Here is a 72,089-nt window from a genome sequence, read left to right on the forward strand (position 1 = left end):
GCTGAGAGACCTGCTGTTAGTCTGATGGGCTTCCCTTTGTGGATAACCCGACCTTTCTCTCTGGCTGCCCTTAACATTTTTTCCTTCATTTCAACTTTGGTGAATCTGACAATTATGTGTCTTGGAGTTGCTCTTCTTGAGGAGTATCTTTGTGGCATTCTCTGTATTTCCTGAATCTGAATGTTGGCCTGCCTTACTAGGTTGGGGAAGTTCTCCTGGATAATATCCTGCAGAGTGTTTCCCAACTTGGTTCCATTCTCCCCATCACTTTCAGGTACACCAATCAGATGTAGATTTGGTCTTTTCCCATAGTCCCATATTTCTTGGAGGCTTTGTTCATTTCTTTTTACTCTTTTTTCTCTAAACTTCTCTTCTCACTTCATTTCATTCATTTGATCTTCAATCACTGACACCCTTTCTTCCAGTTGATCGAATCAGCTACTGAAGCTTGTGCATTCATTACATAGTTCTCTTGCCATGGTTTTCAGGTCCATCAGGTCATTTAAGGATTTCTCTACGCTGGTTATTCAGTTAGCCATTCGTCTAATCTTTTTTCAAGGTTTTTAGTTTCTTTGCGATGGGTTTGAACTTCCTCCTTTAGCTCGGAGAATTTTGATCATCTGAAGCCTTCTCTCAGCTCATCAAAGTCATTCTCCATCCAGCTTTGTTCTGTTGCTGGCAAGGAGCTGCATTCCTTTGGAGGGGACAGGTGCTCTGATTTTTAGAATTTTCAGCTTTTCTGCTCTTTTTTCCCCATCTTTGTCATTTTATCTACCTTTGGTCTTTGATGATAGTGATGTACAGATGGGGTTTTGGTGTGGATGTCCTTTCTGTTTGTTAGTTTTCCTTCTAATAGTCAGGACCCTCAGCTGCAGGTCTGTTGGAGTTTTCTGGAGGTCCACTCCAGATCCATTTTGCCTGGGTATTAGCAGCGGAGGCTGCAGAACAGCGAATATTGCTGCCTGATTGTTCCTCTGGAAGCTTTGCCTCAGAGGGGTACCTGGCCATGTGAGGTGTCAGTATGCCCCTACTGGGGGGTGCCTCCCAGTTAGGCTACTCAGGGGTCAGGGACCCACTTGATTTCAAAGAGAATAAAATACCTAGGAACCCAACTTACAAGGGATGTGAAGGACCTCTTCAAGGATAACTACAAACCACTGCTCAATTAAATAAAAGAGGATACAAACAAATGGAAGAACATTCCATGCTCATAGGTAAGAAGACTCAGTATCCTCAAAATGGCCATACTGTCCAAGGTAATTTATAGATTCAATGCCATCTCCATCAAGCTACCAATGACTTTCTTCAAAGAATTGGAAAAAACTACTTTAAAGTTCATATGGAATCAAAAAAGAGCCCACGTTGCCAAGCCAATCCTAAGCCAAAAGAACAAAGCTGGAGGCATCATGCTACGTGACTTCAAACTATACTACAAGGCTACAGTAACCAAAACAGCATGGTACTGGTACCAAAACACAGATACAGACCAATGGAACAGAACAGAGCCCTCAGAAATAATACCACACATCTACAACCATCTGATCTTTGACAAACCTGACAAAAACAAGCAATGGGGAAAGGATTCCCTATTTAATAAATGGTGCTGGGAAAACTGGCTAGCCATATGTAGAAAGCTGAAACTGTATCCCTTCCTTACACTTTATACAAGAATTAATTCAAGGTGGATTAAAGACTTAAATGTTAGACCTAAAACCATAAAATCCCTAGAAGAAAACCTAGGCAATACCATTCAGGACATAGGCATGGGCAAGGACTTCATGTCTAAAACACCAAAAGCCATGGCAACAAAAGCCAAAATTGACAAATGGAATCTAATTAAACTAAAGAGCTTCTGCATAGCAAAAGAAACTACCATCAGAGTGAACAGGCAACCTACAGACTCGGAGAAAATTTTTCCAATCTACTCATCTGACAAAGGGCTCCTATCCAGAATCTACAAAGAACTCAAACAAATTTACAAGAAAAAAAAAAACAACCCCATCAACAAGTGGGTGAAGGATAGGAACAGATACTTCTCAAAAGAAGACATTTATGCAGCCAAAAAACACATGAAAAAATGCTCATCATCACTGGCCATCAGAGAAATGCAAATCAAAACCACAATGAGATACCATCTCACACCAGTTAGGATGGCGATCATTAAAATGTCAGGAAACAACAGGTGCTGGAGAGGATGTGGAGAAATAGGAACACTTTTACACTGTTGGTGGGACTGTAAACTAGTTCAACCATTGTGCAAGACGGTGTGGCAATTCTTTGAGGATCTAGAACTAGAAATACCATTTGACCCAGCCATCCCATTACTGGGTACATACTCAAAGGATTATAAATTATGCTGCTATTAAGATACATGCAAACGTATGTTTATTGTGGCACTAGTCACAATAGCAAAGACTTGGAACCAACCCAAATGTCCATCAATGATAGACTGGATTAAGAATATGTGGCACATATACACCATGGAATATCATGCAGCCATAAAAAAGGATGAGTTCATGTCCTTTGTAGGGACATGGATGAAGCTGGACACCATCATTCTCAGCAACCTATCACAAGGACACAAAACCAAACACCGTGTGTTCTCACTCATAGGTGGGAATTGAACAATGAGAACTCAGGGACACAGGAAGGGGAATATCATGCACTGGGGCATGTCGTGGTGTGGGGGAGGTGGGAGGGATAGCATTAGGAGATACACCTAATGTAAATGACAAGTTAATGGGTGCAGCACACCAACATGGCACGTGTACACATATGTAACAAACCTGCACATGGTGCACATGTACTTTGGAACTTAAAGTATAATTTAAAAATAAAAAATAAAATAAGAATAATCCATTTATATTAATTTTGAAAGAAGATATTTAAAATTTATTAAATGCTCAATATTTAAATAAAATAAACTATAATTCACTTATGTAAAAAGACATTTCAAAGGAAATTTGGATATAAATTACTACAGGATGTACCATGTTTTTAAAGCAGCTTAATATGTGGAATCATAGTATTTATTAGTGGTGTAGCTTAATTAGTATAAAATTAGCTTTCTCAGCCTAAGATTTATCATTTATAAAATACAAGTTATGCTATATACCTTATGGATATAGAGTGGTGAATGAAACAATTGAGTGCATAAATCCAACTAGCATATTTCTTAGGTTACAAAGGCACTCAATTCATATGGCATAAGAGCACATTTTAACATTCTTCACATCCCCCTGCATCCACACCCTTTAACATGTAACTCTGTAGATCTGCCTCTTGACTTTGAGCTTGTGCATATAAACTTACTTCAAGCTATGCGATGTTACAACATACGATACGATCAGAGGCTTAAAATGTGTCTGTGCCACTGGGCTTGATATCACCATAGGAAAAGCTACCATGTCCTCTCAGTCTGGGAGCTACACATGAAGCACACGTGAGCCTGATTCTAAATGAGGAGCCACAGCTTGGAGCAGGCCCACTTAGCCAAATGACACAGGTGTCATGTCATGGAGAATAAATAAATAATTGTTGTTGGCCACTGTGCTAATCTACCATATGCTGGAATTCTGTGTTATGCAGCATTAATATGACAATAGCTAATTGATACCATAGCTCCAAAATGTTTCCTATGTAGTTTTAAAAATAAACTTTTATTCTTTGAGAAATTGATAGTACTTTTACGTAGAGTTTTTATGAGAATTAATGAGTTGATATTTGTGAAGCACTTAGGATGGTTTACATATACTTTTGCATAGGAGCATCATAAGTGCTACCTGTTGTTCTTTTGTTGTTGTTAATAAGCCTTAACTCCTATATTTTAAGGTGTTATTGATGCAAGGGAGGTTCCTGCTTTGTTCAGGAAATGATTGAAGAGTGAGCCAGGGGTTGAATAAAGTAGCTTTATTGGAGCCAGAGTGTTACAGCTTCGTGACTGCTCCTTGCAGAGCAGGGCTAGCCTAGCTCATAGGCAATGCACTCAGAGTACCAGCATATAGGCTATTGGTTAGCTTTATTTATACCCACTTTAAATTACATGCAAATTAAGGGGTGCATTAATCATAAACCTCAAGAAAATGAGTGGTAACTTCCAGGTGTTGCCATGCCATTTGTAAGCCGTCATGGTGGCTGGTGGAAGTGTCTTATGCCAATAGGTAGTGCAAGCAACTAGGGCTGCTTTTGGTGCCACTTGCTGGTTTTAACTTGTTTCCTATCTGGTCTGGGAAACAAGACCTGCTGGTTTCCTACCTCATTGGGTGCTTCCATCATTTAGTCCCTGTGCCTCCCCTCTCTGAAAAATAATTTAGATTAGGAAGTGTCCCTATCTAATTGGATATTTTCCGGTTACAAAATACACCTCTGAATGGATCCAGCTGGGCACAGCCCCCAACTTAACAAATATATTGTTAACATTGTTTCAGGTATAACTACAGTCAGATTGACTTTTAAATATGTAACCATCATCAGGAATAATGATTGAAAGGTAGGCACAGAGAGTAGCTTAGGATCAGAGACCTCTGTGCAAGGGAGAGTTCTTTCCCTGTTGTATGCAGTATGACAGCTATTTCTGTCCCTTGAATTTCAAAGGCTGACCATTAAATGTCTTTATTACATGAATCAGTAAAAATCATACAGCTGGAAAAATAGAGCAACTTGTGATGATTAATTATATGTGTCAACTTTGCTAGACTATGGTACCCAATTGTTTGGCCAAAATCAGTCTAGATGCTGCTGTGAAGATACACATTTAGATGTAACTCGTATTTACATCAGTAGACTTTAAATATATTGCCTCCCATAATGTCGGTGGGCCTCATCCAATCATTTGAAGACCTTAAAAGTAAAGACAGAAGTTTCCCAAAGAATTAATTCTGCTTTAATTCTGTACCATTAAAATTCTGCCTAAGTTTCCAGACTGCAGATTTTGGACTCTAGACTGCAATATTAATTCTTCCCTGAATTTGCAGCTTGCCAGCCTGCTGTACAGGTTTCAGCCTACCCAGCCCCCACAATAATGTAAGTCAATTCCTTAAAATAAATATTTATGGTTTAGATATAGATATAGGTATAGATATATAAATACAGAAATAGGTATAGATAGATGGAGATTTACTATTGCTTCTGTTTTGCTGGAGAACTCTAATAGAGAAGCATATGTAGAAATAATACTTAGGGTAAATAGGCAATGGATGCTGTGCAGCAAATGGAAATGAGTCTAAATTTTCAGGGGTATATCTCCATTTATTAATTCAGTAGTTCAGTGAACATACAGTGATCCCTACCAAATAATAGAGATTAATGAGATTAATGAGATTTAATCACACCCTCCTGGAATTTATAATTTAGGGGCAGAGTCAAACTGCTAATTACACAAAGGAGGGAAATCAGATGACAAGAATCATTGTAGCATAGAGAAGTCATGATCTAGAACCAGACAAATGTGTTTCAAAAGGAAGTCAAATTGGAAATATACTGAAAGTAATAATTATTAGACCGAGTAATGGAAATAGGACAATTGACAGGGAAGAAACTAATATAACAAAACCCTGGAGATGAGAAGCTATATGTTATAGTCTGAAACTTCCGATACTGCAGATTTGCTTTTGTAACAATAGCTGTGTTGTAGCAATCAATAGCTATAGAAAAAGAAGGCAGATGAAGTCTGTTAAGCAGAACACCATGTACAGGTATCAATCTCCAGAAAGCAGAGCACCAGGCACCAACCCCAGGGGAGGACACTAACCAACCCCAGGGAAGGACTCTAGCCAGCCGCAGGAGAGGACTCTAAACACTCTGCCTATTGAATCTTGGTATTAGAATCACCAAAGGAAATACAAAATTGTCAAGCATAGGATGGACAAAATAATGCTTTATTTACACAGAGAAGAGACAGAGCAAGATCAGCTAGAGTTTGAAACACTGAGACTTGCGGCAAGACCTAGGGGCAGGCCTCCATTGACATACAGCATAGCAAAAGAACACTCATTGCATCTGAGACACAGAAAGATATTTCAACACAAGATGGTAAGCCTGGTACAGGCTGTGTGGTTCCCTGTCTCTTGGTAAGGAAATGTTCCAGGCTTAAGGCCCATTCCTATGTGGCCAAGCAGCAGAGTCAAAAGACTGCACATGAAACTGTTTTTCCCAATAAAGTCTGTAGTTAAAGAGTTATTGTTGATCAATTACAGAACCAAAAGATTCTGCAGTTAAGACAAAGTCCATTCTACTTGATTTTATTTGTCTTTCATCTTTGTTTCCTTGAAAACTAGCATAGATACTAATGTAAATTCTCAATAAACCTTTATTTCAATGTGAATAAGTGAAATATGCAAAGGAACAAAACAGATTTTAGTGGAAGGATATCATAAAAATTGCCAAAATGTCATACCAAGAAAAATACATGTATTGATTCAACAAGTATTTGCTAAGCCCTCGAAATGGTCCACATACCTTGTAAAGCACTCTGTGAGAGGCTGGTAAGAAGGGCAACATTACCTCTGTTCTAAATGAGCTTAATTTCTAATAACAAAGAGAAGGAGAAATGAAAACTCTTAGGGAAGCATACACTTAATACAGTTTTCTACAGCCTCATCTGGGTAAGGATTTCTCAGTTCTTTTTTCCTTAGAGAACAGAGGTTAGAGACATACATTATTTGTACAATGTGTTTAGCTATAGTTTGTTGTGCTTTTTACCTGCATGTTAAATTTTATACAGTTCATTCTCTATTGTGGTATAGCCAGGCCCAGATTGTCATTTTGTATAATTAGAGCTATCTGAAATGGATCACTTTCATATATTATATGGATAAATCAGGTCAGGTTAAGCTTAGTTGGCAATTTCAGTCAAAAATTTGGTGCTCGAGTAGAGAGGCTTGACCAAACATATTCCTTGTGTAATAAAGACTGGATAAAACAGCGTTGTATGTGAGCATGGCCCATATTTCACACCATAGATTTGTCTTCTATCATGTCTTATATCATTATTAGCTGAATACCTAGTGTAGACTCATGTTTCTACACCCACGCTTGAAATTGTATGGTCAGCCTAGGTCAAAAGATACGTAGAAGACATAGCTATATTTGTGTTCTTACAGTAGTTACTTAATGCTTTTTTAAAAATATTAAATGTATTTCTGAACAAGCCAAAAAAATGGTTCTGTATTATTTTACCCCACAAACCTATTTTCATATTGCAACTTGTATACAGAGAATGCTATAAGATATGATAAACAAACAAAATTATCCTCTTTCCCCACTAATTTAGTGAACAGATTCTCATTTTTATTTTTTCTCTATCATTGTTAAACAAACACCTCCCAATTTATCATCTCATTTTATCCCATAAACAGATGAAGAAACCGAGGTATACGGTAGCCAAATTACTTCTCAAGGTCAAACGAAGTAGTGTACCAGACGAGAAGGAAGGGAACATCAGTCAAGAAAAGGATGCAAAAACAAACACAGTTTTGCCTCACACAGGCCTAGCAACTAGAATCAATGATATTACTAATCTAACTGGTGAATTACATCCTGAGCCTTAAAAAAATGAAATGTAAGATTGGACAAATTCTATGAAAGATTAACGATTGCTTCAGAGCACAATTCGGAAATTCTAGAAACAAAATTTCAGACATTATGCATTAGTGTAAGAAGCCCCATGAAAGGTGACTTAAAAAATCCATACATACATTTTCAATAATTAGAAAAAACTGAGGAACCCACAAGAAGAAAATTAAAAATAGAACACAAATTTATACATAAAATTCAATTGCTCACAGCTTGGGATAATTTAAAAAAACAAAATTTAATTGCACATATATATCCTGATAAAAAATGAAAAATAAAAATGAAAAGTGCTTAAAAATATAATACATATGAAATTTTAGAATAAATTTAATTAAAAATTTACAATTATACACTGAAAACTATAAAACAGTTTTAAGAAAAATGAAAGATGACCTAAATAAATAAAGAGATGTACCATGTACTTGATTTGGAAGATTCAATATTTTTAAGATGCTTTTTCAACCAAAATTTCTGGTAGATTAGGAAAATTCCAATCAAATCTACAAATCCAATTCATGTAATTTGACAAGGTAATGATAAAATTAATGTGGAAATGCTGGGAACCTAAAAGAGCCAAATGATTTTGGGCGGGTGGGGGGAGAACAGAACAAGATTAAGGGACCTTAACTACCAGATTTCAGGTTTAGCACAGAACCACAGTGATTGAGACATTGTGGAATTTAAGTAAAGGGTTAGATACATAAATAAATGGGCTAGAAAAGAGAGCACAGAAATAAATTCATTCATATACTGTCGATTGATTTTTGACAACATTTCAGAATATTTCAGTGGAGAAACACGGCTGAAAAACTTGATATGTATATGGAAAAAAAAAACTCACCATTACTGCATGCAAAAATTTAACTCAAATCACATCATAGACAAAAAAGTTGTTCATGACCTTGAAGTGGCCAAGATTTTCTAAATAAGACCAAAGCGCACACACACACACACACACACACACACACGTCATGAACAAAAAATTACAAACTGGATTTCATCAAAATGAAAAGTTTCTGTTTTTCAAAATATTTCCTGAAGAAACTGAATGAAGCCACAGACTACAAGAAAATTACATATCTACAGTATGTGTACTACATATAACTTGTCTAGAATATTTACATAAATAGAATATATTTAAAAACTTCTACAACTCCAAAATAAGACAATTTTAAAATGAATAAATAATTTGAACAAAAATATAAAATATACAAATTGCTGGGAAACACATGAAAAGTACTCATCATCATTAGTTACATGGGAATGTAAATTAAAACCAAAGTGACATGTCATATACCCATTAGAATGACTAAAATTAAAAATAATGTCAGACCCATGTGTCAGTGAAGAGCAGCTGGAATTTCGTATATCAACGATGAGAATACAAAATGTGTATAACAACTTTGGAAAACATATTGGCAGATTGTTATAGAGTTAAACATGAACTTACTGTAAGATGAGTCATTTTTATTCCTAGGTATTTACACAAGACAAATTAAAATATGTGTCCATAAAAAGACTTGTACATAAGTGTTTATAAAATCTTTATTTATAATAGCTCTAAACTAGAAACAATCCAAATCTCCTTAATATTTAAAAATAAACCAATTGTGACATATACAGATAATGGAATACTATGTGGGAATAAAAAGGAATGTACTGCAGAATTTCGCAGCAACATTGATGAATCTCAAAATAATTATGCTTGTGGAAATGTGCCAGACACATGAGCATCTCCTGAATATCTCTTTACGTGCAATTCCAGAACAGGCAACATTAAAGTGACATGAAGAGGATTTGTTGTTGCTAAGGTCCTGGTAAGGATGGAAGAATTCATCAGAAAAACTTTAGAGGTGATTAAAATTAGTATGCCCAGTGCATTTTATGATATATAAATTATTCTTCAATAAACATTATTTACAAAAGAAATACCAGTTGGTTAATTTTTACTCTCTTTGCTTTGTGAAAAATGGTTTCCTCTCCACAGGAAAGACAGCATGAGGGAAGATAAAGTAATGGAATACATTTATGTAGATAATTTCTAAAGAGATCATGCTTAAAATTTTCCTCAGTGGTATTAGAGACTAAAATGACAGCATTCTACAGTATTTAAGAATGGAAATATATGACCAGAGGTTAATCACAGTAATGAGTTTTAGGAGAATGGTGATGCACTGATATCTCTGGCCATGGTTGTATTCTCTGCACAAGAAAGAAGTAGTTTTCTTTCTGTTGAAGTATCGCAAAGTGACTATGTTTAATGAAGCCAGAGCAAGTTTATTACATCTCCTTGCATTAACATAAATGGGCTATTTAAGAATTATAATTGTATTTCCCATCATTATGAATCACCAAATATTTGACTTTTTCAAGGGAATATTTCCACTTTGCAATGCTATGGGTAAGCTTTGCAAAACTGAAAACACGAATGCCTCGAGAAAAACCCACGAATGGACATTTTTCATTATTCCCAGGAAAACATCCAGAGAGGAGATTGTTGGGTATACAAAGGGTTATCACTAAGAGTAGGGAACAATCTTTCTTCATATCATGAGCAATTAATAAAGAGAAATCATTTAAACTTCGACAGAAGAGTCACCCAAACTTAAAAAGAAAATCTATAATAGAAGGTCTTTTTTTAATTAGGAAATACCTCATATACATGCCATTCTCATATCTTCAAGATTAAGTAAATTCTCAAGAAATTAAAATATTATGAATAATGTACTTCAACAGATCAACCTAGTAAATCCATCGTTAAAAGAGCTTGTTAAAAATTACAAAAAATGGAATTTGTGTAAAGTATTTCTGATCTCTTCAAAAAGACATATATCCACAAGAAAAAGAATAGTTTGAGCCTTCACTTCAACTTTGAGAGTCAGCTCTGACTAAAATCCTTTAATATGTTTGAAGAAAACTCAGTGTCCCAGACTGCTTCTCTAAATAGAACCCTGAAAGAAAATATGGTCATGAAAAAGATGTTGAATTCAACAACATCATGGAAACAGCCTTCTCAATTACCTTATTTTGGAGAGGAATAAGATGAATAAAATAAGATGAATTTCCGTGGTATAGAACCATAAATGAATCTAATGCCATAGAATTTGATAAGTTACTGCATCACAGCATTGCCCAAAGTTGCAGTCAGTCCAGGGTGTACACAATATGTAAGGGACATAGATTTTTCAAGTTTTCAGTAGAGAGGGGACAGTCATTTATATTTTTTAAGTGGACTGGGCATCACAGATTTCATTTCTTTGCAGGTAAAATCATAGGTATAGTTGCTAATTACTCTGTCAGTAGGTGTAACTAATGCTCATCATGGCTGTTAGATGCTGATTACCTTCTGAGCCTCCCCTCAATGTCATGTCAAGTAAAATTACAGTGGCAATGTAGCAAAACTAATTAGACCACACTGACCTTAGCAGTGGGCAGTTCTCATCGATCTCAGCCCAAGCTTGTTAGAATTTTGAAAAATGAAAACAAAGTAGAAAAATATTTCTATTTACTAGTAGACCTTTCTAACCACCTATTTACTCCAAGTGACAAGAAATTAATGAATCGTCTATCAGAGGGGGCAACAATCAGAAAAGAAAGGGAAATCCTTTGAGATGCACTTCTAATTACATGTCGATCCTCCATTTAAATGTGCATGCTGCATTATTTTTGTTAATGTTTATTCATTTAAGTGAAATAATTTTAATGTAAATACTAATTTTAAAGGAGCAACAGAAAATATATCACAATAAAATAGCATAGAACCTCAATTTAAAATAGTGTGAAATTACATGCTTTTTTCAAGATTCATTATTTCCTGAGGTCCGCCTGTTAAGAGAGTAAGAAATTCAAGATTTTGCTTCAGAACAAGAATTGTCCTATGGACATACTGATGACAAAGAGTGTCATTCACCACCTTATGATTTCTGAGAGACATTCAAGTGACAGTTCTCTCAGTAACATTTGGGCAAGTAAATTAGCACTGTCATTTCTTTGCTTTTTAAAATGTGCTTTTCTTTACTTATTTCATCACTAAAGCCAGATTCTGGAGCTCTTATGGTATTTGTTGACTTTCTTAAGTAAAGTGAACTCTCTAATTAATTCACATTTCACCCAATAGTGATTGTACATACATGGGAATTCTAATAGAAATATAAGAAATAAGATAATAAAAATGGCAATCAACCTATTATTTATAATATGAATGTGTGTATGCAAGCATATGTGTGTGTATATATATATAAATCTATATACAGATATATAGATACATATATCTGTATATATATCTATAGATAGATAGATAGGTAGATAGATATAATGATTGCTTCAAATATAATCATCCAAATAATATCCTACAGTAGTGGAGCTTATCAGATTATATACTCTGAATTTTTTGAACTATAAAATATCAAAATAAAAACAAGATGCCATCAATAATACCATAACACATATCATTAAAATTCTATTATACTGAGGGCAGAAACAGCATTTGTTTTTGGTTGTTGATTAACAGTATTAGATTCTGAAAGAAACTCATTAAGTTATATACTGCTGAAGTCTAATCTCAAATACTAAGTAAATTCCCTCCATGGAATGCCTAATAGTGCTTAACCAAAGAATGTATTCCTACCAAATGAATGTAATTCATTAGGAGCGGCCATACAGTGCATATCAACAATTTTAAGAAGCAATCAACATGGGAGCAGATGGGGAGAAAACCTGTTGCATGAACATGTATTTCATAAGTATCCCACATATAAAGAGTCACAACTTTTGCTACATAACATGGATCATAAAAGGACAGTAGAATGATAAGGCTATTAGGGAGTATTTGAAGCTTCATGCAGCCATTAAGAGATGTAATTATTGGCCAGGCACAGTGGCTCATGTCTGTAATCCCAGCACTTTGGGAGGCTGAGGCGGGCAGATCTCGAGGTCAAGAGATTGAGACCATCCTGCCCAACATAGTGAAACCCCGCCTCTACTAAAAATACAAAAATCAGCTGGGTGTGGTGGCACGTGCCTGTAGTCCCAGCTACTCAGGAGGCTGAGGCAGGAGAATTGCTTGAACCCGGGAGGTGGAGGGTGCAGTGAGACGAGATTGTGCCACTGCACTCCAGCCTGGAGACAGAGCACAGGTTCATCTAAAACCTGAACAAAATTATGTCAAGTGAAATGTAGAATTCAAAATTATAGCTCTACTACAATTATTAAAACTTATGTAGCTTTGTGTTTCCCACAGCTCTAATCATTGGTCACAAAGCCCTGAAGGTTGAGTTCTTAGAGTATCTTTTCCCTCCGACTCCTGTTCTCATTTTTACTAACAGTATCACTTCCTTAATTTGGGAGTTCTTTTTCTTTTTTCTTAGTTACCAAAAGATCTTTCTAAACCTTCCACTGGGCAACTCCCCACATCTCACTGCATTGTCATTTTGCAGCAACTCCCACCAAAATGTGGAGTCTGTTTCCCCAACATTTATTTTGGCCTTATGATTTATTTTATCACAAAGAAAAGAATAAAATTGATGTTTTCTAGCAGTTTCTAGCCTCAGGTACCCTTGCAGTTTTCTGCCTTCTTGGAGCCCTACCCAGCCACCATAAGAAGACGTACATGCAAGCCTGACTGATGATGAGAGCCATGGAGACCAATTGCCACCCTCAACCTGTTATCCCTAACAAAATTCCACCAGCTCCCAAAAACAGATTCCATGCTGAAACTGCAACTGATCATACAGGCAGATATGATGTCCCACAAATCCAGAAGTACCATCAACATGGGCCAACCCATAGATATGTAAACTAAGTAACTAGATTTAAAACTAGGTGTTTGTTTGTTTGTTTTGAGACAGTCTCACTCTGTTGTCCAAACTAGAGTGCATTGATACGATCTCGGCTCACTGCAACCTCTGCCTCCAGGGTTCAAGCTATTCTCCTTCCTCAGCCTCCTGAGTAGCTGGGATTACAGGCACGTGCCACCACGCCTGAATAACTTTTGTACTTTTAGTAGAGACGGTTTTCACCATGTTGGTCAGGCTGGTCTAGAACTCCTGACTTCGTGATCCGCCTATCTTGGCCTCCTACAGTGCTGGGATTACAGGTGGGAGCCACCACGCCTGGCCTTAATACTAGTTTTATGCTATTCAGTTGTGTTATCAACAGCTAACTGGTACAGTTATATTTTTCAACTTCAAAATTCTGTAATAAATGCCAATCACTTAATATAATTAAATGCAAACTTCTTTTCATTGGACAAAATTATTCCTTCCCTCTTGAGCCTATTCAGCCTTACAGCCCTCTCTTTTACCCCATATTTAAGTGACAAAGATAATAATACTTCAACACGCAAAAGCCCAAACCTGAAAGATTTACCCTTAAAACATCCCAAAACCCTTATACAACTTATGAGATTCCAACATTTATTACACAATAGGAATAATAGAGACTGAAGTCAAAAATGTTTTCCTCCAGAAAAAGAACACTATATTCAAGTTACTGAGTCAATAAATAGTAGAGCTGGGTCTGGGGTTGGTGGAAATTTTTTTTTGGATACAGATTACCACCAGGTTTGGGTAATTTGAGGGAAGCATGAAACTATTTCTTGAGCAGAAATTGGAGTCTGCAGCTTAAGACTGTTGAGTTTCAAGTAATCTCTTTTGCTTTATGAGCAACTCTCTAGCTTTTCAAAATGCTTTGATGCCTAGCTAACAGCTTTTTGGGGGTTCCTGGGGATTACTCTTTTCTCTCCAGACCTGCCCCAGGTTTCTAAGCTTTTGGGAGATAGCTACCTTACTTGCTGCAAAGTCCTGGAATACCTCAGAGGATTTCTTTCAGCTCTCCTGCCCTGCCTCTGCAATTGGAGGGTCCTGCTTTCCTCTTGAAGAAAGACTTGAATATGCAGAAAAAAATATCACAAATTTTCCTGTATCCTCCAAGTCTTCAGCATAATAAATACTACATTACACTAGATGAAAGCCTATGGGAAAGAATAAGCAGGTGGATATTTACTCATGCTATGACTGGTCTCTTCAGATACAATATTTTATAAAGGTTCAGCTAGTTCCTTATTTCTACAGACCATGGTAAATTTCTCCTCTTCCTACTTCTTGGTCAGGTATGAGAAGTTGTCGTGGGTCTCTGTACTCCAGTTAAGGGGGGTTCACGACTTTGTGTAATTCAGTTCATTACTGTTTTTTTTTTTTTTCATTCTCATCTCTCACATAGATTACAAGCAACTATAATTTCTGTAGTCATCCAGATTTTTATTTTAAGGCATAAGTGATATATCTTGCAACTTTCCAAATCCAAAGATAAACTGGAGTCAGCCTTTACAGATCTTTGCATCACCATTGATGTTCACTTACCAGCTATATACTTGAAAATATACATATGAATATCACCCTCTGACAATTTTTTTCCTTAGCCTGGTATGTAAACACGTCATGCAAGCTCCTAAATTCAGTGTTTTATACAGGTCAAGTTAAAAGCTATCCATCTATAGATTCAGGCACATAGGAGCTAGAAGTACTAGGCTCAAATGGTTAGTCAACATTTTTTATCCCAATTACTCAATACATTGACAAACATATTAATATGTTAATGCACTTATAGTCAAACTGCATAAGCTGAGGTTTCAGTATAACCAAGAAGAGTCAAGCTGAGCCTAGCAGTGTGAGAAGATTTCTCACAGTTATATTAAGAGAATCAGTGTGTGGTTTCAAAATACCCAGTGGGAGAATAAACAGAAACACCATGGAATATTGCTAAAATTGGGACTAAGTCTCATAAGAAGCTTTGAAAATTCCCAGTAGATGAAGATGATCCATTAAGAATCATGTCATGAATCCAGGCCTAAAAATGTTGTACAACGTCCATATCCTTATTATTCCTGTCATTAATTTCATTCCTACTATTCTCATCTTCATTCATTCTGTTCCAGTCATACAAGCATTTTTTTTCTGTGTCTTAATCCAATTGTCCTACTACCTTAGGGAATTTTCATTGGCTCTTTGCTTTACCTAGAGTGCTTTTCCTTCAGTTATAAGAATGAGTCAACCACTTGCCTTTTTAGGTGTTCGCTGAAATGACATCTAGTTTGTGGAGGCATTCTCTAATGATCATATTTAAAACTGGAATTGCCATGACTATATTTTTTCTTATCTTGCTTTGTTTTTCTCCAGAGGACTTATCTAATATATTAGATATTAGACATTAGATAGATGTTATATTAGAGGACACTATCTAATATATTATTTAATTTTCTGATTTATTTCCTTTGTGTGTTATCCTCCCCCACCCTGACCTTCCCACACAAACCACAGTTGCCTATACGCTGCAAAAGGGCTGTCTAAAAAATTAATTTTTTTTTCACTGCTGCCCCCTAGGGCCTAAAACAGTGTCTGACCAATAGGTAATTGCAAAGGATGTCAGGCACAGTGGCTCACACCTGTAATCCCAGCACTTCGGGAGGCCAAGGTGGGCAGATCACCGGAGGTCAGGAGTTACAGACCAGCCTGGCCAACATGGCAAAACCCCATCTCTACTAAAAATACAAAATTTAGCAGGGCATGGTGGCAGGCACCTGTAATCTCAGCTACTCGGGATGCTGAGGCAGGAGAATAGCTTGAACCTGGGAGGCAGAGGTTTCAGTGAGCCGAGATTGTGCCACTGCACTCCAGGCCTGGGTGACAAGAATGAGATTCCATCTCAAAAAAAAAAAAAAAGGAAAGAAAGAGGGAAGAAATAAAGAAATGAAGAAGAGAACAAAGGAAGCAAAGGAAGGGAGAAAAGGAAGAAAAGGTAAAATAAAAGAAGAGAGAGAAACGTAAGAATATGGGTTCAGATTAAATGAGATGAAAATCTCAGCTCTTCTGCTTCCTCTAAATTTTCTTGACCCCTATGAATTATGAGTATTAATTCCAGTCTTTAATTTAAAAGATTTTAACATCTACCTCATATTTTAAAACAATATTCAAGTGAGATAAAGCATATATTAGAGTTGCTGGAAAATGGGAAACTTGTTTTTATTACATACATAATATTAATTGCGGTTTTTGCCATTACTTTTATTGCAAAAACTGCAATTACTTTTGCACCAACCTAAAAACTTAGGCCAACATAATATTGAATGACACGAACAAAGTGGAAGGACTGACATTACCCAACTCCAAGACTTACTTTAAAGCTACAGTAATCTAGACAGTGGTAGAGGTGGAAGAATAGATGAATAGATCAATGGAAAAGAATAGAAAGCTCAGAAATAGTTCAGTGCAAAATAGTTAACTGATCTTTGACAAAAGAGTAAATGCAACACAATGAAGAAAAGACTTTTCAACAAATGGCGCTAGAACTAAAAGCCATTCACATACAAAAAAAGAAGGAAAAGAAAAATGAATCTAGACTCGGAACTTACACCATTACAATAATTAACTTAAAATGGATCATACACCTAAATGTAAAATGCCAAACTATATAACTCCTAGACAATAACATACAACACCCAGAAGACATTGATATAAAGGTGGCATTTTAAATACAACAACAAAGCCCTTATCCCTGAAATAAATGACTTATAACCGGGACTTCATTAAATTAAAAACTTCTGCTCTGCAAAAAACACAATCAAGAGAATGAGAAGACAAGTCACAGATTTGGAGGAAATATTTTCAAATGACATATATCACAAGGAACTGCTATCTACTATACACAATCAACAAACAACCTTATTAAAAAACAAGCAAAAGATATGAACAAACACCTCAATAAAGCAGATATACGCATGGCAAGTAAGCATCTAAAAAGATGTTCAACATCATACGTCACTAAGGAATTGAAAATTAAAACCACAAAAGGTTACCACTTCACACCTATTTATTAGAATGGCCAAAATTCAGAACATTGACAACACTAAATGCTGACTAAATGCTGACAAACTTGTAGAACAACAAGATCTCTCATTCATTCCTAGTGGGAATGCAAAATGGTACAGCCACTTTGGAAAACAGTTTGGGTTTCTTACAAAATTATACATATTCTTATCATATGATATAGCAATCACATTCCTTGGTATTTATCCAAATGATCTAAAAACTTGTGTTCACACAAAACCCTGCTCATTGATGTTTACAGCAGCTTTATGCATAATTGCCAAAACTTGGAAGCAACCAAGATACCCTTCAGTAGGTAAATGAATAAATAAAGTTATACATTCAGAAAATGGAATATTATTCTGGGCTAAAAATAAATTATTAAAACATGAAAAGACATGGAAGAAACTCAAATACATATTGCTGACTGAAAGAAGCCAACCTGAAAAGGTTACCTACTTGTATGATTCTAACTGTACCATGTTCTGGGAGAAGCAGAATAATTAGCTATAGAGATAATCAAAAGATCAGTGGTTGCCAGAGGTTAAGGGGAGAAAAGGATGAATAGGTAGAACACATAATATTTTTGTAACAGTGAAAGTATTCTTTATGATACTAAATTGGTAGATACATAGCATTATACTTTGTTCATATCCATAGAATGTACAACAACAAGAGTGAATTCAAATGTAAACTACTATGGAATTTGGGTGAAAATGATGTGTCAAGTAGGTTCTCTGTTTGTATCAAATGTGTCACTTTGGCCTAGGATGTGGATAACGGGAGAGGCTGTGTAATACGGGGGCAGGAGATATATGTGAAATCTCTGTACCTTCTGATTAATTTCTCTATAAACTTCAAACTGCTCTAAAAAAATAACATCTGTTAAAAAATGAACATTATTTTTTTAAAGAAACTGAAGACTTCTGCTACTGATAATGACAGACAAGATAATTTGAATTAACCTACACACCAAGGACAACCAAGAAAGCTAAAAATATATATATATATATATATATTTTTCTGTGTGAAGGCAGTAGAGATCAAACTCTAGAGTCAGGAATTATGGGGCCAAGTGTCTAGGGTAAAAGGGCACCCAATGTGAAAAGCAACGCAGATAGGGTCATTTTCTTCCCAAGGGCGATTTCAGAAGAGAAACTGAGAAGGTGTGCATCATTATTGACAGCCCAATGTCTTGCAACAACAAATTTTAGGTTAAGTATGAAAAATTACAAGTAGACCTTATAGGGATGAAAAAGCCCAATTTTGAAACTTAATCCCTGAAATTGAACTAAGTGAGCTTATATTGCTAATGCCCCTAGAATCCTGCCAGAACCAGATTCTCTTTATTGAAAAATAATATGATCCTAGCTCACAAGTTCGTGTTTAATATTTTTCCATTAATCATATTTGTCCAATGCCCCCCAAATTTTCAACCATATAAATGAACTAGACCACATAATTAAAAACTAGGAACAAATATAGATAGCAGAAATAGACTTATGGAGGACCCTGATAATAGAGTTATAGCCACTACTTTTCCAGTAACTATGCTTACTTAATATCCACTAGGAGATTAAAACTGAATATTATTTTTGAAAAAAGAGACAAAAGTTTTAGAAATTAAAACATATTGAAGTTTTAAAACGTGAAAATTAATAGATAGCATCTGTGAAGATTTGCCATAGCTGAAGAAAAACAGAGTGGAAGCAATAGTAAATAAAATATATACAATGAAATAGGCAGAATGGAAATTAGCCATTTAGAGTGATGAACAACAGCATAGAGCAGGGGTCAGTAGGCGAACATTAGCCCACAGGCCAAAACTGACCCATGGTCTGTTTTTGACAGACACCTATGTGACCCACAAACCTAAAATTCTCTGGTCATTTATAGAAAATATTTTCCAACCCATAGAATAAAAAAAGTAAAGTCCGCCAAATTTGTAATTGGAATCCCAGAGAAGAACAATTAAGATAATAGGGAAGACATGATTTTTAGGAGATAATTGGTGAGAATTTTTGGAATATTGGTCAAATCACTACCAAGATACTGAAAAAGCAAGTCACCCTGTTGGAAAAGAGACTTGTAATAACTGTGTTCATATTCAGAGAAATATAAAGAACTTTTGCATTAATAAGAAAAATACTGAAAATTGAATAGAAAAAATGTGCAATAGATTTAATTTTTTAAAACAAGATATCCAAATTAACTCACAAAAATTTGAAAATCAAACTACTTAGTAACCAAGATATGTACAATCCCCTTACTGATCTGTCTAAAATGAAAATGACTAAAAATACTTTGTAGTCGAGAGGGTGTAGAGCAATTGGATTTCACAAACACTGCTGTTGGAGGGTAGGTTGGTTAAAATCTTTTACAAAACTCTTTGTTATTATCTAGTTAGTGGAAAATATGCTGATCCAACAAGTATGTTAATAAGTATACACACATTCAACAGACAGGTCTAAGAAGGTTTACTGAAGTTTTAATCATAATAGTAACAACTTAAATGTTCATCAGCAGAACAGATAAATAAAGGCAAAGTTAAATAAATTAAAATCAGAGAATTACAGGTACACATAATCATGGGTTTTGATTCTGTTATGTTTCTCTCGATGCTTTTGTTGAATAAGATAAGTTAAATACATAGCAATTAAAGATCAGTCAAAGCTAAATCATAGGGTTAGAAGTTGGGATAGTGTTTACTCTTAGGGAAGAAGAAAGGGCACAATGGTAGAGGTGTAGCAAGAGGGAGCTTCTATACTACTGTTTACATGAGTTTAACATATGATAATCGAGTTGTACGATTACGGTTTTGCACTGTGGTGTGTTACACTACAGTTTTTGCTGTTGTTGTTGTTGTTGAGACAGAGTCTCACTCTGTCGCCCAGGCTGGAGTGCAGTGGCGCAATCGGCTCACTGCAAGCTCCAGCCTCCCGGGTTCACGTCATTCTCCTGCCTCGACCTCCCAAGTAGCTGGGACTACAGGCGCCCGCCACCATGCCTGGCTAATTTTGTTCTGTATTTTTAGTAGAGACAGGGTTTCACCATGTTAGCCAGGATGGTCTCGATCCCCTGACTTCATGATCCGCCTGTCTTGGCCTCCCAAAGCGCTGGGATTATAGGCATGAGCCACCACGCGCAGCCTATGGTTTTTTTAATGTTAAAAGGAAAGAGAAACTTTAAAAGGTTAATGAGTAAAAATAACAAAGACCTCTTTTCCCTATTTCGCTTGGTAAAATGTATTGAACTTGATCAAGAAGGGAAAAAATTTTGCTAGCATCCATAACAGATATCAGAAATATCACACTTTAAAGTATTGATAAGAAGATAGGACAATTGGAACTCACATATTAAAGCAAGAAATGTAAAATCATACAACTACTTAGGCAAAATTAAACATATGCCTGCATTTTGATCTAGTCATTTCACTTTATAAAAACACATGCCTGCCCCAAAAATTTGTTTTAAAATGTCCATAGCAGCTTTATTCAAAATAATCCCAAACGAGAAACAACCCTAGTACATCAACAGAAACAACGGATAAACAATGGAATGCAACTAAGCAATAAATATAAAGCAAACCATCAATATATACAACATGGATAAATCTCACAGCATTCAACAAAAAAAGGCCAGCACAGAGGAATACACATAGTATGAATCTAATTATATAAAGTTCTAGAATAGGCGAAATTAGCCATATTGATAGGAATGAGAACAGTGTTAGCTTCTTTAGGGTAGTAACAAAATGGAAAGTGAAAGAAGGAACATTTGATAGAAAGTGGGAAAGTTCTGTATCTTTGTTAAGGTGCTAGTTAACACATAGATATTGTCAGAACTCACTGAACTTTGTATTTTCACTATATAAGTTGTACATAAATTTAGAATGAGATATTAAAAAATATAATGGCTGAGCCACTCTCCTAGTCCCATATTTAAAACCTGGCAACTGAGATGTTAAATAAGAGAATGCAGGGTCCAAAGAGAACTATAACCAGTCTAGATCATAACTCTAACTTTTTGTTTTGTAAAAGATAGCAGAAATAGAATATAGAGTAAGGAATTTCAAACCATAAATAATTCAGTACGAAAAAGTATGACCAAAGTCTACCTCATGATCCTAACTTGTTTATTTTGTAAAAGATAGCAGAAATAGAAAACAGAGTAAGAGATTTCAAGCCATAAATAATTCAGTACCAAAAACATGAAGAAATATAAGTGGGGTATATCATGGTTCAATAAATGATTCTTGGTGATAACAGAATGAAAAAATGTGTTAAATAGTATATTAATCACAAATAATGTTAAAATAATGGTCTCATTAAAAATCTTACAAAAGTTGAAAAAATAACATACAATTTGCATTATTCAACAGCATATTTGAAAAGGGAAACTCATTAATTTTATTTGAAGACAAATAAGATGACAGTCCAACAGTAGATTGTCTAATAATTATGGCCTAAACTTACTAATGAACAAGAACATTAGCAAAGACAACAATTGAAAACTGACAAAAAGTGTTAAAAAAATCATAACATGTGACTAATACAGCCACCAAATATCATAAAAATACAAAAAGACTAAATGAGAAATGATGAGCAGACTAACTTACAAAATTAACCAAAAATTAAATAGATTTAGCACTAATTTATGCTAAATAAAATACCTATAATATTACTTATGAAAAGCAGATATTTTTTAAAAAAGCTTAGATGATAAGCCTAAATGTGCCAATTAACTCCATAAAAATCATGAAGCCAAAACTAACAGCCACAGAAGAGGAAATTTTCAGAAAAAAAAAAAACTTAAAGGAAGATTTTATCCAAGTATTAATTTGTAAAACTCATAATGAATAGAAATTGAATAAGGATATAGACAAAAATACAACTTACGATGAAATTAGATGTTTACTAAACTCCTCCCCCTAAACAATGTACCATTGCTTAAAGGGTGTATGGCTTTTTCCTGAACATACCTTGCAATAGATCTCAATTAAAAAAAATGATAAGAAACAACCAATTTATCAGCTTTGGTTCTTTACTTTTTACCTGATGAAGATACCTCCAAATACCCAATTTCCAAGATAAGTTTTGGTTAACACATAATGAGAATTCCAATACCATAAGTTCAAAAGCATTACTTACATAGCTATTATCTGAGATGATTTCTCAATAATAAGAGAGAAATTGTCAACGTAAATTCTATGCCATAACACCATGCACCATGATGAACTCCATATAAAATCAAACATTTGTTAGATATACTTAAAAATACTCTTAAAATATAAGAAATATTAGCTATGTGGAGAAATAATAAATATTTTGGCTTTAAAATAACAGAATAAATCACAAAACACATACCTTACAAATTTAAACGTGGAAACTTTTCAACTTTTGTTTTATGAAATTAAAATTGAATGATGCTAAGTATTATAATTAATGTAATAGTTCAAACATTTATCCAAAAAAATGCAGATTCCAATAGACGTATACCCAAGATTATGAAGGAATTTATATGAAAAGAAATAAAATTAAGAGAGTAATTGTATGACAATATTCTTTCTTGCATTTTATCAAAGAATCGTTAATAAAAGCACCCTGAAATAAACAGCACAAAAAAATTTAACAAAATATAAATGATCATAATGAATAAAAATGCTTCTTATGAAATGGTCATCTTTATTCAGAGCTAGTGACATTATAATTTTGTACAGACCTTTGGAAATTATTATGAAAACTTATAGAAAATGTCTTATAATCATACATTCTTATTCTAAGTCATTCTAATTGTATGCTTTTACCTCAAGAAAATAATTCAATAGAATTTCAAACTGTAGGCATAAAAATATGGTTTAATTATAAGCAATAGTAAAAAAGTCTAATCTTTGAAAACACATTTTAGCCTGATGTATCAAATTAGTAACATTATCTGTAGCCATTAAAATAGTAATTATGACCACTATTCATAATTATTAATGGTGAAATTTTAATAGCAAAAGGAAATATATAACATGGTATCTATACTATGATTGTGATTATATTAAAAATATTATACATGTGTAAGAGAATATACAAAAATAAAAATAGTGATAGAATTACGGCTGTTTTAAAGTTGTTACCCTTTAAGAATTTGTCTTTATTTTTTTTATTTTTTTTTATTTTTTTGAGACGGAGTCTCGCTCTGTCGCCCAGGCTGGAGTGCAGTGGCGCGATCTCGGCTCACTGCAAGCTCCGCCTCCCGGGTTCAAGCCATTCTCCTGCCTCAGCCTCTCTGAGTAGCTGGGACTACAGGCACCCGCCACCACGCCCGGCTAATTTTTTGTATTTTTAGTAGAGACGGGGTTTCACCGTGGTCTCGATCTCCTGACCTCGTGATCCGCCCGCCTCGGACTCCCAAAGTGCTGGGATTACAAGCGTGAGCCACGGCGCCCGGCCGCTTAAGAATTTGTCTTTAATACAACGTCTTTACATAAGAAAAAACCTAATGAGCCACTTTTTATTATTCTATATTACTGCAAGCTTACAAAGTGCATAATAATGAATAGGAAGGAAATCATTAGAATAGAGAACATCATTGACCTCCTGCTTATAGAAGAAACTGACCTTCAAGATAAAGAGGAATACAAAGAAAACTATCAGGTATTAACCAAGTCACTTTGCTCACATCTGCTAGAGAAATGAAATAGGAAACAGGCACAGTCCTCACTGACCTTCCAGGTGCCTATGACACAGTATAACTTTGAGACCTCAAATAAAAAATGCAGCCTATTGTACCTGACAGGAAGCTTTTCACTTTCATTATGCATATAATAACTAATAGATCTTTTGGAATCATTACATGTCAAGAGGGAAAAAAAAAGAGGAAAATCCTTGAAGAATAGAGTTTGTCAAGGGTCAAAGTAAATGGCAATATACTTTAATAAGCAGTAAGCTCTACATTATTTCTGGGTGGCCTATACACTCAGTGGACTGTGGTACCACATACTGAATTGCAGAATAACTTCTTAGTGGCCCAGAATACCCTTCCAGGATGTCTCTCTATTCATCAGTTTATATGTAGCTTAAATAATATAAAGTTAATGTTATTACCTATGTAACACATAACAGGGAAGGTACATTTTTGAGCTATCCAAACCTTAAAATGTATAACATGTTTGTTATTGTTTTATGTTATCTACAAAACTGTTCCCCCATATTAGTAATATCAAAAAAACTTAGTGTTTTTCAGTTTTACAGCATTTAATGTCTAAATAATGCATGCGTATCAATAATATATGTAGACATGATAATATATAAGTTTTATTTGTTGACAATGGGGGGGAAAACCCTTATTTTTCAGGTAAATTGCTCTTTTCCACTGCATGCCAGTGAAACAACAGAAACCACCTTCTCACAAATAATCTTGGATCTAAGAATATGAAAGAGAGGCATTCCACATACTACCCAAATATCCCATGCATCACAACCGACTGCCAGAGTGATTGACACAGAAACAAATAAGTGGGAGTTAAATTATTCGGTTGCTAGTTTGTGTTCTATTGTAAAATAGCTTGTCATCCTCTCTGAGTCTTTGGTTCTTAATTTTCTCATTTTACAATACGTAGCTAATTCTCAATGCATACATGAGATGTTCTCTACAATTTCTGCCAGCTGTAGGTCCCTATTTCTATTGGGAATATAGAGTAATTTTTCTCCTTCTTTTCAACGAGGCATTTAAGAAAGAAGCAAAATCAAGGCCTTGGTATCTATTCCAATGTGCTTAAACAGTTTGGCAGGTTGCTGAAGTCATATATTTACCAAAGTCTCAATGTTATTTACTACAGGAAAATAGTGTCCTTCTTCCCCTCACTATACCTCCCAAAGTCTAATGTGCAAAGTGCCCTTGCTGTTAGCTTGCAACAGGCCTAAGGAGCAAAAGTATGGAATTCACTGCTACAAATATTCTTTAGCCTTAAAGAAGGGTCAAAGTGACTTCCAGGATTTCACTGGGATTGTGTAGTTTTGCAAAACACTTCAAATTTCAGAGCACAGGGTATGGCTATAGCAAGTTAGTTGTTTTCCTTTTGCTGAACTTTGTATAACTAAAGGTACTACTTTGCTAGATGAATTCAGCTGTATTTCTCAAGATCCTAAGCAAAACATACTAGCCTCAGAAACAAAGAATTCTAATGTTCATTAGAATTCAAAAGAATTTTACAGGAAAAAGGAGATTCTGAGATACTTTAAAGATCTAAGCTTCATATATAACATTTTTTATTTTCAGGTTTCAAAGATAAACTTTAAAAACACAGATTTTACTTAAGAAGGGAAAACATTATAGTCTATGGAATTCAGGTGGCAATTTTAGGTGGTGCTACAAATGTCCTGTAATTCACCTTGGCATGATATGCACCAACTCAAATGCATATCAACACTCTAAGTACTCCTACAATTGTGTGTCTGTATCTTTAACTTTATTTTATCATAAAAATGAATAAATATGCAACTGCCAATTCTAAATTTAAGTACTCTTAGACCTACCTTTTAGATAAAGGTACTTGTTCAATACAGTATGAAGCTGATAGTTATTTGACGTTCAGTTACAAAGATATTCAATGGGATTTGGTAAATATTTTCTTATCTTTGTGTTTCTTTCTATCATAGATATTCTAGCTTTCTACAGTCTCTTCCAGGGAGACTCTGAAACATTGCCATTTTCACTTCTTCACTTATTAGTTTACTTATTAATTCAATATTAATGTAACTCATTTAACTTGATTAAATCAATATCATCAAACTAATGTTTACTCTCAAACTAACTTAATAGCTACGTAGCGCTTAAAGGATGCAGAAAGAATTCTACTCATTAGGAATATATAGGCTGACAGATTCCCTCTGAAATCTTTGTGTAAATGCAACATAGAATGGGAAGATAAATAAAAAACATATTTTCACCATTCTGCATTATGCAATTTTGGAAACACTACAGAAATTGCCTATAATTATTTGGAACTGCCATCTTACGAATATCCCTTACATTCAAATGTCTCCAGTTGTTTTCCAAAGATACTACACTTTGTTCTAGATTGTATGTTAGAGTACCACTGTCTATCATTAGGCAGTGACTCATATGTAATGCTATGTTCCGAGCTGACTCCCTATCTATTCATCTCAGCAAATTCCAAATAATAGCAAATAATTTAATCAGGAAAATCAACATTAATTGTAAACACAATACACTAAAAACTGAAACATTCCTGGAAATGGATTTATCTTAATGGTTATCTAAACCTAGAAAAAAATGTTATCTGCATATTATAGAAAGATACAGATGATAGATGATAGATGTGGGTAGGTGTGTGTGTGTAAGTTTATGTGTGTAAGGTTTTGCAAAAAAGAATATTATTGCCTTTTTAAAAATTTACACATGGAAAAAATTAACTCATTTGTGATGATGATTAAGCACTAACTTGTTTAAAGGTTAATTTTATGTGTCACAAAATGTTACGCGGTGTGGGTATTTTTCTCATTGATTTGACATAGTTCAAATAAAACATTTTATGGGAATACTTTTCTAAGAAAAAAATCCAAAAGATGTTAATCAAGCTAAGCCACAGAATTGCGGCACTATTCACAATAGCAAAGAGTTGGAACCAACCCAAATGTCCAACAACGATAGACTGGATTAAGAAAATGTGGCACATATACACCATGGAATACTATGCAGCCATAAAAAATGATGAGTTTGTGTCCTTTGTAGGGACATGGATGAAACTGGAAACCATCATTTTCAGTAAACTATCGCAAGGACAAAAAACCAAACACCGCATGTTCTCACTCATAGGTGGGAACTGAACAATGAGAACTCATGGACACAGGAAGGGGAACATCACATTCCGGGTACTGTTGTGGGGTGGGGGGTGGGGGGGGGCGGGGACAGCATTAGGAGATATACCTAATGCTAAATGACGAGCTAATGGGTGCAGGAAATCAACATGGCACATGGATACATATGTAACAAACCTGCACATTGTGCACATGTACCCTAAAACCTAAAGTATAATAAAAAAAAAAAAAAAAAAAAAAATCTTATTGATAATTGGTTTTTTTCATAAAAAATAACAGACAATTCCTCAAATATATCTAAAATATTCAATATAATCTTTATAAAATAATATTTAGATGATAGACGTGTCGCTGAATATTAATGTTGTGACATTCAGCTTCTGTTGGCTTTACCTTGGGAATAGTTTATTTTGTTTTAGTAAGCACAGCTTCTTCTCATGGTCTACCATTCAAAGATCAGGGTGCATCCCCAGTTGCAGAAACATGTGGAAAGCACAAAGTCATGATCAGCTACCAGGTGGAGTTTTGAATATTGACAAAACTTTTTTATTTTACTGGCCACCAGCTGACAAACTCCATCTTCATTCATATATTATTAGAGCAGAGCAGAAAATCTAAGACAGTCCTGAAAACTAAGGCAGTGGACTATCTACCAGGAAATTATAAATTCTAAGGAAGTGATAGTTTATTCAATGGGTGTTCATTTTTTTCCCCTTAATTAACCATATCTTAGAGTTGTTGCAGTTGCTGTGTTTCTTGTTATTTGGCATAAGGTTGAGAACAGTTAATCTCGGGTTGGGTAAACTAGGGTTTTTCCATCTTAAAAGAGTTGATTATTAATCTTCTGAAGAAATTGCTAAAATGACTTTGGCCCAGTTATTTATTATAATAACCTGTTATTCCCACTCAATGTAAAACTATGATTTAAAATATTTTACTTGCACAAGTGGTGTAAGGACTTGAAATCATATATAAAAAGTACCACAGTGCTTAAGCACATAGTGGGTTTGCAATTTGATGGAAGCTACTCATATTATTGCCATATTAATAAATTGTAGACCATTCCTTAACACGAAAAACTAAGAGAGAAATTGAAAAACTTTTTGTAAAAGGCAACATAGTAAGGAATTTAAGCTTCATGGGTTAAGAGGCAAAAATAAAAAAATAAAAAATAAAAAATTATATAGGTATTTGTATAACCATTTCAAATATAACCTTTTTAAAAAGTAAAAATCATTCTTAGCTCATTGACTATAAGTCAAGAAATAAGTAAGGCAGAACAAATCAGGGTCACAGACTACGAGTAATTCACCCCTGAGTTAGAAGATTAAAGGTAAGGAGTGAAGTGAAACAACTAGCTCATTCCCTACTATTTTGGTAAAAGAGTAGTTAGACTTAACTAAAATGAGAAATGATCTGAGAATTAACCTTAACTGTTATTATTCTTGTGAACATAATTTTGTTTTCTGGAGCTAACCTCAATTGTCTAAACCTTCTGTCATTCAACAAACTCAAAGAGATAAAGTGTGCAAGCATCCATGGTAAAACTTCATAACAAGGACATGAATGAAAACATTTTATAGAGAAAAACATGCCAAGAAAGTTTTCTTCACCATTCAAAATCAAACTATGGCCTGGTAAATGGCAAAATCCCTAAGCCTAAAATATTCATTTCTAGATATACAAAAGCTAATACTGACTTGCTTATTTGTTTATTAAAGTGCCATCTAATGTGAATGTTCTACATGCCATACACTGTTCTAGGGCCAGTGGATATACAGACAAAACAAATATTCTCATCATTTTGAAAAATACATCTGGGGCCGGGCATGGTGGCTCACGCCTGTAATCTCAACACTTTGGGAGGCCGAGACAGGCGGATCATCTGAGGTCGGGAGTTCATGTCTGACCAACATGGAGATACTCCGTCTGTACTAAAAATACAAAAATTAGCTGGGAGTGATGGTGCATGCCTATAATCCCAGGTACTCAGGAGGCTGAGGCAGGAGAATGGCTTGAACCCGGGAGGTGGAGGTTGCAGTGAGCCGAGATTGTGCCACTGCACTCCAGCCTGGGCAACAAGAGTGAAACTCTGCCAAAAAAAAAAAAAGAAAGAAGGAAAGAAAGAAAGATTTGGATAGAGGAATACAGAGAATAAATAATAAATATGGTACTTTAGAGGGTAATGAGCATTATGAAGTATTATGTTTTATGTACTATGAAAAATGTGCATGTTTGTGGTATATAGGATAGGGCAGTTACAATTTTACATAGGTTAGTTAAGGAAGATCTCACTGATAAGGAAAGAAGCTGCAAGGAGTAAAGAAGCTAGCCCTGCAATTTTCTGGGGAAAGAATATTTTAGGCAGAGGTAAAAGAAAAGACCCTGAGGCTGGAAGATGCCTGACATCAAGGAGAAAGTATAGTGAAAACTGTGACTGAAGCAGACTAAGAGATATCGAGGAAAGGAAGAACGTTGTATAAGGTGATGCTTTGGTAGCCATTGTAAAGAAAGGAAACACTTTTATCCCTGTCAGGGAATTGGGAAACTATTGGAGAGGTTATAACAGTAGAGCAACATAATCTAATTTTCATTTTAACAAAACTCCTTAATAATGATTTGTTTCTGTGATTATTTTTCATATTTAATTTGACAATGATTGTAAGTAAAACATCACCATGGTGGGAGATTTTCTTCAGCCTATTACCATTTATTATATCAATTTATTTTGTTTTATGGTCTTTTTTTCTTTCAAAATAAGAGTTTTCAAGAGCCAAATTGAACATTTATTCATTTATTACAAAGAACAGCAAAGAAATATTTAATATACGTTAGGTGTCAGATTCTGTATGAGACACCTACAATATAAAGATGGTCCACATGTACTGCAAAAGCCTGTAGTCCATTGAGGAAGTGTAATACAATATCGGAGAATATAATAATAAAACATAGCAATGCCGAGTAATCCAATACATTTTCAATCTACAGTACCTCTTGTATTTTATTATCACTAATTCTACTACTAAGAATGCTAATCATAAACATAATAAACTCTCAACCAAAGAGAAAATGGGTGGTTTCTTGGGACAACCATTGCTACCAACTATACATGTAATGCAATAGATTTCATCTTTCTATTTCTGTAAAATTAGAAAGCTATCTTCTATCTGTACTTTACACATGGCTTTAGGTATTTGTAACTGTTACTGTTGGTTCCATTTCACAAGTGTCTACCTTCATATAGGTTTGACAGTCTTTATCCTGAAATTATAAATAATTCAAGGTCTTTATGTTATTTAACTATTTTTCTATGTTTACCTTTTTTTTCAACTTGTATTTTAGATTCAGGGTTTACATGTTTAGGATTGTTACCTGGCTATATTCCGTGATGCTGAGATTTTGGGGATGTATGATCCCATCCTCCAGGTAGTAAGTATTAGTTAACAATTGTTAACATAGTTAATATAGTTAACATATAACGTAGTTATATATATATATATCATTATATGTAATATAGATAGTTAACAATTGTTATTCAACCCTCGAGCCCGCTCCCATTCTCCCTGCTTTAACAGTCCTCAGTTTCTATTGAAGCTATATTTATGATCTTGAGTACCCAATGTTTAGCTCCCACTTATAAATGAGAACATGTAGTATTTGGTTTTCTGTTTCTGCATTAATTCAGTTAAGATAACAACCTCCAGCTGCCTCCACAGTGCTGCGAATGACACTATATCATTCTTTTTATGTCTACATACTATTCCATGGTTTGTATGTACCATATTTTCTTTATCCAGTAAACTGTTGATAAGCAGCTAGGTTGACTCCATGTCTTTGCTATTGTGAATAATGGGGATGCTGTGATGAACACGTGACTACAAGTGTCTCTCTGGTAGAACAATGTGTTTTCTTTTGGATATATACCCAGTAATGGGATTGCTGGGTTAAAAGGTAGTTCTGTTTTAAGTTATTTGTTAAATCTCCAATCTGCCTTCCACAGTGGCTGAACCAATTTACATTCCCACCAACAGTGTATAAACATTCCTTCTTCTCTGCAGCCTTTCCAGCATCTGCTGTTTTTTGACTTTTTGATAATAGCCATTCTCACGGGTGTGAGATGGTATCTCATTGTGTTTTTAATTTACATTTATCTGATGATTAGTGATGTGGAACATTTTTTCATGTTTCTTGGCCACATGTATGTGTTATTTTAAGAAGTGTCTATTCATGTATTCTGCCCACTTTTAAATAGGGCTATTTGGTTTTTGCTTCTTCAACCGTTTAAGGTCCTCCCAGAGTTTGGATATTAGATCTTTGTTGGATGCGTAGCTCGTGATTATTTTCCACCATTCTGTAGGTTGTCTGTTTATTCTGTTGATAGTTTCTTTTGCTGTGAAGAAGGTCTTTAATTGAATCACATCTCACTTGTCAATTTTTTTTTGGTTGCAATTGCTTTTGAGGGCTTAGTCATGAATTATTTCCAAAGGTGTCCTGAATGGTGTTTCCTAGGTTGTCTTATCATTTGAGGTCTTACATTTAAATCTTTAATCCAGCCAGGTGAGGTGTGTCACGCCTGTAATCTCAGCACTTTGAGCCAGTGAGGCGGGTGGATCATCTGAGGTTGGGAGTTCGAGACCAGCCTAACCAATATGGTGAAACCCCATCTCTACTAAAAATACAAAAATTAGCCGGGCTGTGATGGTGCACACCTGTAATACCAGATACTCAGGAGGTTGAGGTGGGAGAATCACTGGAAACTGGGAGGTGGAGGTTGCAGTGAGCTGAGATCGCGCCACTACACTCCAGCTTGGGCGACAGAAGAAGACCATGCTGAAAGAAAAGAAAAGAGAGAGCAGAGAGTGGAGTGGAGCGGAGTGGAGGGGAGGGGAAGGGAAAGGAGAGAAACCTTTAATTCTAAGGAAATCTTTAATCCTAATCGATCTTGAGTTAATTTTGTATGTCAGGAAAGGTAAGAGTTCAGTTTCATTCTGCATACGGGAAGCCCCGATCCCAGCATTTACTGAAGAGGAAGTCTTTTCCCCTTTGCTTGTTTTAGTTGGCTTTGTCGAAGATCAGATGGCTGTAGATGAGTGGCTTTATTTCTGGGTTTACTATTCTGTTCTATTGGTCTATGTGTCTGTTTTTATCCCCCTGCCATGTTTTGGTTACTGTGGCCTTATATGATACTTTGAAGTCAAATAATGTAATGCCTCCAGCTTTATTCTTTTTCTTAAGGTTGCTTTGGCTCTTTAGGCTCTTTTTTGGTTCCACATGAATTTTAGAATAGTTTTTTTTTTTTTTTTTCTAGTTCTGTGAAAAAAGACATTGGTAATTTGATACCAACAGTATTGAATCTGTAGACTACTTTGGGCAGTGTAACCAGTTTAAAGACATTGATTCTTCCTATTCATGGGCATGGAATGTTTTTCCATTTGTTTGTGTTATTTATTATTTATTTCAGCAGTGTTTTGCATTTCTCCTTGTAGAGATCTTCCACCGCCTTTTTTCCAGACAACAAAATCTTTATCTGTTGTGATAAAAAGTTTAGGATAATATATATGAAAGCATGAAGTAAAAAATTGAAGAGTATACTATCTAAGAATATAAATATAGTCTCTCTTTATATGAATATTCAATACATTATTTGACATATTGGTTTGAGTGAAGCTCCACAAGTACAATTTTAAGCATCTTGACTTGGGCTGAGGTCCAGTAAATTATACATTCCCAGCAATTATAAGAGCTCTCTCACTAAAAATACATGTTCATGATGTACTTAGATGTATTCCTAGGTATTTCATTTTTTGTGTTCCTATTGTAAATGGATTGCATTTTTGATTTGGCTCTTAGCTTTAATGTTATCACTGTAGAAATACTACTGCTGTTTGCACAATGATTTTGTATCCTGAAACTTTAATGAAGTTTATCAGTTCCAAGAGCCTTTTGGTGGAGTCTTCAAAGTTTTCCAGACATAGAATCAGGTCATCTACAAAGAGATAGTTTGTCTCTTCCTTTTCTATTTGGATGCCTTTTTAGTTTTTCTGTTACCTGATTGCTCTGGCTAGCACTGCCAGTACTGTGTTGAGTAAGAGTGGTGAGAATAAGCATCCTTGTCGTGGTCCAGTTCTCAAGGAGAATGTTTCTGTTTTTTCCCCATTCAGTATGATGTTGGCTGTGGATTTGTCATAGATGGCTCTCATTACATTGAGGTATATTCTTTAAGTGTCTAGTTTCTTGAAGCTTTTTATCATGAAGGATGTTGGATTTTAACAAAAGCTTATTCTGCATCTATTGAGATGACTACATGGTTTTTGCTTTTAATTCTGTTTATGTTGTTAATCACATTTATTAATTTGTGTGTTGAACCAACCGTGCATCCTACACATGAAGCCTACTTGATCATTGTGAATTAATTTTTTGATGTGCTGTTGGATTCAGTTTGCTAGTATTTTGTTGGAGATATTTTTGTGTATGTTCATCAAGGAGATTTGGTTATAGTTTTCTTTTTTTCATTGTGTCTTTCCCAGACTTGGTATCAAGATGATGATAGCTTAGTAGAATCTACTGGGGAGGAGTTCCCCTGCTTGATTTTTTTGGAATAGTTTCAGTAGAATTGGTACTAAGTCTTCTTTGAATGTCTCAGAGAATTTGGCTTTAAATCCATCTGGTCTGGGGCTTTTTTGCTTGGCAGTTTTTTATTACTGACAATTTTGAAACTTCGTATTTTTCTGTTCAGCATTTCCCTTTCTTCCTGATTTAATCTTGGGATATTATGTATTTCCAGGAATTTATCCATTTCCTCTAGATTTTCTAGTATGTGTGCATAGTTTTGTTCATAATGGCCTCTAAGGATCTTTGGTATTTCTGTGGACTAAGTTGTAATGTCACCTTTGTCATTACTGATTGTACTTATTAGGATTTCCTCTCTTTTCTTCGTTAATCTAGCTAGTGGTCTACTGATCTTATTTTTATCTGAGTTATCTTTTTAAAGAGCAACTTTTCTTCGTGTTTATTCTTTGTATGGATTTTTACATCTCAACTTTCTTTAGTTCTACTCTGATTTTAATTACTTCTATTCTTCTAGTTTGGGGATTAGCTTGCTTATGTTTTTCTACTTTGTCTAGGTGTGATGTTAGAGACTTAATTTGAGATATTTCCAATTTTTTGAGGTGGGTATTTGGCACTATAAACATTTCTCTTCATACTGCTTTTGTTGCATTCCAGCAGCTCTGCTATGTTGTGTCTATGTTTTCATGTATTTCAAATAATTTTGTGATTTCTGCCTAGATTTCATTGTTTACACAAAAGGCACACAAAAATAAGTTGTTTAATCTCCATGTAATTGTGTGGTTTTGAGAGATCTTCTTGGTATTTATCTCAATTTTTATTCCACCGTGGTCTGAAAGTATGTTTGGTAAGATTTTAATTTTTCTGAATTTATTGAGGCCTATTTTATGGCCTTATTGGTTGATGTTGGAGGATGTCCCATGTGCCACTCTAGGAATTTTTTTTTCCTGTCTACAGTTGCAGCCCACCTTCTCCACCTCTCATTCTGCTATTGGTGCTGCTTTCCTTCCATGGATGCTCTATTCTTCACTATTGCAATTACCACCATATAATACATAATTTCTTTTTTAATTTATTTTTTATTATACTTTAAGTTCTAGAGTACATGTGCACAATGTGCAGGTTTGTTACATAGGTATACATGTGCTATGTTTTTTTTTAAATTATGATGGTCGCAAATCACTGCTAGAAACTAGAAATAATCAGGGTGCCACAAAATTAGAACTGATAATCAATAACATACCTCTTGTGAGGTGTATAGGAAAGGACACAGGATTAGAAGTAAGGAAGGGCTTATTTCTAAATGAACTGACCATAAAGGAAGTCAGAGCAACAGGGGCTTTGAACAGTCAAGGAAATACTTGTAGCATTGGGTGATGTTTAACAACTTCAGCTCAGAAACACATACCATGAGTATTGGGTGATAAAAAATCAGAAAAGTGGTATAAGTAAGTGGTGAAGACAACCTGGGAACTGACAAGACAGAGAAATCATAATTAGAGGGAGTGACAAGTTCAAACTTCATACAGAAGTTTGCACATGCACATAAAAATTATTTGAAGGAAAGATGTGGTTTCAAGTAACAGCAAGAGAAAAGACATTCTAAACCAAAGGAATGCAAAGACTAGTGATCCTCATTGATAAGGCATGGGCATGCATGCACACAGCAGGGCAAGATGTTTGCTTCTAGCTACAGTAGAGGATTTTTTGTGTATAAAAATAAAATAGGCATAGAGAATGTATATATTCTCTATGCTTTTATTTTGAAACACTGTCCTTGAATATTTACTAACTTTGTGATTTACATTTTTTGGCAGAACCCAAAGATGAGGCTGGTAGACAATATTTTTCTATTGTAGTTGGCTTAACTTCAACTATTTAGATTGATTGTGAGGATTTTCTTTAAATTTATCTTATCAGTGAATTACGTGTCACAGAAACACAGTATTTTTGATCTGTAAAATCAATCTATTCCTCTCATTTTACACATTAGGAAACAGTCATAAAAATTAAATGACTTAGGATTAAATAGTTGGAATATTTCTAAGTGATTCTACCTTGGGAGAGTATATAGAGTCCTTGTATATAGTCATTGCATTGTAACTCAAAAATTTTGCTCAAATCAGTCTTAATGGTTGATTGCAAGTTAATAATAAGAAAAAAATACAACATATTTAGAAATTTGAACTCTCTTCCACATGGATTCCTCAAGCTCAAAGGTCATAAGTATTGTATTATATAAAATCCTGGTGATTTAGTAGAAAGTTTGTAAACATAAAAAATTAAGCATGTCAGGAGAATATCTTGAGCCTAGGAGGCAGAGGTTGCAGAGGGCCAAGATTGCACCACTGCACTCCAGCCTGGGTGACAGACTTCATCTCAAAAAAAAAAAAAAAAAAAAAATTAAGCCTGTCATAATTCCTTGTTACCTTTTCATCTAATATATATAGATAAAATAAATACTTAGTGTAGTATATATTATACTAAGTCTATGTCATAAATTGAGCTTAGATTAAATCAGAAAACCTGAACAGATATAACAGAATGAAAATATGTTTTTAAAAATCACAAAACAATGTTACTTCTATGGCACTAATAATGTTTCATATTTGCCTTTCTTTTCTCTTTATATAGTCAAGACAACTTTCTGAAAATAGGATCTTTGTTTTCTAAAAGCCCATCTGCTGTCGATGTTTATATATCACTTAATGAATTGACTGTTTAACTTTCATCATACACTCCAGACTTACTGCAAGTTCAAAGTTTCAGCTTCATTCTCACAAGATAGTCAAACTTGCCTGACCATCTCTCAACATAGTTAGCGCCTATTAGAAAGCAAGATCATTTTTCTCTACACATTCCCCAGACTCAGTGAGCAACAAAATAAAAAGTCATTTAGCCAACTTCATATCAAAACAGGAAAAGGTGAAATCAATGGAACAATAAAAACTGCAATCTCTTTTTGTCACATTTTATGACCTCATCACCAACAGACTCCACAAGGTCATCATTCCTTGTATTAGTCTGTTAACGGTCTGGGCACAATCACTGCTACCTTTTGAACTTCCTTTTTTTTTTTTTTTTTGTTACAATATTGCTTTTTCGTTTGTTTGTTTTTTATTGTACGTTTCTATTGGTCCCCCCACCCCCCAGCTTTTGGTTAAAATGCTCCTCCAAGAAGAATGCTACCTTACAATTCAATAAACCCATGCAAGAAATATTCATGTGGTCCTACATCATCATTTCCGATAGCTTCTGTTGCTGTCACGTTGATTCTTTAGTTAGCAGTTTATTTAGATATCAAACGAAACCCTAGAAAAATAAATGTGTTCTCTATATAGCTGACTGCAATTTCTACTATGACTTCTTGAGATACAAATGAATAAAAGAATGCTTCTCTATGTATAGAAAATACATGTTATAAAATATGAATAACATAGCATGGAAATAGACAACCTTACTTTCAGTAAGTAATATAATTTTGAATGAATACTCAAAATATTCAGCATTTTGGCTAGCATTGTTGGTTGGTTACAATCCCTGGTTCCTTTTTAATGTGTCATAGCCAAGAAGATTTTATATTAATCCAGGATTAACAAATTGCCTGTAATTTTTTTTTAATACTTAGAAGATTTTATTTACTGTGGGACTGAGTTTGACAGAGTCTTTAGGAATTTGTTTTCATGAAATATTTGAAAGTTAAGCAAGGAGTCTTAGCTATTCAGGACTATGAAGTTTTTTTTACCCATAATTGCCTCTTTAGATTTGGGGTCAAGATATTTTCAGTACTCTCAATATTTTCCATGGGAATTTGCACTCCTTGTCCCTTAGTCTCTCTTCTACTTCTGATCAGAATAATGACTCTTACCATCATGTTGTTAAGGGTATCTATATCCTCAGCCTTTTTATAGAAATCTATTTCCCCTTTGACCTAACAAGATCCTGGCTCTCAAACACAGTTTTTATCTTTTAGACAATCTTGAAATTCACTTCTAGACTTCATTTTTAAATCAAGACACGGTTTTAAACAACTCGGACGATACCCTTGTAACAAGGCTTTGGCTCTTATTGTATGAGAATAAGCTTCCTTTTATCCCCCCTTAGCTATTAGCTTTCAAGTCCAAAATGGATTCCATCAAAATTTGTAAACTCTACCCTTTGTGCAAAGTTTACCTCCTCCCTTCTGCCATACTGCCTTTGAGAAACAATCAGAAATTTAAAAAAAAAATGCAATTTTAATACTGCAGTGAGAGAAATGAAGGAAAATACCACAATGTCACATACGACTAGTTAAGGGGTAGGTTTTGTTAGAGAAGCCTGAAAGTCAAAGCCCAGCAAGAGAATCACTATTTTACCATCATCACAGGAAGACATTTGCAGTGGGATAATGTCCTCAAGGAGAAACACAGTCCCCGCACACTTTACCACTGTATAGTATAAATAAGAGAACATACTTTGGCAAGGATAGGCAGGGAGGAATTACGCAGCAGGAAATCACCATGTCCATTTTTGGGGCAAAAAGAATTCTCTGAATATTCTGAAGTTAACACTCTAGTTCCTTATGAAAATTCAGATTCAAGATTTTAGGGAGGAGCCACACCCTGGCTCTGTAGGAAACTGGGTTTCAGGCATTCCTACTTTGGAAGAGGAAGCCTTCTCTCCTGTCGCCCACTGCAGCATGGCAACTTGATATTCTGCAGCATGTACGTCAGACTACAATACTTCTTACCACTTTACAAAAGGATGTTTGGTGTATATTGTTTATAAGCAAAAGAAATTGGAATTAGTCTTCATTTGAGTAATAGTTTAAATTACATTTGCTTAATAGAAAATTATAGAGCCACTAGAAAAACAAGTTTTCTACAGAAAATCTACATTTTAAAAAATAAATTTAAAAATTCAGATTACTATCTTCACAAATAGTTTATAAAATGACAAATATGAGAATCTGGTAGACAATGAAAATTTTGTAGAAATCAATGATTTTGCTTCTAAAGAGGAAAAATACATAATTTTAAATTGATAGAAAAATAATAAACTGTAAGAATCATATAAATTAATGTTATGTAATTAATTTTATATTTATGTTGGTTAATATTATATAATCAATTAAGAGTATACAAAGTCTTCCTAAAGAGAATGTAAGTATTTATGATTAGTATCAGTCCTAAGTCAAAAAAGTTTTAATAAGTTTATGCTTACTAAAACTGAAATTTAGAGAAAAATTAGAAATATAATAATAAGGAGTCTAATTCCACTGTCAATCTTATAGATAATATAAGGCTTTGTGGCATTTTATTGAGTCATATGTGCATTATTCTATAATATTTCTATTCTTAAAGTCAATCTCAAAAACCAACACTACTAAGAGAGCCAAATATACCAAAACCAAGCATCAGTAGGAGTGGTAGCAGCAACAACAATAAAAGTAGGGAAGAAAAAGCCATAAACATTAATTTAGTTCACTAGAAGCCCCATTATCACCACTGTAATCTTCAAAGTTGGATAACTCTGTGGTAGCTTCAGATTTAATGTCAGAATATTTTACAACTAAATTTAAAAAATCAGTTGTCATCTTCTGAGCAGGGAAATTTATTCTGTGTAATTTAATGTAAAAGAGCCTTTTATACTTGTGACCATTACGCCCTCCCACATTAGAGCAATAACAAGACACATTGAAAAATGAAGGCAAGTTTTACTAGATTGCCTTATTGATGCTACAAAGAAATAGAGAAACTTGCAACCCAGAACACTGTATGCTGATAATATTTGCAAAGACGTTTTTTCCCGTGGTTTGTATATTGCTTTAAAGTTAGATTTTTATACACTGAACTCAAACTAACCATTATGCTGATAAGAGTCAACTTTAATGATACATTAAAGTGTCTCCTTACTGTTTGTACTTTGAGTCTGACCTTGAGTGATTTTGACTCAAATTATCTACCATTCTTAAAGAAGTTTCAGAATACTTGTAATCCCTGCATTAAAGTTTAAAGGGTAGAATCCAGTATCCCTTTAAGCCTTATCTGCCATTCGCCATGTTGAACGAGTCCTAATGTCTCCACACGTTAAGTTTTATTCAGATTAGCATAAAAACAACATATGTAAAACATGGCCTAGAAAATCTTGTAAAATCAGATCCCTGTTCACATTAACCTGGGAGAAAAAAATGAATATTATCTACCTGGTATTATCCTGTCACTTTGTATGTGTTCTCTCAACCCAAACACTTTTACGGAACAGGCTCTCCTTAACAATCCCTGCCTCTTAAACAAACAGTGTTCATTCTCCACCATGGTTCTTCCCAGGGCAGGATAAACTAAAAGTCTTTCATCTTCCTAACAGTACTCAGATTTAGGCATACAGACCCACCAACAGTGGATATGCTTTCTTTTATGACCACTCTGGGGCTCTGTATTAGTTTGCACAGTTCTCACACTGCTATAAAGATACTACATGAGACTGAGTAATTTATAAAGAAAGGAGGTTTAACTGACTCACTGTTCCGCATGGCTGGGGAGGCCTTGGGAAACTTACAATCATGGCAGAAGGCAAAGGGGAAGCAAAGCACGTCTTACATGCAGCAAAATATACAGAGACAGTGAGCAAAGGAAGACATGACATTTTTAAACCATCAGATCTCAGGAGAACTCACTATCACAAGAACAGCATGGGGGAACCATCCCCATGATCCAATCACCTACTACCAGGTCCTTCCCTTGATACATGGGAATAGGAATTCAAGACGAGATTTGGGTGAGATCACAGACCCAAACCGTATCAGGCTCCATGTCACTTATATATTAATACATCAAGCCTGCCAAAGGAACAGCTCTGCATCTTAGGTTCCTAAAGAGTCAAAACCACCTATTTCTACTAATATGCTTGGTATCTTCAGAATGGGATGAAGCAGTGGCCTTATCAATATCCTTTCATTTTAGGCTTGAAAAAGAAACTATTTTTCTGTACTCATATTCAAGAGACATAAGCAACTAAACTACATTATAGGTATACTACCATAAAAAATAAACTCCAACAGTTTTTATAATATGCTATGTTCTATAGTGACTCAATAGCACATTAATGACATTAAAAATGATCCATTATTTCCGACAAACATTTAGCTAATATACTTGCTACACTAGGCACTTATGCCTTTCGATTAAAAAGGGCATATATTTTATAATTTAAAAGACAAAATAGCTGAATTCAAGGCTGATAATATAAGGAGAGCTCCAGAATTTTAAATTTCAAAAGTACAATTTGATCATTTCATGTACCATAAATCAATGTCCTGTGTAATCAAAAAAGGAAAAATGAAAGTCTGTCTAAATTAATAACAGTGGAGGAGCCCATGTATATTAATCTAATCTAACGGGTTTTATTACCCTGCAGAAATTTTCTCAAGGCTTAATATTTCTCATATAAAAAAGAAAGGATGATTGGGAGTGATTAAAAATACAATTGAGGAAAATATTCATTTCAACTCTAAATGAAAACTTGTAATTAATGAGCAATGAATGTCCATGGGTTATGTCATTGCTCAGTAATCGTATTTAACAGATAAATATCGTTTAGATTAAAATATGCTGAAATAGAGCTGGAGAAAAGATTAAAAAAAAAAGCACCTACGTATTTTAATTTCTAATTAGGTACCCTGAAGCAATGAGCAATTTCACTAAGACTAAATTGCCCTTGCAACATAAAGCCTTATAGCCCGTTGACATGTTCTGAAATCCCTGATACTTTCACAATTGAAATGCATACATTTTCATATGCTTTAAAAGATTAGAAAAAAACTTTAAGTACATAATAATTGGTCATTATAAAAAGAGGTTATGTATGTTAAGAAAGATATCAAAATATTGTCATCTTTATATAAATGTAGACAAGTACTTGGTATATATGTAAAGTATAAAAATAATACAACAAAACAAAATAAATGTTGAATAAGAAAGAAAAATTAGGCAAAGAGAAAAATGTTTGTAATAAAGGAACAGGAATTTTAAGTTTAAACCATATAATATTATACCAATTGTTAAAAAAGGATCTCAAAATAAATTGAATTTCTGTCTCTTAGTCAATAAGAAAAAGAAAAACATTGTGTGATTAAAAGTGTGTCAAAATTAATACTAAATGTTTGGAAGAATAGGAAAGATTTGTATTACTCATTCGAGAAAATTTCCTCCTATTAGTTTTCATAGATAAGCACTGTCAAACAATGAACAATAACTTATAATGAATATGACACAGTTGAACTGATCAGATATGTATTAAATACTCTGGGCTTGGCAACCTACTGGATGACAGGTATTTTAAAAGGTGAGCAAAGTAAAAAATCCTGCACTCACTAGATTTTTCATTCCAACTGTGAATGGCATAAAACAAATTTTAACTCATTTTAGGAAAGTGTTACATTGGGGAAGTCCCTGTTCGCTATTGAAATATGGTTAACGTGCTGCATTTCATGGAGTCTTTGCTCATAAAGGTATAAATGTACTTGGTCTAAGTCAATGGCATCATAACAGAATAGATTTCAGTAGAAGCAAGTCTTGCCTGATTTAAAATAAAAGCATACTGTATCTGTCCATAGTTTTCTAACACTCTAATATAACCAAGGCATGCCAATCACGAAAATGACAGTTGGCATAATCTTCAGCCTATCATTCATGTTTTAGTCAGGATAGGTCAGCCTATAATGTGGCAGTAAAATGTCTCCACGTTTTAATATTTTAAACAGAAATCATTGTTTTATCCACAATACAATGAGACCTTGATGGTGTGGTGTACTCTACTATCTGGATGGTTGCTATGGAAGGTAGAAGGGAACGTGGGGTTCATGTGTTAGCTCCTAAGTGCTGCTTTCTTGAAATAACATATGCTGCACATTTCTTTGACCAAAACAAGTAACAATCACCACTAACTTCAAGGAAATGGAAGAAATCAATCCTATCCTGGAAGGAAAACCAAAAATATTGATGAATGATGCTAGTGATGACCATACCCCGTAAATGATGCCTCCAAGGTCTGGACCATGCTGAGAGAAGCTGTGAATGAGATGCTGATTCCCAATAAAGACTTAGAATATAACTAGGAACGGAACTGACATCTTTATGTATCATTTAAGGAGAAAACAAAGTCATGTGAAAGAAGAAAGTATCTGTCAAGTCAGACATTTTCTTTATAAATTTTGGAATGATGATGATAGTAATAATGATAGGCCTCAAAAATCTGAGCCATATTATACAGCTGCACTCCTTTTAGCCAATAATTTTTGTATATTAGGTGATAAAAAAACCACTTGATCAATAGAAAACTCTATATAAAGCATATATGTGGAACTTTTGGAACGCTTGTGAGGATGAACTAGTTACAGAATCTATGCTGATAAAACTAAATGAAGAATCTCATTATATGGGTTTATTAGACACAGTTCATTTAAAAGTTTGGGAATATGTACTCCAAGTAATTTTGAGAATAGATTAAAAGTATTCTATAAAGTCCTTCTTTCTGGCAATAGATAGCATGGCCAGAATCACCTCAATAATCAACACAGACAAATGACGTTTAGCCGATAAGTTAATAAGTAGCGTTTCTTTGACATCTTTTTCACAAATCCAAGTGTACATGTATTATGTATACACATTGAAAACATGAACACACCAATTAAGATTAAAGAGAATATACTTGTCATGCATAAATAAGTTGGTTAAAATATTTGTAGCAAAAATGACTGATTAATTAAGAAGTAGGGAGATTTTAGGGAGTAATCTCAATTTTCCAGACTTACCTCTCAGGAAGAGGCATATTTTCATGGAGCACAAGCTAACTATCAGATACTAATCAACCACATGCTATGTGGGGATATGATTCTCACTTTACAGTATGTTACCTGATGATTTACTCAAGGGCATGAAGATCATGAAGTTCACACTGGGGTTTCAACCTGAGCCTAACTTTAAATCCTCCATTTATTCTATTATACCTAGGTTAGAACTTGGCATATTATCCCATTCTGGGAACAACCATTAGCAAATTCATTAATTAAGGTCATGTTGACACTTCTATTTTCAACTAAAACATCTGTTAATTTATACAGAGGTCTCCTTCGTTTAAACCAACTTGTCATTACTGCCTCTCAATGAGGGATAATGTGCTTGGGTTTTACAAGTAGTCTAAGTGTGAATTGAAAAGATTAACAGTTCTTGCCAATGGGCTCTCTCTGTCCATATTTTTACATAATAATAGTTCTTAAGAAGACACTGGATCTTAGGATAATAAATGATCATTCCTCACAACAGATCTATAAACAGGATCAGGATTAATGAATTTGCTGGCAGCTATTGGTGTTAATTAGCTCAAATTCAACTGCAACAGAATCATATCTATCCATAAGATTTGGATTGTGCTAATACAGCTCCAAAACAACTATTTCTATAATTTTTAAGTAAATCAATTGGTCAGATTCTTATTTGAAAACCAGCTGCACAAGTAACTTTACAAAAAAAAAAAATCTTTAAATTCTTCACCTTTTCTTCCTTACTTTACCCAGCTGCTGTTTACATCTTCAATTAAATCTCTTACATACCTGCCTAACTTTTTAACTACTTTCCATACTATCTCATTTATCTTGTACCTTTAATTTTACACATGGTTTTGTCTTGTGTGTTTACTTCTAGATGGGACTAGAATTTATTTACCCTCTTTCTGATCCTGGTAAATTATAATCTATTCTGAGTTTTCTTTTTCATCATGCATGTCACCTCCAAGAAGCCCTCTCTCAACGCCACACCAGATTCTAACCTCCAATTATGTTTCTGGAATAGTGTTTGAGAAACCTCCTCACACTGCGCTGGAGTTGTCTAACTGCTCACAATGTGTTTTCTAAATGGATTGCGACCCTCATGAGAGATTAATGGAACCTGCAAGAAAAGTACATTTCATAGCCCACTCCATGAAGCAGTCATAGCTTGGCTATCAAGTTAAAAATCCTTTGGCAATTACGTGCTCCTCAATTAAGGCATAGAATATCTGAATGAATGAAAAAGTGTCCTCTGCTACTTGTGTACTGTTTTAAAATAGCTAGTGTGTGCTAACTTGATTTACTTACAATCACTTTCCCCAATCGCAAACTTTGCTCCTTAATCTGAATAATAAAACATATAGAAAAATATTTGACAGACATTTCAGAAAATGTTCCTGAAGAAACACATTGCACCCTTGGAGGTGGAGACTCCAAAATTTCTAAATGAGGTGAGGGAATAAAAATGCATTCTGAGGACTAGAGTTTTCATGTACTAGATCAGATATGAGTACTAGATAATCCTAAGTCCTGGGTCAGGGTTGAGTACAATACAGACTAGCAGAACTGCACCAGATGGAAAACCTCTCAACAGTAGGCAATTAGAAGTATGCCAAAATAACCTTTCATTTAGTTGTAGACTTGAGAAAAGGTTTTAACTGGAAACTTTTGGGGGATTAGAATGGGAAGTTTCAGAGGGTAACAGAATAAGGGTGGGGAAAGAATTGGTTTATATTTGGGCAATAATTGCGACCAGTTACTGGAAAAGATGATTGGAAGTAGGCAATGAGGCCTATCACACCACTTCAGAGATACTGAAATCTAACTCTTTACTTGCTCCTCAAACCCCATCCCCAGCCGTTGCAATAAAAGGCCAGCACTACCTAAAAGGGGATTCCAACACATTCTTTCCTGGATTGCTGGGCCTTATTAATATTATGCTCATCATACCGATGAGCTTTAATACTCTAAGCAATTTATCGCATTACTAATGTTCTTATCCATGTTGCCTAAGTCTTGATGCTTATTCCTGCCATTCCAGCTATAACATTAATTCCCCTTGACCACTATTTGGACGTCCCATCCTACTATATTGCCTAAACAAGAGGAATCCCTGTGGGAAGTGGCTTTGCTTGAGAGACCTTGGTAATGAAATCTAGCTATGTTCCTTTGTTGTCGTTTTCTTTTTATTTTTTTGTCTTTAAGAGATTAAGACTTCTAGCAAATGTTAAGCAAATTGGCATACACCCTCATTAGAATCTATTGACTCCAGGCCGAATTTGGAATTCATAATAGGCATGAGAATAGAGAACAGGTAAATTAATTTGTGAAAGATCTTAACCTGATTTGTATATTTCTGATACCAACTCTTCTATCTTTTCACCAGGCTGTTTTCTCCCCATCCTTACCATGCAAGGTCATTAGAATTCAAATTTCCTCGACCCTTCATTTAAAATGTAATTGTCAACCAATGTGTTAGTCCCAGTTAATTGTTATACCCCTCAAATTAATTTTCATTATGGTTATTTGATTAATTTAATCAAATATTATCTGGGTTATCAATGAGTCCATCAATTATTTTGTGCATACCCCTATTTTCTTCTCGGCTTTTCTCCTTCCTTTAAATGTGAGTCCATGAAAAGTAATATTTTGATTATAGATTTCTAAAATGACAATTATTTTTCACCATCACTTTGATGCTATTATTTCAAATTCTTCCAGCCTCCATTATTGCCAATGAGAAATCAGTTTTCTTTGTGGGTAATCACTCATTGCACATGGTTTCTTGTTTTCTTGAGACCTTCTCTGTTCAGTTGGACTCACTTGTGTGTAGGTGTGACTCTACTGTTATCAAGCCAATGCACATCTCCTTTTGCTTTATCAATGTGCATATGTATGCATTTCTTTTATTCTGAAAAATTATCAGTCACAAACCCTTAAACATTTCTTCTTTCCATTTCTAAATATTCTCTGGTGACAATCCTATTCAACATATATTGGAGGGTCTCATTTAATTGTCTTAAATAAGAGAATTCTCAAATTTTAAAGTTTTAAAAATGTTTTTATACATTAATAAACATATATAGTTATACATCTATAAATACATATACACATTTTAATATTTATATATAAGTCCTTCTGAGGACTTTTTCTCAAATTAATTTTTTTAGTTAATGGTCCTTGCTTCAGAGTTATAGTGTACAGTTTAGCACACATATTGTTTTTAACTATTATCATTTTATATTCTTTTTCCTCAAACTGGATTTTTCTTCTGTCATATCTTTTTCTTCCACAAATGTTTTATATATAATTATGCAGATACAATTTCATACCATAAAACTTATCTTTTTAAGTGTACAATTCAGTGATTTTTAGTGTATTCAGAGTTGTGCAACATAACCATTATCTAAGTTTAGGATGCTTCATTACTCAAAACAAAACAACTCTGTACCCATTAGCAGTATCTTTCTATTTTTTCTGACCCTTGACCCTTGGCAGCCACTGATCTACTTTCCATCTCTATGGTTTTTCCTATTCTATACATTTTATATCACTGGAATCATGCAAAATATAGTCTTTTGTGACTGACTTCTTTCAATTAGCATGTTTGCAAGGATCATCCATATTGTAGCACATGTCATTACTGTAATCTTTATTGTCAAATAATATACCATCAAATGAATATACCACATTTTGTTTATTCTTTCATGTCGATGGATATTTGGGTTGTTTCTACTTTTTGGCTACTATGAATAATGCTGTTAGGAATATTCATAGATTCATTTTATGTGGACAGATGTTCCCACTTTTAATGGATATAGATTTAAGAGTAGAATTGCTGCTTCTTAGGGTATCTCTATGTTTAACAGTTAGAGGAACTACCAAAGTGTGTGCCAAAGCACTTGCACAATTTCTCATATGTATCAGCAATGAATGAGGGTTACAAGTCTTCTACATGCTTGTCAACATTTGTTATTTTCTGTCATTTTTATCAATATCCATTCTAGTTGTGTCTCATGGTTTAATTGTATTTCTCTAATGACTAATTAATTGCATTTCCCTAATAACTAATGATGTGGATCACCTTTCATATGCTTATTGGTTATTTGTATAGCTTCTTCAGGGAAATAGCTATTCAAATCCTTTGCTCAATTTTTAATTATTTGTCTTTTCATTGTCGAGCTTCAGTTCTCTATATATTTGGATGCTAGTTCCCTATCAGATATATGATTTGTGTACCTTCCATCAGTTTCTTCAGAGTGTTCTTTGATACACAATGGTTTTAACTTGGAACAAGTCCAATATATCTATATGTTTTATTCTGTTAATCAGTTCTGGTGTCATAGCTGATAATCCATTGTTAAATCTAGGTCAAGGAGAATGCATCTCATGTTTTTTTCCAACTTTTTTATAGTTTTAGCTTATATTTAATTTGTTAATTCATTTGACTTAATTTATATATATGGTATGAGGTAAAAGTCTAAATTTATTCTATTGCATGTGAATATCCACTTGTTGAAGAGTTTGTATTTCCTCCATTGAATTGTCTTGAAACTGTCATCAAATACCAATGTATCTTAAATGTAAGAATTTATTCTAAAGCACTATATTTCATTACATTGATCTATATCTAGGCCAGTACCACATTGTCTTGATTACTGGTTATTTCTGGTAATCTTTGAAGTTGGGAAGTGTTAAGTCCTCCAACATTTTTCTTTAAGATTGTGTTAGCTATACTTGGCCCATTGTATTTTTACATAATTTTTAAAAACACCTTGCAAAATGCTTGTACTGAATCTCTACATAAATTTTGAGAGTACTGACCTCTAAATAATATTACATCTTTGAATCCATGAATATGAAAGGTGGTTCCACTTATTTACGTCTTTTTAAATTGTATTCAGGAAAGTTTATAGTTTTCAGTACATAAGTGTTTAACTTCTTTGTTAAATTATTCCTAAATATTTTATTCTTTTTGATGCTATTATAAATGGAATTGTTTTCTAACTTCAATTTTGAATTTTCTCTTGCTAGTGCATAGATATACATTTGATATTTAATATTGATTTTGAATCCTGCCACTTTGCTTATTCATTAGTTCTAATAATTTTATGCATCCCTTAGGCTTTTCTAAATACCATATTACATCATATGTAAATAGAAAATACTTTTGACATCTTATTAAATTTGAATACCTTTTATTTCATCTTCTTGCTCAATCATTCTGATTAGAACTTCCTGTATAATGTAGAATAGACATGTTAAGAGTAGACAGCCGAGTCTTGTTCCTGATGTTAGAAGAAAGCCATTATAGTTTTACTTTCTTCTTTTATGTAATTATCCAATTTATTCTTACTTATACAACAGTATTTGTAAAATTATTCTATCATCTAGATATCTTGGTGTGACAACATTTCTGTGTATTGCCTGCTGACTCACTAATGTTTGACGATTTGCTGTACGTTTTCTAGGTTTAAAATGTGAGTTCACATTCAGTAGGCTTTTATCTGTGATAGTTTTATGTGTTTTAGGCTAAAGTTTTTGCATTTCCAGATTTTTTTTCTTTGTGTCCACTAAGTTCCCCTAGAACGTCATCAACTTGCCATCAGTTTACACTTCATTTCTCTGTTTGAAGTTCACAAACTATGCAAATAATGTAAATTCAAGCCTGCAAAACATTCATGATGAAGAACCATGGTTATAAATTCTCAGAGGAGACATTTTCCCTAGAACCCAGCCAGGAAAAGACAAATTGGCATATTGTTTTCTAATAGGTGTAACTTCTAAAATCTATTCTCTACTAAGATTTAGCCCTTTTAATGTCTTAGCTGTAATTAAACGTTTTAATTCCAACACTCATTTTTATGAGGGAGTAAAACTTTGTTAGACCTGCATTTGATCTAAAAAACATCTTGCCCAGGTAGAAGGAGTTGTCCTTGGGGTTAAAATCAAATCAGAAATTACTCAGATTAGGAATCTCCACACCATTGTGTCTTCAAATAACTCATTTATGTATTTATCATTCTCAGTATTTTAAAGACCTTCTTTGAGCTCAGTGGTTCTGACACTTATCCTGTATTTCTAGGTGCATACAGTGAGAGTGTTTTCATATTAATTAGTCCATTTCTGTCTGATAGAAACTCTGTGATAGTAGAAATTTCCTTCAGTACTCTCAATGGGGTTAGCCAGTACTTGCATGGAACTTTGGAGCACCTGAAATACAAATAGTGTGAATAAATAACTGATTTAAAATATTAAGTATAATGAATTTAAATGTAAACAGCAAAATGGCTGATGGTTACTGTATTGGATAGCTCAGAATACAATTCATCCTATTGAAGGAAATGAGAGCTTTACATTCAAAATATTTGAACCAAAATAATTACAAATAAGTTATTAAGATATAGAATATAATTAGATTAAGAATCCAAAATTGGTATGTTTGACTTTCAGAGAATTTAATTGAACATTGCAGTATTTACATGCTTAACTAAATCCTCACACTTAATCTCACTGAAAATAAAAAACATTTCTGTGTATTGGCCAAATCTGAACCTATGTAATTGGGTTATAATTCCAGGGGCTGAGACTTCCACATTGCCCAAACAATAAAAGGAAATAGGTCTTTTATATGTAGGAGTCTCTCTCTCTCTCTCTCTCTCTCTTCCCCTGCCCCATCTCTGTCCTCTTATTTCTATATTACTGTTGATATAAAACCAGTTGGAGGCTGTTGCCACTGCCCTACTGCCCTAGTTTTAGAATATACATGCAATTATTTGCCTCCAATAATGGAGAAAATTATTCTAGTTTTGTGATCTCTTACTTCTTCTGGGCTGGCATGTGCTGGGGTCTAGACACATCTTTTCACACCTCTGAGTGCAAGTTGAGTGAGTAAAAATCAGAGTGAGGTATTTTAGCTGAGAAATATTCAGCCCTACTAGGAGTTCTCCATGGGTTGAAGTTCTGTTCGCTGAATTTAATATCATTATTTGGTGCCAAAGTTCAGTTGTCATCATGAAAGTTCATTTATCATTCTTAGTTTTATTTTGAAAAAATATTCCCTCTGAGAAAAAGTGGTTATGATAGATGTGGATTCCTAATTTCTGTCATGTATTTATATATTTATCTCTATCTCTAAATCTATTTCTACCTATCTTTTAATGGCAATACTCAATATTTGTCCTTTGATGTAAATATTAATCTGTCCACCCTTGACTGTCTTTTGAGCACAGTCTTTCCCCTACTTTTAGTTCATGTTATTCCAGTAGAGCTGTTCAACCTGCTCCAGGAGAGGGCACAGCACATAGACCAGAAGCAAACTCAATAATATCAAAACTCAATTTTGAAATTTTAGTTAGAAACTCATTTTCTCTTAGATTTCTGGTTGTAAATACTATGTAAGTTGGAATTTTTGAGGGACATAGACAAAAGAGAATAAAGCTGAGCCAAGAGATAAGAGAAATATTGAATTTCTGATGTGCCTGGATCCAGTCATTCCTAAGTCCACTATAGCCATAAACTTTTCACTTATATAAAGTGACAAATTTCCTTTTACACTTTAAGAAAGTTAGGTGTTTGACACCTAGGGAAAAATTTGAAACTAACAGAGCTGCAGATACTTTAAAGTCAAGAAATAAGCACCATAGTAGGAAATTTGTCCTATATTACTACTCTTTCTTCAGAGTCACATTTCATTCTCAACAAACTTATTCATTTTGACTAGTTCCTCCCAAAGTTACCCAGTTGTTTTCCTTTTTAAATTAATATTTGTCAATTATGAAAGTTAACTAGAGTATAAATATGAATCTCATAATTTCTTTTTTGCTTCATTCTATAGAAAGATCAATTTTCACATGTTATTTATGGAAAAGTCATTCTTTTAGTCTGGAGAATAAACATAGAACAAAACATTTATTCTACACAGTATTTCAACAATCCTCTTGATATTCCTTCTTTCTTGTTGGTCTAATATACTCTTTAGGGTTTCCCTATGGATGCATCTTACAAATTCTCATGACACAGAGACTCTTTAAAGTGCCTATTCACCAAGCATCTTTTAAGAAAACTACAGGAAGCATCATTTCATTTCATTTTACTACTCAAACTCTTTCCTTCCACTTCTGTTTTTAGTATGAGCTGTTAGGAACTGAACAAAATAATACTCTCAAAGAGACAACTCATCCCTTTAGTAGACACATGGTGTTATCTGTATTAATAGGCCTTTAATATATAACAAACCATTTCAAAATATTAAACCAAAAAATTATAATTTCTGATAATTCTTTAGATTTTCTAGGCTCACCTAGGTTGGCTTGTCTCTGCTCTTCATGGCTTCTTACCCTTCAGAAGGCTACTCTAGGCTTCTTTGCCAAGCAGTCTCAGCATTTAATCAGTGCATAAGAAAGCAAATATCTATGTGCTAATATCCATTATCAAAACAAGTAACAAGACCAAACCCAGATTTAACACTTAGTGAAATAGATTCCGTATCTTTTTAAAAAATTGTGCAAATGTATGGGCACATGAAAAAATATTTATATGTATATAATGTCTAGTGGTCAATCCAGCTTTTGAGGGCGTCCATAACCTGAATATGCTACATTTTTTAGATGTAGTCATTGTACTCTATCAAACACTGAACCACCCGCCACCCCCCACCCCCCCTTTTTTTTTAAGATGGAGTCTTACTGTGTCACCCAGGCTGGAATGCTGTGGTACAATCTCGGCTCACTGCAACCTCTGGCTCCCAGGTTCAAGCAATCCTCCTTGCCTCAGCCTACTGAGTAGCTGGGATTACAGGCACTCACCACCATGTCTAGCTCATTTTTGTATTTTCAGTAGAGATGGGGTTTCATTATGTTGACCAGGCTGCTCTTGAACTCCTGACCTCACGTGATCCACCTGCCTCTTCCTCCCAAAACACTGGGATTACAGGCGTTAGCTACCACGCCTGACCTGAACTTATTCCTTCCATCTTACCATATGTTTGTTACCCTTTTACCCATTTCTTTTTGTCCTCTTCCCATCCCAGTCTCTGTTATCTATTTTCACTACTTCCAAGTGTTTAACTTTTTTAGCTCCCTCATGTAAGTAGGAACATGTGATACTTGCCTTTTTGTGCCTTGCTTATTTCACTTACAATAATTACTTCCAGTTTCATCTATATTGCTACAAATGACATAATGTATTCTTTTTTATGGTGGAATAGTATTCTTTTATGTATACATAACACCTTTTCTTTATTCATCTGTTGATGGATACCTAGGTTGGTTCCATATCTTTGCTACGATGAATAGTGCTCCAATAAACATGCAAGTGCAAGTACCTCTTTGATATATTGATTTATTTTCTTTTGGGTAGATACCCAGTAGGTGGTGTAGCAAAATCTCATTTAAGTAGGATGTGATTGCAGGGATGGGAGAAATTTGTGAACTTTAAAAATTTTTAATCATACCATTTCAACATGCCATAGCCTGACATATAATAACCCATAATAACTTACTAACTTTTCTACCTTTTTTTCCTGAGCTTTTCATTTTGGGTCCCCTGGTAGCAATAGAAAGCATTATGGAAGGCAAAAGAAAAGTTTTTAATAGGCATAATGGAATAAACATAATTTGGAAAACTGAAATGGTGATTAGTGAAATCCCAGTCTACCAAATTGCTATGATGTATTTAAAAACAAATATACAATAAAAATTCACTACTTGCATTTTAGTAGAAAATAAGAGGAACTCTTTGCATTTGTATAAAGTTTTTTGTAGTTTGCAGCATGTTTTCAACAGCCTGACGTCATTTCACGGTAGATAGAAAAATCTTATAAAAATATGGGAAAATGAATAGAAAAATCAATGACTGATTAGAAAAGCCTATGCATATACCATTCTATGGCAATATTTTGATTCACTATAAGTCATTTAAAGATAAGAATATTTTGAAAATAATAGGCAAATCAATCATTGAGTATGAAATATATACCCATTATCCTGGTAGAAGGGAGGTACTCTCACACGTTATCAATAATTAATGCAAGGCTCAGATTAACCAGTTGATAACTAATTAACCTTGTGATCAGAAACAATGTAAGCTACATTTTTCACTATTGTTTCTAACTGAGAATACATTTATATCACGTGGTTCTAATGGCTCTGTCTACATTTTAAAATCAGAATCACAGCATTACCAAAATAAAAGTTGAAAATTACATGTTATGTTCTTCAATATGTAATACTGTCCCAAATTATAAAGGCTGAACTGTAAAATTTTTCTTAAGTTATAGGTTATATAAATAATTAGTTTCACCACTGGTCATACGTTGAAACACAAAACTAACACGCATACAGAAATATGAGATATCAGAGACACCTACCTATGCTGTGTTCTAGACAATGGTAAAACAGACTCCTCTCCAAAACCCTTTTAACTTCTAGGGAGAAAAATTAGGGAAGATCTACGTTTCTAGACACCAATGGGACTGTTGTAGCCTGGATTAAGTAGTCTACAACGCAGACAGTAGGATTTCCATGTTGTCTTGCTCTTGTCCGGGTTTTAAAAGCTATGAGGACTGCAGATATGGACAAGTCCCTCTTAATCACTTTGTTTTTTTTTTTCAAAGTCTTCTTTTAGATTCCACTTGCACTCATAATAACAGAAAGAACATTCACTTTATCTTCTAAAAGCAGTCCTGTCAGGAATGAGACTCTTTATCATACTTGCATCAGAATGCACCCATTTCCATCACTTCCTGTTATCTTGCTAATGACCTCGCTCGGCTTCATTTACAAAATTTACAAATTATCTTGCATTCTTCACTTTGTTCCTTCTGTAAACTATCCTAACACCTGATATTTGATTGTGCCTTTATTCTTTCTTTTTTTAATTTTTATTTATTTATTTATTTATTTATTTATTTATTTATTTATTTATTATTATACTTTAGGTTTTAGGGTACATGTGCACAATTTGCACTGTTGGTGGGACTGTAAACTAGTTCAACCATTGTGGAAGTCAGTGTGGTGATTCCTCAGGGATCTAGAACTAGAAATACCATTTGACCCAGCCATCCCATTACTGGGTATATACCCAAAGGACTATAAATCATGCTGCTATAAAGACACATGCACACGTATGTTTACTGCAGCACTATTCACAAGAGCAAAGAGTTGGAACCAACCCAAATGTCCAACAACAATAGACTGGATTAAGAAAATGTGGCACATATGCACATGGAATACTATGCAGCCATAAAAAATGATGAGTTCATGTCCTTTGTAGGGACATGGATGAAACTGGAAAACATCATTCTCAGTAAACTATCGCAAGGACAAAAAACCAAACACCGCATGTTCTCACTCACAGATGGGAATTGAACAATGAGAACTCATGGACACAGGAAGGGGAACATCACACTCCGGGGACTGTTGTGGGTTGGAGGGAGTGGGGACAGCATTAGGAGATATACCTAATGCTAAATGACGAGTTAATGGGTGCAGCAAAACAGCATGGCACATGGATACATATGTAACAAGCCTTTATTCTTTCTTATGTTAACTGACAGTTTTCCAAGATTAATGGTTGCCACTTCAGCTATCAGGGCCCATCTAACCTGGTCTTACTTGGGGTTTACAACACCTGGTCTACGTGAAATTCTGTTTCTCCTGCTCACTGACTTCTGTAGTCACCCTTTTTGTATCCAACAAAGATTTCTATTTTTCCTTGATACACTGTTGAACAGTTTCAAACATATTTGGCCCCAAAATAACACATCTTAGGAAAATATCCTAAAGGGTTTGTTGTTGTTGTTGTTGTTATTGTTGTTTTGTTTATTACAAGCTACAAAGCACAGAAACCAAAACAAAACCAAACAGAAAACCACAGAGGCAAACACCTGTGTCTTGTTTCATGTAGTCTTTGCGGGAAGAACAAGAAAAAGTTTGGAAAAAAGAAGGAACTGAACTTTATAGACTGCTTGGGCAAGGTACTATATTTAGCCCTTTGCTTACGTTATTTTAGTTGATGCCACAATAGACCAGTGAGTTACATATTATTATCATTCCGGTCTTAAAGATAAGAAAACAGATTTTAAAAGGTTAAATCTTTTTGCCAGGATTGTATAATTTCTGAGCCAGTATCTCATCCCAGATTTTTCTGACTTCAAGACAATACTTCTTGCGTTGCACTGTTTCACCATGCATTAGTTTCATCCAGACATTTTACAGCTTCTTAGACAATACATTATAGGAAACAAAACAAAAAAAGGATTGTATCAACAGAAATGTGGAAAAAGCAAGTAAGATATAAAAAAAAAAATAGATAGGCTTCAAAGGGTATTAGACCATCTAACACAGAAATCACGAAGGTGAAATGCCAAAATATATTATATAACATAACATCTCTTCCAAGGATGATTGACTTGAGTTTCTGAAAAGCCCTAGAGGTTCATATTATAACAACCACCTATTATTTTAAAAAACAATAACTTTTTCAAATCAAATGTTGTATAAATCAGAGAAATCTGAATGAAATAGGATTTTTGGCAAATTACAAGTATACTACAAATATTATGGGTAGGCACTCTCACTGATTTTAATTTATCTAAAAATGTATGGTACAATAGTCCAGACCTTTAAAATCAAAGTCAACAATTTAAAGTTTTCTCAAAATAAGAGAGTTTGTACTACAGACAAATGAAGATTAGTGATAGATATTCTCTCTCTGTTTCTCTCTCTCTCTTTACACACACACACACACATTATATATATATATATGAAACATTCAAAAACTGAGACTTACTAAACTAGTATATTTGTCCCTGAGGAAAAAATAAGAATTTACACCTATAATGAGGACATAGCTATCAAATATTAATTATGATCTCTGTTTTATTGTCAAATACAAACATTTGTTTAAATAAGTTATTCATTACTACAGCCTGTTATTATTTCTCTCAGTAAGAGGGCTTGTGCTTATATTTTTAAAGTATGAAATGTTAGATATTAGATAATAACATTTTATGAATAAGGATCCAAAGCAGGCGATATTTTCATAAAAGTGAATTTTGACAGAGGTCTTAGCTAAGTTTACACATGATTATTATTTGCTATAAACTTATAAATTTGATTCAAATGAATAATTGTATAAATACATATTAGCAAAGGGTTGGTACTTGAAAGATTGACATGGAGTTGATAATGACTCAGTAGGCTTTATGTACACCACCCCAGACATGAGAGAGAAAATAAACTGAAAAATTAATAAAGAAGTACAACAGCAAAGACATAAGACATATCCATATTTCAACAAATTACCATTTTTAAAGTTACCTTGGAATACATTCACTGCCTTAATCAGAACCCAATTTAACATAAATGGTGTTTGTAATAGACGGAGACTGGAAGAAATCAGCTACCATGTCTGGTAAGTTTATATCGGTGTCCTTTGTATGACCTAAAGAGAATTTGTCATTTTCAGATATCATTTTAAATCAAGATATTTGGAAAGGACACATGTCTTCTTAGATGAAGCATATGTCCAAACCTACAAGTTGAATATAAAATACTCTTTGCAAGTGAGTATGAAATGTTTGTGACCTTTCTCTTGATGTCTTTAATGCATGTGAATACAGTGAGATCCCAAGGTGAAAAACGACCCTGCCTAATTTGAATAAGAATCTTTCTGCAGTGAAGGCAGAAATGTATTCTCTAATCCTGTTTAGGGTAGAAAATTCCATTCATCTCTGACTTTAATAGATTGTGGACCTCTCAGAGGGAAATCCACCCCACACAATATCATTTTAGAGAAGGTATGCATTAATTTAAGAAGGTGCAAAATGAATTACAGTGTTTTCAGAAGGAAAAAAAAATAGAACTTGGTTTAACAACTGCCCTTGAATAACTAAAAATGCATTCACAACAAAATCCCTTTGATAATACCCATGAAAATAGCAACGTAAACTCTGATTTTCATCAAATTCATGCAGATCAATTCTAGATTGGACAAACTCTTGGTCCACTGACAATTCAAGTAGAAAAATATGCTTAACTTGATGTTGAGTTGGAGAATTACAAACATTATTGCAAAAGCATACATTGTTTATTACAAATGTCAAATTCTGATTCTCTTCTCAAACATATCAAAGTAAATGCATCGATAACTCAAGCCAATGGATAATTTCAACAATAAATTATATTTGGCTGTGAAATGCATTCTATGCTTTTATCTGTAGCATATATTTTTTAGTATACTTCACTTAGACAACTTCCTGTAGAATTCAGGTTCCACTCATAACTTTGTCACTAAGAAGCTTTATTATATTTAATTCATATAGCTTTGGTTACAAATAATAAGACTTTCTCACACTAGATCAAGTACAGTATTATTATAAAAATTGAGTCAGGTATCTTGTGGGATTTTAATAAGGTCTACTGTATAAAATCACCTCGAGGACACTAAGACTGGTTCCAAGGACCCTACAGAGTTCTCAGAATTTCCTTTCATTTTATTAACATGACTCACAAAACTCTGAGATTTTATTTATTCACATTTTTCTTTCACAACATTTTACTAAGTGCCTATCATGCCACATATAGTGGCTAGAGGTACAGTAGGTGTGCATGTATGCATGTGTGTGTGCATACATGTAATAATAAGTATATAAAGAAAATTAATATAAGTAAGGGGGATAGAAAGTGGTGCATTGGTGATAAGGGTGGTAGTGGTGGGCTCTTATTTAACTTAAGGTATTCAAATATGGGCTATAGAAAAAATGTGGCATTTGAGCAGATAGTGCTGAAGGAAATAAGGGGATAAACTATGATGATATCTGGAGAAAGAGCATTCTTAGCAGAGGGAATAGCAAGAGTAAATTCTTTCATGTGTGAACATGTTTGTTGTCTTCTTCTATAACTACTGAGAACCAGATTTCTCACTTTCTGTGTGTTCCCTCTTCTACATGATCTACTCATTTTAGTTGTTTTTCTCTCATTACTTTTGCCTGTTCATAATGGGATATGACCTCTTCTTTACCCCATAATCTCCTTTCTCATTTCATCCTTTTAGCTTCAACTTCATTGCTTCAATTTTGTGATTTTTTTTGTCTATACTTCCTGACTCAAATTGTAACAAGTAAATATATCTCATTAGCATAGCTTATTTTGCATTTTTTGATACTTGACCAGTATTCAGCATAGATGGGACAGTCGATGGTTGAGTCATTGTATTAGTCCATTTTCACACTGTGATAAAGAACTACCTGAGACTGAGTAACTTATAAAGAAAAGAGGTTTAATTGACTCACAGTTCTGCACGGCTAGGGAGGCCTCGGGAAACTTACAGTCATGGCAGAAGGTGAAGGGGAAGCAAGGCACATCTTACACGGCTGGAAAGAGAGAGAGAGTGAGGGGGAAAATGTCAAACACGTTTAAACCATCAAATGTCATGAGAACTCTCTATCACAAGAACAGCAAGGGGAACTGCACCCATGATTCAATCACCTCTAACAGGTTCCTCCCTCAATACCTGGGGATTACAATTGGAGATGAGATTTGGGTGGGAAGCCAAACAATATTAGTCATGAAATACCAAATATGATTGTCAAGGATATAATTCACCGGCAAGAAGTATGGGTGAGCATGTATCCTTAAAAGAGGTTAAGTACGTAACAGAACTCAATCAGTAAAGTTGTTTGTCTTTTTTCTTTTCTTGCCTCATATTCAACACCAATCAAATCAGTGAATTGAGATTTCAGGTTTTAAAATATGTAATTATTTCATGTTCCCTACATATCTACTTGTTATTAAAAGACAGATGCATGTAGATTTTTGTCCAGTTTCCTCATATGATGGAAATTCTAATGTAATGGGTTGAAGAGTACTCCTCAAAAGATATGCCCACCCAGATCCTCAGAAAGTGACCTATTTTGGAAAAAGGGTCTTTGCAGATATAATTTAAAGATACTGATCATGCTGTATTCAGAGTGGACCCTGAATCCAAAGACTGGTGGTGCTATAAGAAAAAGCAGGGAGAGAGTTGAAAGAGAGAGACACAGAAATAATAAGAAAATAATAAGACAGAAGTAGAGATTGAAGTGGTGCATTTATAAATCAAGAAATGTCAAAGACTGCCAAGCATCACCAGAGCCACCAGAAGCTAGGAAAGAGGCATGGAACAGCTTCTCCCTTAGAGGCTCAAGAAGGAATAAAACTTGACAACATCTTGATTTTGGACTTGTAGCCTTCTGAGCTATGAGAAAATAAATTTGTGTTGTATTAAGCCTCTAGCTTTGCGGTAATTTGTTAAACCACGCTTAGGAAACTAATACATGTATCCATACCCTTGTATACCTCAATCAATGTAGATACAAAAAACTAACATCTTCAGAAAATAATACAAGAAATCTACACACAGCAAGAATATGTTTTTAAACTTTCACCGCATACCTTGATTACTGCTTTCAAGTAACAATTCATCTTTTTGTTCGCTTGCTTGCTTTTTTATTTTTTGTTAAGCATACGAGGCTCTATGCTTTCATAGTTGTATATATAAGCACACATGCCTTATTTTAAAACTTTCTTTTTTCTAAATAATTTAAGGTAGCTGAGATAACTATATAACTATACTATAAAATTAAAAGTGGAGTTAAATTATAAGAAAAAAGGCAAGGGAGTAGGAAAAGTGAAGACAAATATGTAGCTAATGATGAATATAATAAGGATTTATACATTTTTATACCTGTAATTATGATCTATCTACTCTAATGGTCATTTTGTCCACTTGCATAAATAATTTGTATCAGAAAAGAATTTATCTCTGGATACACATAAAGACAATAGTACATAAAATGGGCTAAATAATTTTCAATATTGTTTCAGTGGATATTGTGTTTCATATTTTTAAATAAAACTTCAAAAAAAAGGAAAGCAGAGTAAAGACAACTGTTTGAAGGGATATGTCAGAGAAACAGAAGGTGGTCTAAGAATTCAGTTCTCCAGTGATCTGAATTAATATGATAAATCTAGATTAAGAAAAATGGACTACATGCCTTTCTAGCAAACATCCTTAAGTGACATTATCTCAACTAAGCTTTTCATAAATATTGGGTAACAGTGCATTCAAAATTGTGTCCCTGAATTATAACTGTATTTCTGATTTTTAATCCCAGTTGGAACAAAGGCTATGCATCCTAGTAAATAAGTGTGCTGTGGGTTAATACTTTTTGTGAAAACAGAAGATTTTAATGAGGAGCATTAATCAAACATAATGCCATTTTACCTCTGCTCTGAGTTGCACCTGATGGAAACAGGGTTCTTTTCTGACAACTCGTTTGGATCTGCTTTAAACACATACGAGCACACAGTCAACATACTAAAATTGTATGCTATATTTAATGGTTGATATAAAGTTTGATGAAAGAAAAAAGAGACAAATACAATCAAATATGTACTTTGAACCAATTTAATAATGTACTATTAAAATTGCATAGCTTTGAAGTGTGATATTTCCAGCGTGGAAATATATATATATATATCAAAATATATATATTATATATATATAATATATATATAATATATATATTTTGAGACAGGGTCTCTCTCTGTTGCCCGGGTTGTAGTATAGAGGTTTAATCACCACAGCCTGGACATGCTGGGTGCAGGTAATCCTCCTACCTCACCTCCCTGAATAGCTGGGACCAGAGTTGCACACCACCACACCTGGCTAATTTTGTATTTTTGGTAGAGATAGGATTTTGCCATGTTTCCCAGGCTGATCTCAAACTCCTGGGCTAAAGCTATCCTCCTGCCCCAGCCTCCCAAAGTGCTGGGATTACAGGGGTGACCCACTGTGCCTGGCCTAAGATATATATTCCTTATTAAGAGAAAAACAATGTAATTGAGATATCTTGTTTTATGAAATTATTACTTTAATAGTAATTTTAAAATGGATGGTGGTGATAAGTCTACCAAAATTAATAACATCAGTTTTAGAATAGTTTATTTTTAGTGCTTTGTGACATTAGTTACCTTGTATGGTCCGTTGACTACTCAAATTATAAAAACATGCTATTCATATAAATAATATTTATTTTTCTGAACTTTAATGAGAAGGTACACATCTACTTTAAAAAATGTAAAATCATGTTATACAGAAAAAATAGAATTTAAAAGAAGGATTCCTGTAGCAGTCATTGCCAATGGTTCACCTATATCTCTCTGGCATTCACTTCTACCCAGCAAAGGCCACTTCTTGTAAACACTCGTAACACTCTGCTTGAGAAATTTTTTCCCAAGATCATACTAAGCCTGTGAGCAAGGAAAGCCATAAATGCCACTGATTTCAATGCCTCTAGAAATGATTCTCAATAATAAAATTATTGAGTAAGATATACACACCCAGGAAAGTGCAAAAAAAAAAGGCAAAGTAACAATTAGTTATTGGCCCATGTACTGTGTTGAACAGTGTCCCCCCAAAATTCATGACCAGCTGGAACTTCAGACTGTGACTTTATATGAAAATAAGGTCTCTGCAGATGTAATTAGTTAAGATGAGGTCATATTTGATTAGATTGAACAATAAATCCAAAGACTGATGTCTTTATAAAAAGGCTATGTGAAGACATACAAGGAATAAAATCGTAACAACAGAGACAGAAATTGGAGAAACAAAGCTATAATCAATGAATGCCCTAGAGTCACCAGAAGTTAGGAAGAGGCAAGGAAGAATTCTTCCCTAGAGCCCTTGCAGGGAGCATAGGTCTGCTGATATCCTAATTTCAGACTTCTAGCATCCACAATGAATGAAAGAATAAATTTCTGTTGTTCTAAATAATCCAGTTTATGATATACTTTGTTACAGCAGCCCTAGGAAACTAAGACACTGGGCTACTCCAGAGAAGTGTGACTGTAGCCTGCAGCATCAGATGTAACCTAAAAAGTCTCCTCACCTGTCAACCCCATGAAATACCCCTATCCTTAATCCCTTCCCTGCTCAAATTTGAATCTTAGCACCTTCATCTGCATGGATGGAGGTATTAAGGACAAGGTCAGGCTCTTGAAAAAAGATGTCCTGAACTGGCCTGAGTAGCAGATCCTGGGTCTGCTTATTTTAATAAAAAAAAAAAAAAAGGAGAGAAACTACATCCTCTTTAGATTTTGAATGCACATTGTTGTTACTTATAAGTGCATTCTTCTACTCAGTGTTTTGGAATTTAACTGGTTAAATTAATAACTTCCTCAAAGAAAGGGGGAAGAAAAAAAGAGAAAAGTAAAAGATAGGTATTTCCTGGGAAGGTCCTTTTCTCTGAGAGGACTATTGTTCCCTATTTTGTTCTCTTTAATGGAAACTTGAGTTTCCTATTCAAGACTTTGTTTAATCAGAGCATAACCAGACTATACAACCCAAGGGGAAAAACTAGAGATACCAAAGTCCTACCAATCTTACTTTCATTTGACCATGTTCACCATTTTCTACAATGCATACTTCCCAATAAGGGACTATTGGAGGAGAGTCAGTATAATATTGTACCCAAACTCTTTAAAAATGGGTTATGATAATGTATTCTTTACTTGAATTTCAGAGTTACACTAACTAAGAAATCCCACCTATTTAGTTTCTGGAACAAATTATACCAAACTGCTGTTATTGGGTTACAAACTCATTGCAGGTTCTTAATTGATTTGTGAAAAATAAATTGGCCCAGTCCTTAAGGAGATAATTTTATTCAGACTACAGGAATAGAGAGAATGCTTGCTAAAGAAGAATGTGTCAAAGAAGTGGGAGAAAACCTGAGATTTTACAGATGCAAGTAAACAAGACAGTCATGAGGATAGGGAGACAACTAGTCCCAAATAAAATATATCCCATGGAAAAGAAAACAATATTCAAACTTTCAAATTCAAAATAATAGTAACTACGATCCCCTGTTATTATCAAAACAATTTGCTTTCCTTTTGTTCTCAATACAGAAATATAGAGCCAATTTAAAAGTCTTAAAACATAAAAATTAAAGACTAAATATTCTCCTCTCTAGACTAAATTCCTTCTTTTCTGGCCTAATTTGAGAGCAACTGACAATGTTGAACTTTATCTAAGCTGTGTGTTCCCCAAAAGCAGCAAAGGTTGTTGTGAAATCTACCATCGCTCTGTGAATACTTTTTTTTTTATACCAAGTAATAGCTAACCAAAAAATACTTCTTTGATCTTGTATATCCCAAAATAATCCCTTCACCCTTCTGAGTGGAGACTTGCTGTCCACTCTTCCAAGCGACCTCCTTATTTATTTGTCTCTATAAAGCCCCACATCTTCTCCCTCTTCTTTGACATGTTCCCTGTGACTGTCATCCCTATTGCAGTGACCTGAATAAAAGTATCTCCTTATTGAGGGCATTTTGTCCTTTACAAAATTAATTAAGAGTCTACACTGAATTTGGATCTCACTAACAGCAGCTGTAGCTTGAGTCATCTCCACAGTCTGCTGTGCCTGATTCAACACTTTGAAAGCTGGATTCACCATGAGGTTATTAATGGGTTCTTTCATGGGTTTCTCTTTCCACTTTCTAAATTTCCAATTGGTCACTGGGACACATAAGAATATCAGAGAATCAATTACATAGACACAAAGTACAAGAAACAGAGGCAAGTCTACAAGCAATGAAATAGTTTATACCCTAAGCACCAACTCCCTTAAGAAATTCACAAAAAGTATGTTTTCTGAACATAATATGTGTCTCAATCTGTACCCATATAGTTCCAAAGCAACTCGGAAAATGACTAGAAAATTCATGGAGTCAAAAAAATTCCGTAAACTGTGTACTTTTTTCCTTTTTAAATAAAATTAACACCTCTAGGTAAAACTGATAAACAAATAAAATACCGATATTTAACGTATACAATTTGATGAGTTTGAACATATGCATATGCCTGTGAAATCATCACCACAATCAAGGTAAGCATATCCATCACCTCCAAAAATTTCCTTATATCTCTTTGGAGTTTTTAGTATGTGAGTGTGGTTTTGTGGTTAAAAAAAATAATAAAAGAAAAAATAAAAAAAAACCTTAATATCCGGTATACCCTATTAACAAGTGTTTTAAGTGCACAAACAGTATTGTTAGTCTTAGGTATGTTGTGCATCAGATCTCTAGAACTTATTTATCTTTCACACTGAAATTTTATACCCATTGAACACAACTCCCCATTTCCCCCTTCACCCAGCCCCTGGCGACCAGCATTCTATTTTCTGCTTGTATGAATTTGACTATTTTAGATACTTCATGTAAGTGGAATCATGCAGTATTTGCCCTTTTATGACTGGCTTATTTCACTTAGCATAATATCCTCCAAGTTCATCCATTTCCTTGCATATGGCAGGATTCTCTTATTTTCTAAGGGTGAGTATTGTTTTGTTGTATGTGTATGTCATTTTCCTTTATCGATTTATCATCTGATGGGCATTTGTGTTGTTTTCATGTCTTAGCTATTATGAGTAATGTTTCAAAGAACATGGACAGGCAGGTATCTCAAGATTCTGATTCTTTTGGATATAAACTCAGAAGTAAGACTTCTGGATAAGATGGTAGTTCTATTCTAAATTTTTGAGGGACCTCCACAATGACCACATCAATTTGTATTCTCAGAAACAGCGTAAAAAGTTTCCAATTTATTTACATCCTTGCCAATACTTGTGCTCTTTTGATAATAGCTATCCTGACAGGTAAGAAGTAATATCTCATTGTGGTTTTGATTTGCATTTCCCTGATCATTAGTGGTATTGAACAACTTTTCAAATGCCTTCTGGTCATTTGTATGTCTGCTTTGGGAAAAAGTCGATTTAAGGCCTTTGTCGTTTTTTAATCTGATTATTTGGGGGATATTTTTGCTACAAAGTTGTAGGAATTCCTTATATATTTTTTATGTTAACCTCTTATTCAATATATGGTGTGTAAATATATTTTCTCCCATTTCACAGGTTGTCTTTGAATTATTGATTGCTTCCTTTGCTGTGCAAAAGCTTTTTAGTTTGATGTGGTTCCACTTGTCTATTTTTGCTTTTGTTTCTGTGTGCTTTTGGTGTCATACACAAGATCAATGCCAAGACCAATATCATGAAACTTTCCCCCATGTTTTCTTACAGGAGTTTTATAGTTTGAGGTCTCACATTAAAGTCTATAATTTGTTTTTAGTTAATGTTGTGTATGGTGTAATATAAGTGCCCAATATTATTATTTTGCATGTGCTCTTCAAGTTTTTAGGAGCTGAAATGTGTCAACTGCTATCCAAGTCTTCAAAATCTTTCTTAGCAGGTTCAAGCCTCCAATGACTCTTTCTTAGAATCTATTCTCATTGCTATATTTAATGATCAAAAGGAGTTTGTCTTATAAGACTTTTATTTTGGTCAACTCTTTTTCAAGGCAATAAAAGTTATAACTACTTTTGTATTTTATTTGATCTTGAGAAGCCACTTCCTCTTTCTATACGGAAAAACTATAACTTTAGTAAAGTTTTATTATTTACCTGGTAATTTATTGGCTATGTGGTCATACTCATCAAGTTTAACATTAAAGATGGATTTAGTGTGTTTTGTGCTTCTGTAGCAGAATAACTGAGACTCGGTAATTGATAAACAATAGATATATTTCTCGCAGTTCTAGAAGCTGAGAAGTCCAAGGTCTTTGAACCTGCATCAGGTGAGGGCATTCTTGCTGTGTCATCCCAAAGCAGAAGGTCAAGAGAGGGTAAGAGCAAGAGCAAGACAGAAAGGTTCAAACTCATTCTTTTATCAGGAACCCACTCCTGTGATAACTAGACCACCCCCATGATAACACCATTTGTCCCCCTTTTAAAGGTACCACCTATCAACACTGTTGCATTGGGTATTGAATTACTAACACATGAACTTTAGTGGACACAGTGAACCCAGAACAGGAGTACGGTACCACATTTCTTTGGACATTTAAAGTTAAAGCTGATTTTAAGTTAAGCAAACTGTGTGTATGAAAAGATAAAAAAGGTTGAGTCACTCCTCGAGTAATAAAAAGCAGATGAAATCAATTCCAATTCATCTTATTTTCTTTGCCCTTTGACTTACTACATAAATAATGTATATAAGAAGTTCCTTGAGTAATTTGGTACTTGGGTAAAACAAGAGGGAAATGATACTTTCTAATACAAGTATTCCTAGGAAGAGCGTTGACAAGCATAAATACATTTTTTAAAAATGCAGTGTATAGTACTGACTCCAAAGAACAATGAGTCAAATTTCCCCAAGGATTATTCCACATTACTAGTAAATACCAACGAGTTTAGTTCATAAATGAATGTATACAAGAGGCTTATAAATAATATATCTACCTCTAAAATATGTTCTCTAGAAAAGACATCATAATATTTTTCCACTGATTGTGCCACCACGCCTGGCATTCAAGTTGAGATATTTGCCAAAGTATACTGTAAATTATAACTCAAGGTAAATTGAAGGTTTATTTCTCTTTACAGATTAATACATTTAAGAAGCAAATAATGAAGAGTAAAATAAGTATTCATGCTCACATTAATTTCCTCTGATATATTTTGAATTGAACATCAGTCAGTTCCAGCCAGAAAAATGTATCTTTAGTACTTACTACTTCCTAGAAATTTGATTATTTAACATTATCACTGACATATTAATTATGGGAACATATAGAGAAATATGGTGGATTCCTTGTTCCAATATTATGTCTTGTCCTCCTGATTATAGGATTGTGAAATAAGTCATTCTTTTTACAAGTATTCGATTCCAATATCAATATTCTTGTGTCTTTGTGAAAATTATCTAACATGTTCTCAAAAGTAAACTGCAATAAAGTGAAAAAAAACATCACTAAGAGATGGAACAATTTAATTTTTTTATTATAACTTAAGTTCTGGGGTACATATGTATAGCGTGGAGGTTTGTCACATAGGTATATACATGACCCATCAACCCGTCATCTACATTAGGTATTTCTCCTAATGATCTCCCTCCCTTAGCCCCCAACCCCTGAAAGGCCAGGGTGCGCGATGTTCCCCTGCCTGTGTCCATGTGTTTTCATTGTTCAGCTCCCACTTATGGGTCAGAACATGTAGTGTTTGGTTTTCTGTTCTTGTGTTAGTTTGCTGAGAATGATGGTTTCCAGCTTCATCCATTTCCCTGCAAAGGACATGATCTCATTCCTTTTTATGGTTGCATAGTATTCTATGGTGTATATGTGCCACATCTTCTTTTTCCAGTCTATCATTGATGGGCATTTGGGTTGGTTCCAAGTCTTTGCTACTGTGAACAGTGCCACAATAAACATACATGTGCATGTGTCTTTGTAGTAGAATGACTTACAGTCCTTTGGGTATATACCCAGTAACAGAATTGCTGGGTCAAATGGTATTTCTTGTTCTAGATCCTTGAGAAAGAGCCACAATTTCTTCCACAATGGTTGAACTAATTTACACTCCCACCAACAGTGTAAAAGAATTCCTATTTCTCCACATCCTCTCCAGTATCTGCTGTTTCCTGACTTTTTAATGATCACCTTTCTAACTAGTGTGAGATGGTATCTCATTGTGATTTTGATTTGCATTTCTCTAATGACCAGTGATGATGACCTTTTATTCACATGTTTGTTGGCCACATAAATGTCTTCTTTTGAAAAGTGTCTGTTCATAGCCTTCACCCATTTTTTGATGGGGTTGTTTTCTCATAAATTTGTTGAATATCTTTGTAGATTCTGGAAATTAGCTTTTGTCAGATAGATAGATTGCAAAAATTTTCTCCCATTCTGTAGGTTGCCTGTTCACTCTGATGATAGTTTCTTTTGCTGTGCAGAAGCTCTTTGGTTTAATTAGATCCCATTTGTCAATTTTGGCTTTTGTTGCCATTGCTTTTGGTGTTTTAGTCATGAAGACTTTCATCATGCCTGTGTCCTGAATGGTATTGCCTAGGTTTCCTTCTAGGGTTTTTATGGTTTTAGGTCTTACATTTAAGTCTTTAATCCATCTTGAGTTAATTTTTGTATAAGGTGTAAGGAAGGGATCCAGTTTCAGTTTTCTGCATATGGCTAGCCAGTTTTCCCAGCACCATTTATTACATAGGGAATCCTTTCCCCATTGCTTGTTTTTGTCAGGTTTGTCAAAGATCAAATGGTTGTAGATGTGTGGTGTTATTTCTGAGGCCTCTGCTCTGTTCCATTGGTCTATATATCCGTTTAGGTACCAGTATCATGCTGTTTTGGTTACTGTAGTCTTGTAGTATAGTTTGAAGCCAGGTAGCGTGATACCTCCAGCTTTGTTCTTTTTGCTTAGGATTTTCTTGGCTATATGTGTTCTTCTTTTTTACCACATGAAATTTAAAGTAGTTTTATTTTTTACTTCTGTGAAGAAAGTCAATGATAAATTGTTGGGGATAGCATTGAATCTCTAAATTAATTTGGGCAGTATGGCCATTTTCACAAAATTGATTCCTCCTATATGTGAGCATGGAATATTTTTTCATTTGTGTCCTCTTTTATTTCCTTGAGCAGTGGTTTGTAGTTCCCTTTGAAGAGGTCTTTCACAGCCCTTATTAGCTGTATTCTTAGATATTTTATTCTCTTTGTAGCCATTGTGAATTGGAGTTCATTCATGATTTGGCTCTCTGTCTGTCTATTATTGTTATAGGAATGCTTGTGATTTTTGCACCTTGATTTTGTATCCTGAGACTTTGCTGAAGTTGCTTACCAGCTTAAGGAGATTTTGGACTGAGACAATGGGGTTGTCTAAATATACAATCATGTCATCTGCATGAAGATAATTTGACTTCCTTTCTTCCTATTTGAATACCATTTATTTCTTTCTCTTCCCTGATTGCCCTGGCCAGAACTTCCAATACTACGTTGAATAGGAATGGTGAGAGGGCATCCTTGTGTTGTGGCAGATTTCAAAGGGAATGCTTCTAGTTTTTGCCCATTCAGTATGATATTGGCTGAGGGTTTGTCATAAATATCTCTTATTGTATTGAGATACGTTCCATCAATACATAGTTTATTGAGAGTTTTTATTATGAAGGGCTGTTGAACTGTGTCAAAGGCCTTTTTCTGCATCTATTGAGATAATCAATTGGTTTTTGTCACTGGTTCTGTTTATGTGATGGATTATATTTATTGATTTGTGTATGTTGAACCAGTCTTGCAGCTCAGGGATGAAGCCAACTTGATCGTGGTGGCTAAGCTTTTTGATGTGCTGCTGGATTCAGTTTGCCAGTATTTTATTGAGGATTTTTGCATCAATGTTCATCAGGGATATTGGACTGAAATTTTTTTTTGTTGTGTCTCTGCCAGGTTTTGATGTCAGGATGATGCTGGCATCATAAAATGAATTAGAGAGGATTCCCTCTTTCTCTATTGCTTGGAATAGTTTCAGAAGGAAAGATACCAGCTCCTTTTTGTACTTCTGGTAGAATGTGGCTGTGAATCTGTCTGCTCCTGGGATTTTTTTGGTTGGTAGGCTATTAATTACTGCCTCAATTTCAGAACTTATTATTGGTCTACTCAGGGATTCGACTTCTTCCTGGTTTAGACTTGGGAGGGTGTATGTGCCCAGGAATTTATCCATTTCTTCTAGATTTTCCAGTTTATTTGCATAGAAGTGTTTATAGCATTCTCTGATGGTAGTTTGCATTTCTGTGGGATCAGTGGTGATATCCCCTTTATCATTTTTTATTGCATCTATTTGGTTCATCTCTCTTCTTTATTAGTCTAGCTAGTGGTCTATTTTGTTGATCTTTTCAAAAAACCAGCACCTGGATTCACTGAATTTTGAAGGGTTTTTTGTGTCTCTACCTCTTTCAGTTCTGCTCTGATCTTAGGCATTACTTGTCTTCTTCTAGCTTTTGAATTTGTTTGCTCTTGCTTCCTTAGTTATTTTAATTGTGACGTTAGGGTGTCGATTTTTAGATCTTTCCTGATTTCTCTTGTGGGCATTTAGTGCTATAAATTTTGCTCTAAACACTGCTTTAGCTGTGTCCCAGAGATTCTGGTACATTGTAACTTTGTTTTCATTGGTTTCAAAGAACATCTTTATTTTTGCCTTCATTTCATTATTTACCCAGTAGTCATTCAGGAGCAGGTTGTTCAGTTTCCATGTAGTTGTGCAGTTTTGAGTGAGTTTCTTAATCCTGAGTTCTAATTTGATTGCATTGTGGTCTGAGAGAGTGTTTGCTGTGATTTCCGTTCTTTTGCATTTGCTGTGGAGTGCTTTACTTCCAATTAATTATGTGGTCAATTTTAAAATGAGTGTGACGTGTTGCTGAGAAGACTGTATATTCTGTTGATTTGGGGTGAAGAGTTCTGTAGATATCTATTAGGTCTCCTTGGTCCAGAGCTGAGTTCAAGTTCTGAATATCCTTATTAATTTTCTGTCTCATTGATCCGTCTAATATTGACAGTGGGATGTTAAAGTCTCCCGCTGTTATTTTGTGGGAGTCTAAGTCTCTTTGTAGGTCTCTAAGAACTTGCTCTGTGATTCTGGGCGCTCCTGTTTTGGGTGTATATCTATTTAGGATAGTTAGCTCTTCTTGTTGCATTGATCCCTTTACCATTATGTAGTGCCCTTTTTTGTCTCTTCTGGTCTTTGATGGCTTAAAGTATTTTTTATCAGAGACTCAGATTGCAACCCCTGCTTTTTTTTTTTCTTTCCATTTGCTTGGTTAATATTCCTCCATCACTTTATTTTGAGCCTATGTGTGTCTTTAGCAAAGATTAAAATAAGTAATTATGCCTGTATTAATTTCCTCTGATATATTTTGAATTGAATATCAGTCAATTCCAGCCAGAAAATGTATCTTTAGTACTTACTACTCCCTAGGAATTTAATTATTTAACATAATCACTGACATATTAATTATGGGAACATACAGAGAAATATGGTGGCTTCCTTGTTCCAATATTATGTCTTGTCCTCGTGATTATAGGTTTGTGAAATAAGTCATCCTTTTCACAAATATTCTATTCAAATATTAATATTCTTGTGTCTTTGTGAAAATTATCTAACGTGTTTTCAAGAATAAACTGCAATAAAGTGAAAAAAACCCTCACTAAGAGATGGAACAAAGATACAGACTGCAAACATTAGTTATTCCATAAACAATTTATTTTTTTAGGATGACTCTGTGATCATATGTAATTGCTTCCATTTTTTAAAAATTTCACTTTTTTTCTGATCTGTGTGCAACACAAATTGAGAATGAGTAAGAACACAAGTGGACAAAAATAATTCCCTTTCAAACATCAGAAATGAGAATATTGGAGTCTTTGCTTTCTTACTGATTTTCTTTCAAGTACAGATTTAAGCAGGGATGGATATGGGAGCATAGATCAGAATTAGAAATCTAGAAAAGTCAAATGATATTACTGCACAATAGACAAAAGATTAAGGGTCAGCATTTAGTGAATACAGGGAGAATCAAACAGAGCTCAG

The sequence above is a fragment of the Hylobates moloch genome, unplaced genomic scaffold, assembly GCF_009828535.3.
Source record: "Hylobates moloch isolate HMO894 unplaced genomic scaffold, HMol_V3 SCAFFOLD_19, whole genome shotgun sequence".
Lineage (NCBI taxonomy): Eukaryota > Metazoa > Chordata > Mammalia > Primates > Hylobatidae > Hylobates > Hylobates moloch.